Source organism: Dendropsophus ebraccatus, chromosome 11, assembly GCF_027789765.1.
Source record: "Dendropsophus ebraccatus isolate aDenEbr1 chromosome 11, aDenEbr1.pat, whole genome shotgun sequence".
Classification (NCBI taxonomy): Eukaryota; Metazoa; Chordata; class Amphibia; order Anura; family Hylidae; genus Dendropsophus; species Dendropsophus ebraccatus.
In genome coordinates this window covers 37259976-37332064 of record NC_091464.1, presented here as the reverse complement: position 1 = coordinate 37332064, position 72089 = coordinate 37259976, and the positions used below count along the sequence as shown (strand labels likewise).

Genomic DNA, 72089 nt, shown 5'->3' with positions numbered 1-72089 from the left:
GCCAATGTTACCAATGGCCGTTATCCTATCCATTGTCTGAACAATGGCTGTTATTCTATGCATTGTGTGAACAATGGCCGTCATTTTATGCATTGTGTGAACAATGGTCGTTATTCTATGCATTGTGTGAACAATGGTCGTTATTCTATGCATTGTGTGAACAATGGTCATTGTGTCATGATTGGGCCTGAAAAGGCATCAGTGCCACCCTCTGCGGTGAAGATCCGACCTCTGCGCCAAAGACTGCGCTTTTGGCATTAATCCGTTCCTGGTTTTACTGTGTTCTCTGCTTATGTCATCTGTGTTCCGGTCCATGTTTTCTTAGTTCTCCCTGCACTTTCCTTGCTGTGGTCTGTTCACTGATTGTTATCTGCTGTGTTGTGATTGACAGGTCTCCTCACCTCTGGCTTTCTGTGATTTCTTGTGTGTTTCTCCTGCTCCACCTATCAGCTTGGAGTCCGGGACTTCTGATCCCTTATACCTGTGCCTCTCCCTTCACTCAGTTCTCTTGATAGCGTTGTTCAGCTTGTCTGTCTGCTAGATCCTGCCTTTCCTCAGATTGTCTGTATTCCTGGTTTCCTAATCCCTTGCTTGTTTATTACCTTCTTTGTCTTTTGGTTCAGTGTTCTCCTTTAGTCCTCAGTGTGCCTTACTTGTCCTCAGTGTTCCTTGCCTTGTCCTCTAGTTACCTGGTTATTGTCTCTGGTTTCTGTTTCACCGTGTACCTTGTTTACGGTCTGTTATTGCGTATAGTTCCTTGTACCTTTTCCTTGTATCTCCGTTCCGTGTTTATTAGTGTTTCTGACCTGGATTTTGTGACCTCGACTTTGCTTGTGGATTCTGACTCTGACTTCTGCTGCCAACTTTGTTGCCAACCTTGCCCGCCGACTATTCTTTATTGTGTTAGTTTGTCTCGTATTGTTTTGTGTTTCGCACTTACTGCAGCGTAGGGAACGCCGCCCAGTTGCGGACGGTCGTTTAGGGCCTGCTCTGCAAGTAGGTAGGGACAGTGTGGGGGGCTGCTAGCCATAGGGCCCACTTGTCCTGTGTCTCTGGGTCCCCAGGGGCCCTGACACATAGTTTGCATTAGCTAAGACTTAAACACTTTACAGGTATTCCCACCACTGTGGCCAAACATTAGCTAGAAGATAACAGGAAAATAAAAAATGTTACTATGCTTCTCTATTTTCCTCACTAGTTGTGTTTTTTATTATCTTTTTTTTGTTCTAAATTCATGGATAAATCAGCCTTGTTTCAGTTTTTGACAGGTACTGGATATCACAGCCTTTGCTATATAATATCGCATAGCAGTAGAAAGGCATAATCCCAACAATTTACCAGCAGCATCTCACCTAATTCCCAGCAATTTACCAGCAACATCCCGGTAAAAATGCAGCAATATCCTATAATAATCCCTGGAATTTGCTGTCAACATCTGAGCATAATCCCAGTAATTTGCCACATTCATCCCAGTATAATTATAGCAATTTACCAGCAAAATCCCATTCCATCATGAACACACTACACTTCCCCAATACTTCCTGATTTTTTTAGATATTCAATTAAGGAAAACGAAATGTGAAAGGGAGAACATCAGTAACTCTTCTCTCTGTAAATGGCTATACACATCCAGTCATGTTAGGCCGTGTTCACACATGCATATTTGTTGCGTTATTGCATCACTTAATTGCAGTAATTAATCATTTAATTCAAAGTGTGGGTACATACTCTTTAAGGCTTCGCTTGAAGAATAAACTTAAGAATAAAAACAAAAAAAAACTTTAATTGGGGGGGGTGGAATGAAGGCACCCTGACCATGTATCTTCCAAACCCCAACACCTGGACCGCTGTGACTACACAGAAAGAGTATCTGACAGATTATTTGCCAAAGATTTGAAGCCTAAGGGTGCGTTTACACAGAAAGATTTATCTGACAGATTTTGAAAGCCAAAGCCTGGAATGGATTTGAAAAGAGGATAGATCACAGTCTTTTCTTTATGACCTGATTCCTGTTTATAGTCTGTTCCTGGTTTTGGCTTCAAAGATCTGTCAGATAAATCTGTCTGTGTAAACGCACCATAAGACAGGAACAGAGAACAGATCATAAAGGAAGGCCTGAAATGTCTTCTCTTTTCAAATCCATTCCTGGCTTTGGCTTCAAATCTTTGGCAGATAATCTGTCAGATAATCTTTCTGTGTAAATGGACCCATAATAACACCATTAGAGTATAGAGAGATTCTGCTTCCGCCCGGCTCCCCCGCTGTAAGCATAGATTACCTGTCCTCGCTGCACGGGTCCGGCGTCCTGCTCTCCCGTCCGGCCAATCAGTGTGTTGCCCAGCCGTAGCCACTGATTGGCCGGACGGGAGAGCAGGACGCCGGACCCGTGCAGCAAGGACAGGTAATGTATGCTTACAGCGGGGAGCCGGGCGGGAGCAGAAGGGGTTAAGGGCGGTAGAATTACATACTCGCTGCGGTCGTTCAGACCGCAGCGAGTATATAGTGTGTGAGAACTGCCAGGACCTGCCGGACTCGCAGCTAGAATCTCGCTGCGAGTCCGTTCGTGTGAATATACCCTTATACAGTTATTAACTACAAAAACACAAAACAAAGCCCAATAGCAACAGGTACATTCACTTTAACATTACCCCTGAATAGAACAACGTTGGTGCAGGGAAGCTGATACAGCGATCCGTTTTTTGAACTGCAGCCCGGTTCCTGTGTACAGTGCCGTTCTATTCACGGGTACCAGGCCAGGGGTGAAGCACGGAGACAGGCAGGCCCGCCCCCAGTGGGTGGAAACCCCCTCCCCTCTATGACGCGGCTCCATTAGGTTCCTTATACTGATCATAGCTTTCTCATAAAAAGCTATGACCAGTATTGTATACAATTGACTAATTGCGGCTTCAGATAAAGTTAAGTCTCTTTTCTCCATCCTCAGCACAGTTTCCGTGCAGTTTAAAGTTCCTCCATCTTGTAAGGCCATTTAAAGCACTGGCGGTCGGTCTACTGCCCTCAGAGTACCGATCCGCCCCCAGTCCCTGCTAATAATTATCAGTGGAACGGCTGGGCCAACTTAGATTGAAGCTCTGAGGGCCATAGCCCCACCTCTAGTGCTCTAAACTCCTTACTGGACAGAGGATTAAACTTCAAACTGCAGAGAAATGGCGCTGAAGATGAAGGTAAGAGACCTCTGACTCAATCGGGCCTCAGCATCACAATGGCACTGATCCTGGCAATCTATAGATCTGGGCTGCAGCAGCCAAGAGCAATACAGCACTGATCTAATTGATCAATTCTGTATAATGTATACTGCACTGATCTCTATGAGAGATCAGCGCAGTTGTTTTAGAATTTTTTTTTTTCAATTTCACTGTGCAAATAATTTGTTCCTGGTTTCGCAGGATATTTTATGGAAAAATGTCCAGCAGCCACAGGAAGTGAGGCCTTGATGCAGTAGTAAGTGCAGGAAAAAAGCACTTTATGTGCATTTCCAATAATAAGTGTATACTGGTGATTTGCATAACTTTTGGGGGACATTACAATACTTCAATAAAATTTTTTGCTGGACTCCTCCTTTTAAGGGGTTAAACAAGGCACGTTTCAATGTAATAAATTAGTACTAATTATTAATTATGTGGGTGCTGGAACCAAATAAACACATTTGCATTATTTCCTATGGGAAGACACTGCTTGGTTCTCAAACTGCCTTCCTGAACCATTAAGTTTAAGAACAGAGGTACCACTGTATATGTAGAGTCTAAACAAAGATTGGTGGTCACTTAAAGGCCTTACAGTATTTTTTTTTTTTTGTTGCAGCTTATTGCCTATAGTTTTATTAATTGGGTTTTCGACAGTCAGCCCCAGCAGACTTATTTTATTGCAGAGAACTCTTACAGACAACCTTACTAGCCTGCAATGAATAATGTTTCCCTATCAGCACCAATTTGGCAGGGGTGAGAGGTTTTCTATCGTGCAGGTCTATATAGTAGGGGGTAAGAACTAGGCTGTTTTTCTGGGTTCAGATCAGGTGTTATTTTACCCACAATATTTGGAGCCCACTATGCACAGGTAACAATGGTAAGAATTAGATGCTAGACTTTGCACTGTTTCCAGCATTTTAATATGTGTCTGTAAAACATTTCTGATCTGATGTTGTGTCCTTGAAAAGACAAAGCAATAAGTCAATGTGTTACGGACGTATGACTGAGCATTATGCAAGTCCCCATCAGATTTCTATATCTTCTTCTAATCATTGGACCCAGCTGGAGTCTATCATTCCTATCACTGTAATGCTGATCACACTTAGACCCTTCTGCCTTATTCAGCTTCATGCTGGTTCTTCTCTACAGAGGCTATGCTTTAGTACTACAGAAAAGTCTGAACTGAAATATCTATAAACCACAGACAGGAGTCCGAATATTTAACCCCTAACTGACTCGTGTGTTCTTTCTTTTACAAGAAACCAACAACAAAATGAATCAGATATTTTCTTTTTTAAGAAAGCATAACTACAGTGATTCTGCTGGCGATGGTTTTTCACGTTTTTTTTTTTTTGCTGCTATGGCTGTTACAGTATTTTCAGAGCAAGGTTGCGGTTTCATGCAATACGAATTGTTTTCTGTTGAATGGGCACATTGATCCCTTGACTCAGTAATTACAGACCATTGCAGTGTTCCGGTACTCTACTAAAATCTCTTCAATCCTTAAAGTCCTGCCACTTGTCTGCGGCAGGGAATAGAAGACTAAACTGGAATTTCACAAGAACAACAGAAAAATGAGCAGAGATAAACAATTCAAACGGCCATAGAAAAGTTGTCTGAGCTTACCAAGGTCAATAGAATCCGTCAACATATATGGGAACCCTTCTGACTGTCCCCAATGGATAATGTCTAGATGGTTGCACAACTCATTGACACCCATTGACACTGCACATGCAGTGGCGGTCTTTGGCACCAAGCACCCCAAGCGATCGCTTGGGGCCCCCAACATCCAGTGGGGCCCCCACGCCCTGCTCTTGTGCTCAAGACCACTGGACAGGGCCGCTGCCCCGCTCGCTGCTACCATCTGAACTGTAACTATGAGCACTCGTAATGAGCGCTCAAAGTTACATGCAGCAGCACTGACAGGGCGGGAGACATTGGCCCCCTTCCTGTCAGTCACTCTTGTGGCCGCAGGAAGGGTTTTCCCTGCGGTCACAAGTGGCAGCTTTGTCCTTGTGGTGCCGGTGCTCCAGTGACATCACTGGAGCATCGGCGCCAGGACAAGGGGAGTGCGGTCTCTTGTGATCGCAGGGAAAACCCTTCCTGTGGTCACAAGAGTGAAGAGAAGAGGAGATGCCCGGACCCAGGTGAGTATAAGTGTTTGTTTTATTGTGTTATATACTATATGGGAGGGGGAGCACACAGGGGTCTGTTTAACTGGGGAAGCGCACATCGGGGGTCTATATAAATGGGGGGAGCACACAGGGAGGCTATATAACAGGGGGAGCATACAGGGGGGCTATAGACTACTGGGGCTTCACAGAGGGGTCTATATACTACTGGGGGCAGCACACAGGGGGTCTATATACTACTTGGGGCAGCAGAATGGGATCTATATACAACTTGGAGAGCACACAGGAGGTCTATATCCAAGTGGGGGAGCACACAGGGGGGCTATGTACTACTGGGGGAGCACACAGGGGTCTATATACTACTGGTGGGGCACACAGGGGGTCTATATACTACTGGGGGAACATACAGGGGGTCTATATACTACTTGTGAGGCACACAGGTGGTGTATATATAACTGGGGGAGCACACATGGGGTCTATACTACTGGTGGGGCACACAGGGGGTCTATATACTACTGGGGGAACATACAGGGGGTCTATATACTACTTGTGAGGCACACAGGTGGTGTATATATAACTGGGGGAGCACACAGGGGTCTTTATACTACAGGAGGTCTATATCCAAGTGGGGGAGCACACAGGGGGGCTAAATACCCCTAAGGGAGCACACAGGGGGCCTATATACTAGTGGGAGGAGCACACAGGGGGTCTATATACAACTGGGGCAGCACACAGGAGGTCTATATACTTCTGGGGGAGCACACGGGGGGGCTATATATAACTGGGGGAACACACAGGGGTCTATATACTACTGGGGGAAGCAAACAAGGGGTATATACTATTGGGGGCAGCACACAAGGAGTATATATTATTGGCGTTAGCGCACAAGGGGTATATACTACTGGGGGCAACCCACAGCGGTCTATTGTTTTGGAACGCGTGTCGAGGGGGGGGCCCCCAGACATAACTTCGCTTGGGGCCCCAGAAATGCCAAGACCGCCCCTGTGCACATGATACCTTATTTTGCATAGAGGGGTAAGAAAAAGATTAGTTTGCTGTGTTTTACCTTACAAATGAGGCAAACATATATCAACATTTATCAGTCAGCCATTCTTTTAGCATATATTTGGCTTATGATACAGGTACTAGGTATACACTGAAATTTGGAGGAAATATATTAAGATGTGTAGAAAAAGAGTTGCCAGTTTTGATTAGTTAACTTTTCATTTGTCTGTGCACAAAGTCAAAGTGGTCGGAAAAGGGGATTGTGTGAAGGAAGGTGCGATCTCGTGCGCTTAATCTGTTGCAATCTACACCAGTACACACTGCCAACTGCCAACCTCAGGTGTGCTGGACTTATTGAGAGGTGTGCACCTCCCCAATAAATCGGGTGGAGCAGACAAGAGCAGAAGTAGCGTATAAAGAACTGCACAAATGCAGAGTAAACCTAGCCTGGTTTTACTTTTATTATGCTTTGGCAGTGCACATTATATTCTGTTACTTTACTTTTCAGGCCAGGGCTACAGTGTGACTTTTTGTATCTCTACAAGATGATTTTTTTTTTTTAACTATCGAGCTACAAGTTGTATACTATCTCGTGGACTACAGTCGTCACTTAATCCTAAATGTTATCAGGTCTTATGCCGACTACACATATGTCCGGTATCCCTCAGCTGTCCCAGATGCAACAAGATTAATGGTTTGACTTTGATGTCCCATTCACTGCCTTACAAGCACACCTCATATAATGAGCTACATTGTTAAAAGAAAAAAACCCTTCAGGATCAGGTTAATTTTGGGCTTAAAAGGGCTGTCCACTTTATAGTAAATCAGTTGTGCGTGCAGTATTAGTAGCTGCACTCACAGCACTTACTGACAGCAGCTCCCTGTGTACCTCATAGAGATAAAATCAGACTCCCCTCCTCCAGGCTGGGCTGTCCTGCTCTGTGGTGAGTCTGTCCATAAGATGGCTGAAATGGAGATTTAGGGTATATTCACACGAATGGGCTCGCAGCGAGATTCTCGCTTCGAGCCCGGCGGGTCCTGGCAGTTCCCATACACTACATACTTGCTGCGGTCTAAACGACCGCAGCGAGTATGTAATTCTGCCGCCCTTAACCCCTTCTGCTCCCTCCCGGCTCCCCCGCTGTAAGCATACTTTACTTGTCCTTGCTGCACGGGTCCGGCGTCCTGCTCTCCCGTCCGGCCAATCAGTGTGTTGCCCAGCTGCAGCCACTGATTGGCCGGACAGGAGAGCAGGACGCCGGACCCGTGCAGCAAGGACAGGTAAAGTATGCTTACAGCGGGGGAGCCGGGCGGGAGCAGAAGGGGTTAAGGGCGGCAGAATTACATACTCGCTGCGGTCGTTTAGACCGCAGCAAGCATGTAGTGTATGGGAACTGCCAGGACCTGCCGGGCTCGCAGCGAGAATCTCGCTGCGAGCCCGTCCGTGTGAATATACCCTTAAAAGAAAAAAGAAATTCCAGCTTACCCCTTTAAGAGAATCACCTAAATGAAAAGGCCATGAAGTCTGATGCACCTGGCGACCCTGTTTTTTTTTTTTTAGCAAGAGTAGAGATGGGAGGTACAGTACATCCTCAAGCTAAGCTGTAACTTGAACAGAGCAGTCTGCACCATGTAGAAGGAAGCCAACTGAGTGCAATGAGGTAAAACTCATAAACTTTCCTCTGACTAAGCAGAACACTCTGACAGAATAAGAGAGTGAAATAATGTACCTAACCAACCCTATAATGAACCGTTCTCCCCCAGAGCACTCCTTAAATGTTTCTGTAAAACTCATGTTTAACATATTGCCCAGTTTTATACTGAAGCAAGTATTCACATATTAATTTTTATAAAGGAGGATTCTATATATTGAAATAAAATACATCAGAACCTTAATATACAGCACTATATTGCATAGTTGTAGTCTGATCAGAGTAGCTTATTTTGTACAAAATAATATCCAAGCTATAAAAGGAAGAGGGGCAGAGATGTATATACCAGTGAGGTATATACCAGTAAGAAGCCGATTGTTGTCTTTTAACATGTTTAAAAATCATTGGCTGCCAGCCACATACTGCAGATGCTAAGGTAAAGAAAATAATGAAGACATATACTTACCTATCTACATTCCCCTTGTTTCTGTGATTTCCCACTCACAGCAGTCGCCTCCGGCAATTCTGGACACGTCTGAAGTGAAGGCCAATCCCTGGCCGTTGTCCTGTCCCATCCCGAACCAGAAGTGTGAACTGCTGCTGCAGTGACCGGGGAATCCTACAGACAAGGCTGGAGGACACCGAGGGAACATGGGCAGGTAAGTACATCTTTATTATTTTACACCTTCAAGGGCTGCACAGACAGCCCTTGCTTCATGATAATCGAGCCATATAATTGGGTCTGAAAGAGAGTGCTGATCTAGCAGATTTGTGCTCTCTTACCCAGGATATTGAGCATTGTAATATGGCCCTTAGGCTCTGTATGCAGGGATGTCTGGGCTTGGTCTGGTTCTGATCTGTTATCTGTATACAGAGCTGTTGTGGGGTTTCTATATGGGGGTGAAGATCTACCTAGGATATACAGTGAACAGGGGTCTGTATAAAAATCTAGGGTTACATTTATCAAGGCTGCCGTATTCTACACCCGTTTTAGAAACAGCCTTGCCCCTTTTTTCCCAGCACATGGGAGTTTTGCGGATCAAATCTGCACCTGCTCATGAGCAGGTGTAGATTTGTATTGTGATTTACACCTGCGAGTAATCAGGAGGAGGCCACACCTCTTCCCCGCCTTGCCGTGCCCACTGCCCGCCCATTAGGCAAGCGGGGGATATGGCTGACACATGTATCATCATGCGCCCCTGGCGTAAGTCACTAGAAAGGGACAGATTCGCCCCTCTTTTGTGGTGTACGCCAGGGGCGCATAAGGATAAATGTGTTCCCTAGTGTCTGTATTCTTCATCTTTATTTAGCTGTCTGATGCAAGGTCTGCCAGGGTGTAATAACGGAAATCTTATGTACTTAGTAAATGCTGTGGGTTGAAGGTATGTTCCTTATAACTGGGTGGACATAGGGAAAACATTTTAGCTCCCATTTTCAGCACTTCTCCAATGAAGAAGTTATCAACTATGTCTAACTATAATAGAATTAGGCCTCAAGTCAAAACGGAATAGAAAGTAACAAAAACATATTCATTGAGGTCAGGGCCAAATGTGAGTCTGGAGGATCGCTGTACAGCACTGCAGAATATGTTGGTCTTATATAATGAAAGTACAAATAAAATATTTAAATAAATAATAAATAATAGTAGATCTAAGGCTGTCCGTGTCAGTGTAAAATTGTAGGAGCCAATTTTAGGAGCAACGAAAAATTAGGACATGTCCTAGTGCAGATCGCGGCATGGATATCCCCCCCCCCCCTCCGCTGCAGAGAAGACAAGGGTGCAGAAGGCAACTACTCGCCTACTCCCCCCGTGCTGGCCGGCTCACATGTTCACTGGCATGAGGGAAGTAGGCGAGTAGTTGTCTTCTGCTCTCCTGTCACCTCTGCTGCCAGGCGGTGGGAGAGATGCACTTCTATTGGGGGACCCATGCCACGATCCTCCTTCGGACATCACGCCACCAATACAACATTATATAAGAGCATCATGCTCTTATTAATAAAGATACAAAATAAGATTATGCATCTAGATTACCCAAATGCAGAACTCAACGCCTCTATATTATTTCTGCTGTTTGTTTTGCTTCATTCCTTATACCCATGAGATTCTCATTCACAGTAATTTATGTGGGTACTTACGCACATCATGTCAACTGTGCGCCACTACAAACGCTGACACAATTATTCCTGTATGCAAACATTTTAATGAAATATTATGGCAGAGGAAACAAGAGAACGGTAAGAAAATTGCACCTATCTCCGAAGGAAAATGATCCCATTTAATACCGAACTGCCTGGCCGCTTATGCAGGACTACAAATATGTATGAGACGTGCTACAATTACCATTGTCTTTATCAGTGTAGTGCTATTATATTTAATACAGGTATCATATCTGTAGCTACATAAAGAAACAGACTGAAGGTGCAATCAACAGATTTATTTGTAACATTTTATTCTATCATTGTAATGTTTGCTAGTACTGCCTTAATAGGAGTAATATATTTGTTTCTACGGCATATATAGGGTACCTGTCAAATGTAACTGGTCCTATTTTATTTAACTGCTTAAAGGGGTTATCCAGCGCTACAAAAACATGGCCACTTTCCCCCTACTGTTGTCTCCAGTTTGGGTGGGGTTTTGAAACTCAGTTCTATTGAAGTAAATGGAGCTTAATTGCAAACCACACCTGAACTGGAGAGAACAGTAGGGGGAAAAGTGGCCATGTTTTTGTAGCCCTGGATAACCCCTTTAAGGCATCATGACATACGGGTACATCATGATGCCGGAAAGAGGGTGTAGAGAGGGCTCATGACTCAAGCTATCAGCAGCCAAGGACTGTGGCTAATAGCCGGCATGGAGCGATCTCTGTTGCCAGCTATTTCAACTGTTTAAAGTGTCACTGTTGTCTTGCAAAACTTTTGACATGTCATAGAGACATGCCAAAAGTTTTAACCGGTCCGGGTCTGAGTGTTCACACCCATACCGATCAGGAGAATGAGCCAGGAGAAGCCTCGCTGCAGTGCATCCACTCCTTGCTCTGTGATAAAAAAAAAAAAGAGTCGGACTCATAATTTTTTTCTTCCACAGAACGGGGAGAGGACGCACTGCTGCATGGTCTTCTCTCCATCGGTACAGGTCTGAATACGCAGCCGACCCGGACCGGTCAGCACACTTCAAATGCTGATGTCAATTCTGTAGCAATCGAGTACCAAATCATGGATTATTGCAGTACATGTGCACTGCAATAATGTCACCTAGTAGGACTACAAAAGTGTGTAAAGAGGAAAAAAATTTTTTTTAACCCCTTGATGACCAGGACGTTCTTTTTTCGTAGGCTCGTTTTTTTCCTACTCATTTAAAAGGCCATAGCACTTTAATTTTTTCATGAAAAAATCCATGAGAGGTCTTATTTTCTGTGACACTTATTGTAATTTGCAATGACATACTTAATTTTTCCATTAAAATTATTTGTGCAGTAAAATTGAAATAAACATCTTCGGGTGGGGGATTCTGATGCTTATCACGCTTTTATTTTTTGTCTTTTATTTTTTATGAAGGGGCTCCATTGATTCTTATGAAACCGCGTCATAGAGGGGAGGGAATTCCCGCCCACTGGGGGAGGCCCGGCCCGCCTCCTGTGCTTCAGCTCCAGCCGATCTATCCCTGCGTTAGATTAAAGAGGATGTACCTGATGGTACATCCTTTTTAAGGTATCATATTTTGTGCCATGTACTGTACTTTTTTATCGGTTCCATACTTGCATATTTAGTATGCAACTTTGTAAGTTCAAAAAAATCACCAAAGAGATTTCTAAGAGATAACTAAACTAAATAGCATGGTGAAAAATTTAATAGGCGCAACCAAGTTATGTTTGTACTTGTTGAGCACATTAGCTTTCTGTAGTTAGTTTTATTCACTTCACATGAATTCCTTGATATTTTTAGCTTTCTACTGTGAACAATTTGCTTTACATCACATCAAAACATGTCAACAGGGTTAAGGTCAGGACCCCAGCTGGACAAATAACCACTCAAAACCCACACTCCTGTAGAAGTGCATTTGCATGCTTTACATTTTACAGTCCATTGTTTTTCACCTCCCTCTGAGTGTCTATTTTTCAAGGATTTTAAAATCACTGCTTGCCTGAAATCAATGACATACATCATTATCTACTCTAAGTTATGGTGCGTTTACACAGACAGATTTATCTGACAGATTTTTTTAAGCCAAAGCCAGGGACAGACTATAAACAGGGAACATGTCATAAAGAAAAGACTGAGATTTTTCCTCTTTTAAAATCCATTCCTGACTTTGGCTTCCAAAACCTGTCAGATAAATCTGTCTGTGTAAACGTACCATTAGAGGTTGAAAATATGCCCTGGTCATGTGATGAACACACAGGTGGACAGTGTGGATCATTACAAGAGGAATGAAGGGAACTGTGATAACTATGTTGTAACATTAAAGGGGTATTCCGTGGTAAATTGAAAACTCTTATATGGAATACACCAAGGTTAACCCCTTCCAATTATACTTACCTGTCCTTAGTGCGCTGTCCTGGGAGATCCCGGTCCGGTCACGCAATCTGCCGGTCGGTGATCTTCTTGCTTCCTGTGATGTCCCAGATCCTATCATCTTCTGTTCCGATGATGTAGATTGAAGGGATCCTGGCATGACGTCACCAAACCCGTACTGCACCCGGATCTCCTTCTCATTGGCAGCAGAGAACTGAGCTCTGATTGGCTGGCTAGCGTGTACCAGCCAATAAGGGTTTAGTGCTCTGCTGCCAATGAGAAGACATGTCAATTCTTTGAGCGGAGAGCCACGAAAAAAGGGAGGCGCCCTATACATAACATTAAGACACTGAGGCAGGCAGAGTTCTGAGCGGAATCCCCGCCGCTGCCTGTTTTCCACAGTGTGAATGGGCACTAAGGAAACAAGCAGAACAGGATGTAAACAAACAGTTTACGATGTAAACAAAGCTGTATCAAGACAGGAGACGCTGAGAGAAGAGAAAAAAGGATATGGGGAGGTTTGTCTAGGCTTTTATGCAGTGGCGGTCTTTGGCACCAAGCACCCCAAGCGATCGATTGGGGCCCCCAACATCCAGGGGGCCCCACGCCCCGCTCTTGTGCTCAAGACCGCTGGACAGGGCCGCTGCCCCGCTCGCTGCTGCCACCTGAACTGTAACTATGAGCACTCGTAATGAGCGCTCATAGTAACATGCAGCAGCACTGACAGGGCGGGAGACATTGGCCCCCTTCCTGTCAGTCACTCTTGTGGCCGTAGGAAGGGTTTTCCCTGCGGTCACAAGTGGCATCTTTGTCCTTGTGGTGCTGGCACTCCAGTGACATCACTGGAGCATCGGCGCCAGGACAAGGGGAGTGCGGCCTCTTGTGATCGCAGGGAAAACCCTTCCTGTGGTCACAAGAGTGAAGATAAAAGGAGATGCCCGGACCCAGGTGAGTATAAGTGTTTGTTTTATTGTGTTATATACTATATGGGAGGGGGAGCACACAGGGGTCTGTTTAACTGGGGGAGCGCACATCAGGGGTCTATATAAATGGGGGGAGCACACAGGGAGGCTATATAACAGGGGGAGCACACAGGGGGGCTATAGACTACTGGGGCTTCACAGAGGGGTCTATATACTACTGGGGGCAGCACACAGGGGGGGCTATATACTACTTGGGGCAGCAGAATTGGGTGTATATACAACTTGGAGAGCACACAGGAGGTCTATATCCAAGTGGGGGAGCACACAGGGGGGCTATATACTACTGGGGGAGCACACAGGGGTCTATACTGGTGGGGCACACAGGGGGTCTATATACTACTGGGGGAACATACAGGGGGTCTATTTACTACTTGTGAGGCACACAGGTGGTCTATATATAACTGGGGGAGCACACAGGGGTCTGTATACTACTGGGGCAGCACACAAGGGGTCTATATAATACTGGTGGGGCACACAGGGGGTCTATATACTACTGGGGGAACCACACAAGGAGTATATATTACTGGCGGTAGCGCACAAGGGGTATATACTACTGGGGGCAACACACAGCGGTCTATTGTTTTGGAACGCGTGTCGAGGGGGGGGCCCAGACATAACTTCGCTTGGGGCCCCAGAAATGCCAAGACCGCCCCTGCTTTTATGCAGTTGTATGTTTTTTTAGACTTCTTTAAGAGTAAATGCACAATAGACAGATTACTTGCATAAAACTGCAACAAACCTGCCTGAAAATCCTCAGAAATTTTAGTGTGGATTTTTTTATGGATTTGATGAGGAAACGCTGCAGATGTGCTGCAAGTTTTGTGCATATTTTAACATACTCATTGATTTTATTGGGGACATCTGTGACAAATCCTCAGCATAAATTGACATACTGCAGATTTTAAAATCTGCACCGCAGGTCTGTTGCAGTCAGGAAAATTTCTGTAGTGTTTAGATGAGATTCCAAAAATTTTCTTTTGCTGGCGCTGTAACCTGCTGTGAATCTGCCGTACAAATGTCCACAGGGAAAATCTGCAGCAAATCTGTCTGGTGTGCATTTACCCTAACATGCCCTGCAAATGGGAGATTTTCAACCACTGGTTGAGTATAGAAGTCAATGCAGAGTGATGTAAATTAATAAAAATAATATTGTCACCTAGAAACATAGAAGATTGTCGGCAGAGAAAGACCACTGGGTCCATCTAGTCTGACCTTTTAGTATTTTCCTTTTTATTATCTTAGGATAGATATATGTTTATCCCATGCCGGTTTACATTCAGTTACTGTAGATTTACCAACCACCTCTGCTGGATGTTTGTTTTAAGCATCTACTACTCTTTCAGTGAAGTAATATTTTCTCATGTTGCTTCTGATCTTTCCACCAACTAAACGCTCACTGTGTTCTGTTGTTCATGAGGTTTTTTTTTTTTTTTTGCTAAAAACACTTCCCTCCTGAACCTTATTTAGTCCTTTAGTCCTCATACATAAAGGTTTCAATCATGTCCCCCCATTTCTCTTCTTTCCTCCATACTATACAGATTCAAATCCTTAAGTCTTTCCTGATATGGTTTTTGCCTGACACCCTCCACCATTTTTGTGGCCCATCTTTGGACCCATTCTATTTTATAAATATCTTTTTTTAGGTGAGGTCTCCAGAACTGGACCCAGTATTCCAGATGTGGTCTCACTAGAGCTCTATACAGTGGGATCACAATCTCCCTCTTCCTACTGGTTATACCTCTAGCTATACAGCCCAGCATACGATGAGCTTTCCCCACCACTTAGTTGCTCTGGTGACTCATTTTAAAAATGTCAGAAATCACTACCCCTAAATCCTTCTCTTCTGAAGTCTTTGCTAACACATTACTGCCAATATGATACTCGGATAGAGGATTTCTCCTGCCCAAGTGCATTATTTTACAATTGGAAACATTAAACTGCATGGTCTATATGCATTTGTTGCAATTTTGTACAGTTTTGCCTAATTCTTCATGGTCTTTGGCAATTGTTAGTGTATCTGCTTTAATTCTTTTCTATATATTCTTGTCTGCCTAGTAATGGATGCTCTTGATCATGTAGGTAGCATACTTGCTCACATTTATTTAGTTGATAATAGAAATGATAAAGTGATAAGTGATAGTATAGTAAAAGAAGTCTCTAGTCAGGAAAAGTAATATTACATTTCCTCTATGAGACCCACAGCAATATCCCTTTACTGTCATTCACATTCCAGCCATTTTCCAATATAGAAAAGAATGCTGCTCCACTGACCTAAGGCGTTTTGCATTTCTGAGGCCAAGAAGTTTTACCTAACATGTAACAACCCTTTCATGAGGAATACAATCATTTACATATGTGGTGTTAAGCCCTGGCATTTAGGGTATATAAACTAATGACCTATCCTCAGGAAAGGGTCAAACTCTTGGCACCTCCCGGTCAATCGGCAGTTTAAGATGGCCACCATGCACAAATGAAAAATGTAGAATCTTCATTGTTTACATCTGCTCCTACTAGTGTACGTCATGCCTATCGTAGTGTCTGCGCTAAGAGCCGCAGTCAGTGTCGGACTGGCCCACCAGAGGACCGGAGAATCCTCCGGTGGGCCCCCAGCTTTAGACACCACACAAACACTGACTGGCATGTTGTTCCTCACTGGTTTTTCATTGGTGAGCCCCCAGGATCATTTCTTCTGGTGGGCCCCAGATACCCCAGTCCGACACTGGCTGCAGCTATGTCCTATTAAACTGAATGATACACGGCTACTGCAGCAATAGACAGCCTCGAGATATCTGAGTCTGACCCCCACTGATTTAATACTGAAGGTGTCAGGACGGGGAGGTAGGAATGAGATGCGACAGTGGGCGCTAAGTCTGAACCCACCGACTGTCCCTACCTATTTGCCTAAAACGCCCCTAGGCAGCCACGGACAACCACGAAGATGTTCCCTATACTGTATAAGTGTAACACAGAACAAGACAGACAAACAAACACAACAAAGCAGAATCAACAAGCCAAATGAGAACCAAACGGGCAACACAGTACAAAATCAGTAAAAAATCAGATAGTCAACGGTCAGGCGGGTGGTCAGGTAACAAGTTGAGCAAGCAGAGGGATTAGGAACAAGGATTGCAAGAATAGACAGGGGGAGCTTGGATCAGGGTATGAACCTTAATAGCCAGCAGGGAAGTAACTCACTCTGCTTTCATTTATGATTATCAAGAGCCCGATCCGGATCCCCATTGGATCTAGTGATTGTTAGTGTGGCCCGTCCACATGCCTGGCCAATCCTGTAAAGGCTCTGTGATGAGTGCCGATCACTGAGATTGGTTATCATTTACGGACAAGCCTAATGAATGGCCATCAATGTAATGCTTGGATACACAGGGGCCACCAGAGCAGGGACCCCCTTCTGTGATGTCACTGATGAATGGGGTTGTTAAAGTCAGTTAACACATTGAAAACTGTGGGTGAATCAAAAACACCTAGCGTAAAACCTAGTGCAAGTAAAAACCATGGTGTTTCTTGTATGGACTAAACACACTACAACCATCTCTAGCACAGATGAAAATAAAAGCAGCCAGAGTGATGGTTTCTATGTGTAATGATAGTGGAGATACTTTATAATGTGGTCTGCCCTTTATTCGGTGTCCCAGTACTAACCTTTGGTCTGAGACTTGTATCTTAAACCTTCCTCATTGGTCACACACTTACCTCTTCCACATTTACTAGCTGGTTGTGCTGACACACATCATATGCACACTTACTTACTGCTTACATGTACTCTCTGAAACGTGCACACATCTATACTAGAGGATCACTACACAACAGACAGAAGCTTCCATAGACACATTTATATGGGAAGTATGATTGCAAATGTCTCTTGTTCTGATCAGTGTTGAGCGGATCTGTCAAACTGTTCGGGTTCGGCAACATTCTCCACACTCTATCAGGCTATGTTCACACACTGTAAGAGACCGACCTTTCCGTGACCCAGCCGGGTCACAGAACGGCCGGTCACTGAAAAGATCATCCCGGCCGTTACTGCAGTACCAGCTGGATAACCTTTAGCGACGCTTAGTTCTGATGCGGGCGCATCTGTGCACACCCGCATCAGAACTCCCCACAGCACACTATGGAGCGTGCGGACGGAGCCGCACGCTCCATAGTGTGCACTGACAGGGTTTTCTGCGGCCACTTATCAATGAATAATGGCCGCAGAACACTGACAAGCCAGTTTTCTACAGCTCCGCTAGGGATCCTGGCTGGAGTGTATACACTCCGGACGGGATTCCCTCAGAAGGCAGCACTCCGTAAGTTCCGTGGGAATCACAACCATTGTAACAACGGCCATGATTCCCACGGAACTTACGTTGTGTGAACATAGCCTCATTCGGGATTTGACTCCCCACAGATTCAGAAGGTGGATGCAGTCCTAGGGCTAAGAATAGAATAATCGAAAATATCAGCAGTGCCGAATCCAGTTATCACCAACAGCGTCTAGTAGACCTCTCTGACTATGGAGTTTACTTTATGGTATCCGTTATTTTAACTAATAATACAATCTTACTAGGCTCTTTTTTATGACTTTTTCATAGAATCTGTAGCACAGTCTCCTTGTGGCCTTTGACATGGATACAAACCTAGCCCTTTATAATAGCTGACTATAAACCTTTATATACTGTAGCCCAAACAACCATGTTGAGTTGCATCATCAAACATCCGTGCTCACCTGATGGGCAGACAGGGGGTGGTGGGGCAGCAAGGTGCAGAGGATGTGTGGCCTCCTCTCATTATGGATTTACCATGATTTATGCCTACACCAGCTCCGACCTAGTAGATTTCTGAGACTGCTGCATGGGATATGGGGGCGGGTATTTAGGTAGGACTGGCATACAGATAACACCAGTCTTAATAAATGCCCCCCATCATGTACTATGGATGTGCCAGAAGCTCATTCTGTAAGACTTTATCATATTGGTCTCCTATCTCTAAAAGGTGTATTTCAGGATGTGTTTTTTTAAGTGAATGTACCACTAGGTACATTGCTTTTTGTTTTTTTACACCGGCGAGGGGATACCAGTGCCATGCTTCTTTTTTTTGACCCACCCGGTTACCGCGCACAGCACCAGTCTATTGCCAAGCACCGGCCAGCATGAAGCACTGGCGGCAGGCCCGCCGGCCCCCAGTTTGACACTCTCTTTCTGTGACGCAGCTCTATTGATTCTATTGGACCCCCGTCACAGTAGAGAGGGGGCTTCACCAGGCCCGTCCCCAGTGCTTCATGCCTGGCCAGTGCTTGGGAATAGACCGCATCCCTGCGCCGGCGCATCTCATATATAAACAAACGATGAACCTAGTGGTACCTTCACTTTAAGTCTTCAAGAACTGACATCATCCAATCTCCCGCTTGTCACCACCATTTCCTACATCCAAGACAGAATAATCTCTGAGGGAACTGCCTGCTCAGCCAATAGCATTACTGGGTCCCATCTCCCAGTGACTGCCTGAATGGGCAGGTCCTCCTGAGACTACTTTGTCTCAGATGCAAGAAGGGCAGTGAGGACCAGCAATGTCAGACCAGGAGCTGCGGGAGATCAAGGGAGGTGAGTATGGCCTTTTTCTATTTGTACTATTTAGGGATATGTGTTCACAAAAGCACCATAGCCAATACACTTTGTAGCTTGATGGATCCATAGTATCAAATTAGATGGTGGCCGACTGCCCTAGTAACCTACAATGGGATGTCTCTGCTGAGGTCTCCACCTAGTAACCTACAATGGGATGTCTCTGCTGAGGTCTCCACCAAGTAACCTACAATGGGATGTCTCTGCTGAGGTCTCTAATAACCTACAATGGGATGTCTCTGCTGAGGTCTCCATATAATAACCTACAATGGGATGTCTCTGCTGAGGTCTCCATATAATAACCTACAATGGGATGTCTCTGCTGAGGTCTCTAATAACCTACAATGGGATGTCTCTGCTGAGATCTCCATATAATAACCTACAATGGGATGTCTCTGCTGAGGTGTTTAGTAACCTACAATGGGATGTCTCTGCTGAGGTCTCCATATAATAACCTACAATGGGATGTCTCTGCTGAGGTCTCCATATAATAACCTACAATGGGATGTCTCTGCTGAGGTGTTTAGTAACCTACAATGGGATGTCTCTGCTGAGTTCTCCACCAAGTAACCTACAATGAGATGTCTCTGCTGAGGTCTCCACCTAGTCACCTACAATTTGATGTCTCTGCTGAGGTCTCCATATAATAACCTACAATGGGATGTCTCTGCTGAGGTCTCTAATAACCTACAATGGGATGTCTCTGCTGAGGTCTCCACCTAGTAACCTACAATGGGATGTCTCTGCTGAGGTCTCCCCCTAGTAACCTACAATGAGATGTCTCTGCTGAGGTCTCTAATAACCTACAATGGGATGTCTCTACTGAGGTCTCCACCTAGTCACCTACAATTTGATGTCTCTGCTGAGGTCTCCACCTAGTAACCTACAATTTGATGTCTCTGCTGAGGTCTCCATATAATAACCTACAATGGGATGTCTCTGCTGAGGTCTCCCCCTAGTAACCTACAATTTGATGTCTCTGCTGAGGTCTCTAATAACCTACAATGGGATGTCTCTGCTGAGGTCTCCATATAATAACCTACAATGGGATGTCTCTGCTGATGTCTCTAATAACCTACAATGGGATGTCTCTGCTGAGATCTCTAATAACCTACAATGGGATGTCTCTGCTGAGGTCTCCATATAATAACCTACAATGGGATGTCTCTGCTGAGGTCTCCATATAATAACCTACAATGGGATGTCTCTGCAGATGTCTCTAATAACCTACAATGGGATGTCTCTGCTGAGGTCTCTGATAACCTACAATGGGATGTCTCTTTTGAGGTCTCTAACAACCTACAATGGGATGTCTCTGCTGATGTCTCTAATAACCTACAATGGGATGTCTCTGCTGATGTCTCTAATAACCTACAATGGGATGTCTCTGCTGAGGTCTCCACCTAGTAACCTACAATGGGATGTCTCTGATGAGGTCTCAACCTACAATGGGATGTCTCTGCTGATGTCTCTAATAACCTACAATGGGATGTCTCTGCTGATGTCTCTAATAACCTACAATGGGATGTCTCTGCAGATGTCTCTAATAACCTACAATGGGATGTCTCTGCAGATGTCTCTAATAACCTACAATGGGATGTCTCTGCTGAGGTCTCTGATAACCTACAATGGGATGTCTCTTTTGAGGTCTCTAATAACCTACAATGGGATGTCTCTGCAGATGTCTCTAATAACCTACAATGGGATGTCTCTGCTGAGGTCTCTGATAACCTACAATGGGATGTCTCTGCAGATGTCTCTAATAACCTACAATGGGATGTCTCTGCTGATGTCTCTAATAACCTACAATGGGATGTCTCTGCTGATGTCTCTAATAACCTACAATGGGATGTCTCTTTTGAGGTCTCTAATAACCTACAATGGGATGTCTCTGCTGAGGTCTCCATATAATAACCTACAATGGGATGTCTCTGCTGAGGTCTCTAATAACCTACAATGGGATGTCTCTGCTGAGGTCTCCACCTAGTAACCTACAATGGGATGTCTCTGCTGAGGTCTCCCCCTAGTAACCTACAATGAGATGTCTCTGCTGAGGTCTCTAATAACCTACAATGGGATGTCTCTACTGAGGTCTCCACCTAGTCACCTACAATTTGATGTCTCTGCTGAGGTCTCCACCTAGTAACCTACAATTTGATGTCTCTGCTGAGGTCTCCATATAATAACCTACAATGGGATGTCTCTGCTGAGGTCTCCATATAATAACCTACAATGGGATGTCTCTGCTGATGTCTCTAATAACCTACAATGGGATGTCTCTGCTGAGATCTCTAATAACCTACAATGGGATGTCTCTGCTGAGGTCTCCATATAATAACCTACAATGGGATGTCTCTGCTGAGGTCTCCATATAATAACCTACAATGGGATGTCTCTGCAGATGTCTCTAATAACCTACAATGGGATGTCTCTGCTGAGGTCTCCACCTAGTAACCTACAATGGGATGTCTCTGATGAGGTCTCAACCTACAATGGGATGTCTCTGCTGATGTCTCTAATAACCTACAATGGGATGTCTCTTTTGAGGTCTCTAATAACCTACAATGGGATGTCTCTGCAGATGTCTCTAATAACCTACAATGGGATGTCTCTGCTGAGGTCTCTGATAACCTACAATGGGATGTCTCTTTTGAGGTCTCTAATAACCTACAATGGGATGTCTCTGCAGATGTCTCTAATAACCTACAATGGGATGTCTCTGCTGAGGTCTCCACCTAGTAACCTACAATGGGATGTCTCTGATGAGGTCTCAACCTACAATGGGATGTCTCTAATAACCTACAATGGGATGTCTCTGCTGAGGTCTCTGATAACCTACAATGGGATGTCTCTTTTGAGGTCTCTAATAACCTACAATGGGATGTCTCTGCAGATGTCTCTAATAACCTACAATGGGATGTCTCTGCTGAGGTCTCTGATAACCTACAATGGGATGTCTCTGCAGATGTCTCTAATAACCTACAATGGGATGTCTCTGCTGATGTCTCTAATAACCTACAATGGGATGTCTCTGCTGATGTCTCTAATAACCTACAATGGGATGTCTCTTTTGAGGTCTCTAATATCCTACAATGGGATGTCTCTGCTGAGGTCTCCATATAATAACCTACAATGGGATGTCTCTGCTGAGGTCTCCATATAATAACCTACAATGGGATGTCTCTGCTGAGGTCTCTAATAACCTACAATGGGATGTCTCTGCAGATGTCTCTAATAACCTACAATGGGATGTCTCTGCTGAGGTCTCTGATAACCTACAATGGGATGTCTCTGCTGATGTCTCTAATAACCTACAATGGGATGTCTCTGCTGATGTCTCTAATAACCTACAATGGGATGTCTCTTTTGAGGTCTCTAATAACCTACAATGGGATGTCTCTGCTGAGGTCTCCATATAATAACCTACAATGGGATGTCTCTGCTGAGGTCTCCATATAATAACCTACAATGGGATGTCTCTGCTGAGGTCTCTAATAACCTACAATGGGATGTCTCTGCAGATGTCTCTAATAACCTACAATGGGATGTCTCTGCTGAGGTCTCTGATAACCTACAATGGGATGTCTCTGCAGATGTCTCTAATAACCTACAATGGGATGTCTCTGCTGAGATCTCCATATAATAACCTACAATGGGATGTCTCTGCTGAGGTCTCTGATAACCTACAATGGGATGTCTCTGCAGATGTCTCTAATAACCTACAATGGGATGTCTCTGCTGAGGTCTCTAATAACCTACAATGGGATGTCTCTGCTGAGGTCTCCATATAATAACCTACAATGGGATGTCTCTGCTGAGGTCTCTAATAACCTACAATGGGATGTCTCTGCTGAGGTCTCTGATAACCTACAATGGGATGTCTCTGCAGATGTCTCTAATAACCTACAATGGGATGTCTCTGCTGAGGTCTCTAATAACCTACAATGGGATGTCTCTGCAGATGTCTCTAATAACCTACAATGGGATGTCTCTTTTGAGGTCTCTAATAACCTACAATGGGATGTCTCTGCTGAGGTCTCCATATAATAACCTACAATGGGATGTCTCTGCTGAGGTCTCCATATAATAACCTACAATGGGATGTCTCTGCTGAGGTCTCCATATAATAACCTACAATGGGATGTCTCTGCTGAGGTCTCTAATAACCTACAATGGGATGTCTCTGCAGATGTCTCTAATAACCTACAATGGGATGTCTCTGCTGAGATGGATGGTGATGCTATGAGTGTCAGTGACGGTACTGAGCACGCCCCCGCTCGGGATGGTGTTGTCCCCAATCTGTTGCATCCTGTAGGACGCGTCAGTCCTAGCCGCCATGGATGCTGTAAAGCAGAGTGTTTGCGGCGTCACATAGCGACCTCTCAGCTGGCAGCTCAGGTGTCATCACGAGGAAACTGACACGTTCCTAAATCCTTTGAGCCAAGTCCCAAGATGACGTCATGTATCAGCGCGCCCCGCCCACTATTTACCTGCGCTACCTAAACGGGATGAAAGCTGTCATACCGCTCCACCAATCAGGAAGGAGAAAACGCTGACTGGGCGGGGAAGAGCTGGCAGGCACGCCCCCTCTCTGCGGCCTGTATCTTGAAGCAGGAATGCCGGTGTGAACGTGCTACGTGCGGGAACGCGCGGTCGGGGGGCGTGTCCGAGGCCTCGGCGGCTGGGTAGGAGGGGCCTGTGAGCCGTGGCTCTCCGCTTCCTATTACTGGCGATCTCTAGCAGTGTTGTGGACCTTAGTGAGCTGCATCCCCGCCCGCTGCGCTCTCCATTCATATACATGGCGCTGCGCTCTGTCACTATGTAGATGTGGTCATTGCTGATCCTGGTATCGGTACGTGGTCACCTACCTGCAGAGGAGCACCATGCGGCTGTGCGTCTACCTGCTGAAGAACACCATCCCCAATCAGATCGAGTACTACTCCAAGTTCTCCCCCTCCCCTCTCTCCATCAAGCAGTTCCTGGATTTCGGTGAGTTCAAGTGCACCTATGATGTCACTGAGCCCTGATGATGTCACTGAGCCTAGTGTGTGTAGTATCTGATGATGTCACTGAGCCCTGATGATGTCACTGAGCCTAGTGTGTGTAGTATCTGATGATGTCACTGAGCCCTGATGATGTCACTGAGCCTAGTGTGTGTAGTATCTGATGATGTCACTGAGCCCTGATGATGTCACTGAGCCTAGTGTGTGTAGTATCTGATGATGTCACTGAGCCTAGTGTGTGTAGTATCTGATGATGTCACTGAGCCTAGTGTACGCAGTGTCTGATGATGTCACTGAGCCCAGTGTACGCAGTGTCTGATGATGTCACTGAGCCCAGTGTACGCAGTGTCTGATGATGTCACTGAACCTAGTGTACGCAGTGTCTGATGATGTCACTGAGCCCAGTGTACGCAGTGTCTGATGATGTCACTGAGCCCAGTGTACGCAGTGTCTGATGATGTCACTGAGCCCAGTGTACGCAGTGTCTGATGATGTCACTGAGCCCAGTGTACGCAGTGTCTGATGATGTCACTGAGCCCAGTGTACGCAGTGTCTGATGATGTCACTGAGCCCAGTGTACGCAGTGTCTGATGATGTCACTGAGCCCAGTGTACGCAGTGTCTGATGATGTCACTGAGCCCAGTGTACGCAGTGTCTGATGATGTCACTGAGCCCAGTGTACGCAGTGTCTGATGATGTCACTGAGCCCAGTGTACGCAGTGTCTGATGATGTCACTGAACCCAGTGTACGCAGTGTCTGATGATGTCACTGAGCCCAGTGTACGCAGTGTCTGATGATGTCACTGAGCCCAGTGGATGTAGCGTCTGATGATGTCACTGAGCCCAGTGGATGTAGCGTCTGATGATGTCACTGAGCCCAGTGGATGTAGCGTCTGATGATGTCACTGAGCCCAGTGGAAGTAGCGTCTGATGATGTCACTGAGCCCAGTGGATGCAGCGTCTGATGATGTCACTGAGCCCAGTGGATGTAGCGTCTGATGATGTCACTGAGCCCAGTGTACTCAGTGTCTGATGATGTCACTGAGCCCAGTGGATGTAGCGTCTGATGATGTCACTGAGCCCAGTGTACTCAGTATCTGATGATGTCACTGAGCCCAGTGGATGTAGCGTCTGATGATGTCACTGAGCCCAGTGGATGCAGCGTCTGATGATGTCACTGAGCCCAGTGGATGTAGCGTCTGATGATGTCACTGAGCCCAGTGGATGTAGCGTCTGATGATGTCACTGAGCCCAGTGGATGTAGCGTCTGATGATGTCACTGAGCCCAGTGGATGTAATGTGTGACAGTGTATGCATTTGCCAGTGAATTGGTGTATGCCCACTCCACTTCAGGGAAACAACTGGCAGTATAGCTACATAGTTGGGACATAGTTGCACTATAGCTACATACAGCAACTAGTTGGGACCTTTTACTTTCGGTTCCATTGAGATCTGTAATGACTCTGCCCCTTTGCCTGCCTTCGCTCTATACACACTTATGATAAGTGACAGTAGATATTAGTACAGTAGCCCTGACAGCCCCATCCATTGATAAGTGACTACCTATGCCGCTGCAGTCTATCAGTTGTATCACAGTAGGTTATTATTTGTGACCTCCATCCTGATCGTGTTATTTCCTATAATTGAGGGTAAATGACGACCAGTGAAAACTGCAGAGCACACAGATGTATTACAGGAAAACCCGATCCTGATCCCCTCATGGTGGCTGGAGTGGGACGGGATAATGTCAGGGTCGGCTTACAGGTCCATAAATTGCCTAAATACTGAAATTTAAAGGGGTTCTCCTATTTGAGTGACGCTCGTTGTAACCACTCTCTGCTCAAGCATCCTGATCAGATACAGAACAGCCCCTTTAAGTCTCACTGGCATTGATTGCAGAGCTTTGTTTCCCTATGTTCTCTGCAGAAAGGAATAATCATCTTGTTGAGGTCTTTACATGGGAAGTTGTAAAAACTTTTTTTTTTTTTCTTTTTAAACTTGATATGTGCCGGAATATTGTCATACCTGCTCCAAACTGGGGAATTGTGGGACGGGCCATAGAGCTGTGTAGTAGGAGGCAGCAGCATGTAAAGCTATGGCCCGCAGCAAGGTGACAGGTGTGATTCTTCCCTCAGACACACAATGGTAGCGTGCGACAGGTCTCCCTATAGAAATTCCCTTCTACGTTGTCTGATGTATCTTTGCTGTTGTTCCACGCTCTAAATAAGTAGGGAAAAGTAGGGAGTGTCCCTCCAAAAGAGGGACACTAGGGAGATATAACATAGGAGCTGACAGAAATTAGTAAAATTTTGTGCTAATTTATTTTCGATGCATTGGAAAAAAGTCTGATGAGATATCTCCAGAATAGTTTCCTTTTCCAGAACACCAACAAGTGGTGTCCCAGTTATGTATCTGCTGCTCCATCCTGCACTGTGGATGGGAAGGCTCCTGTTTGTTCTGCAGTACTGATTGCACAATGGGATTTGTTTACAGTGAAAGCTCCAATATTGTCACCAATTGTCTCCCTGCTAATGTCAAATACTGTTTATACTGTAGGCTCCCCTAATAAAAGTCAGATTCACCCCCTTTTCCCATTTTAAAATAAATAAATGAACAAACATGTTTGGAATCGCCGAGTGCGTAATCGACTGAACTATTAAATTATCTAATTACTAATCTCGCACGGTAAACGGCATAAGCGCAAAAACCTGTAAACGGCTTAAACCAGTAGAAGGCATAAGCGCAAACAAGGTACCGATAGAAAGTACAGATCATGGCGCAAAAAATGACACCTCACCATAGACCAAAGGATAAAAGCGCTATAATCATGGTTATATAGCAATTCTAAGGAACGTTTATTTTCTGAAAAAGGTTTTATTTTTTTAAATGCCAACAAACAATATAAAAGTTATGTGCGTTGCATATCGTTTTAATTGTACCAACTTGAGGAACATAGATATGTCTATTTTACCATAGGACGAACACAAAAATGTGCACAAAAAATGTGTGACAACTTAAAGGAGAAGTCCAGCGAAAATTTTTATGATAGTATTGTATTGCCCGCTAAAAGTTACACAAATTACCAATATATACTTATTACAGGAAATGCTTATAAAGTGCTTTTTTCCCTGCACTTACTACTGTATCAAGGCTTCACTTCCTGGATAACATGGTGATGTCACTTCCTGGATAACATGGTGATGTCACGACCCGACTCCAAGAGCTGTGCGGGCTGTGGCTGCTGGAGAGGATGATGGCAGGGGGACACTGAGGGACACAGGGCACTGAAGGGACACTGAGCATCCCTCTGCCATCATCCTCTCCAGCAGCCACAGTCCGCACAGCTCTGGGAGTCGGGGCGTGACATCACCATGTTATCCAGGAAGTGACATCACCATGTTATCCAGGAAGTGACATCACCATGTTATCCAGGAAGTGAAGCCTTGATGCAGTAGTAAGTGCAGGGAAAAAAACACTTTATAAGCATTTCTCGTAATAAGTGTATATTGGTGATTTGTATAACTTTTGGGCGGCAATACAATACTCTAATAAAAATTTTCACCAGGCTTCTCCTTTAACATTTTCTCATTAAAAGGGGTGGTGCGGTGTTCAACATTTATTCACTAAATAACACACATTACAAAGTTGTAAAACTTTGTAATGTGTGTTATTTTAGTGAATGGCCCCCCATCCCGGAAGTATTATGCTGTATACTCGGCTATAGTTATGCTCAGCAAATCGCAGCTAAGCAGATGATGACACGCTGGAGGGGGGGCGGCATGAGGGAAGGCTGGAGCGGTCCGGCCGGCCTCCTGAAGATGTGTTGGACCCAAGATGGCAGCCGGCGTCGACAGTGATTCGGTGAGTATACGGCATCACACTTCCGTGGTGGGGGGGAACACGGGGAAGGGGGCCATTCACTTAAATAACACACATTACAAAGTTGTATAACTTTGTAATGTGTGTTATTTAGTGAATAAATGTTGAACACCTCACTACCCCTTTTAATAAATCTGCTATTGCAAAAGTCTAAGCAAATGTGACTTCCTTCTAGGAGATTTGATAGGATGACTCAAGTGGAAGGCAAAAAGTCACAAAATCTTTGTGCAAATGCAAACGTTTCCGACAAGTACAATGATAAATGTATCCTAGTTTTGGCATGTTAAAGGTATACATAGGTTTTGTTTTCTCTAATAGCACCGGATTTTCTCTTCTAGGAGGACTAATCCCTTATTTGCTATGAGAACACATTGTCCTTTTACTTATTTTTTTACCTTTTGAGATGTTCCAGCAGAGGCAGGAGCGACCTGTGACATAAATCAGGGATCCTCGTCCCTCTGTAAATCCTTCACCTGAGAATTAATCCATGAAAATAATTAACACAGCCTTCCTTTTCATTACACGGTTCAAGAACCGAGGCGTCTTCACCTTGGGTGCTGAGAAGTGTTACATAAGGCGCTGTAGAAGCCCTCAACCAGATGAGGTTTCCATAGTCTCTGATAGAGATGAGATGCATAGACACTACCACTTTCTATAGGCAAAAACAGGAGGGGGCACTAACATTTCTGGCTTCAGGAATAGATGTGCTATAACCCTCAGCGAGCAATAATAACGCTTTTATTTGTATAGTGCACACAGATTCCGCAGCACTTTACATAGTTTTTGCCAATTATTGCTACCTATCGCCAATAGGGCTCACAATCTAATTTTTACCTATCTGTATGTTTTGGGTGTGGGAGAAAACCGGAGGAAACCCTCGCAAACACGGAGAGAACATACTATTAACCATTTACTTTATTTACCTTAAAGGGAATCTGTCACCCTTGCACCCAGGGAAGAATCCCCCCCCCTATACTTACCCCATACCTACCCCCTCCTGCTGCCTGCTCGTTCGCATGCCCAATATGCAAATTAGAAGAAATTAGTCTGATGCCCACTGGAGCACTGATTTCCTATGGACATCAGACTCATCTCTACTAAGTTGCATATTGGGTACACGGATGAGCGGGCAGTGACTTCTATGTTAACGGACCGGCAGGAGGGTGTAAGTATTTGGGGGGGGGGGTCTGGTGGGTTCTGCCCTGGGTGCAGGGGTTACAGGTTCCATTTAATCAGTGTTTTTCTGTCACAGTCTGACCTGTGTACTGCCAAAGAAGTGATCAATAATATATTGGTGGGCAGGCAGCTGTTTAGTACATTCCCCATATACAGTAAACTACAGTATGTCATTTCCCACCCTACTTGTAAATATTTAATGGAATTTAGGAAAAGTGCAGAATTTCTGAACACAAGCCACACCTGGTCAACAGCCCACATTACTTCAAAGGGGTGCGCCAGTATCCGAAAATTATGTGTAAAAAAACTATCACTCTGAGATATATAAACTGAGTGTTATTGCTAATAATACCGGCGTCAGTGTGCTTCACCCCTGACAGGTAATGGAAAATAGAAGCCAGAATAGAAACGTTTATGTCTACAGCTTCCTAACTCTTCCCTCTCTCCCGAGACAACGCATCATCTTCTGATGTCACAGGAAGCTTGGCTGGAACTTGTATCTAAGCTCTAGCACTGGTGTGAAATAGTCTGCAGTGAAATGAGATGTTCTGCAACATCTTTGAGAGGGGAGTAGACATGGTGGCAGGACTGTAATGAAGAGCTGGGGGAAAGCAATGCATTCTGGGAATTGTAGTACTGAGGATATACAGCCATGAAATGCAAAATTAAAGCACAACTAAAAAAAACTGTCTGGTGCAGGCAGGGTCTGGGGGCAGGGGGGGCCAATAAAGCATGTACAGTGGTACATCAGTTTAAGAATAACTTGGATTAACAGCGTTTTGCAAGAAGAGCTCACAGTTTTTCAAGATTGTAACTTGGTTTAAGAGCTCCCTGTACTGGGTGGGAGGGGGAGTGAGGGAGGGGCATGGTCTGCATAACGGGGTCTACAGCCCTGTACTCTGACCCTGGAAGTCTCCCTCCTTCCAAATCATAGCAGATCCACTTCAGGCTGGGGCTTGCATCAGGGGACAGGACTTTGTAGGTAATCTCTCCATAGCTTTAACCCCTCTCTCCCCGCACAGAGAGTGCTGCTATACTGTGCCCACATCTGCCCTGCTCATTCCTTCATGCTCCCTGCAGTCTCTGTCAGTCCTTGTGTTTCCCATCCTCTCCTGCTATAATGTGCCTGCACTTACACTCAGCTATACACACTGCTGCTATAATGTGCCTGCACTCACACTCAGCCATTCACACTGCTGTATATAAAGTTTCTGAGTGGTGAGAAGCGGACATGACTCTTTAGACAGATGAACTTTTCTTTTAGTGATTAAAGTAATTTCCTGAAACCTAAAATTCCTGCTACCTCAGCAAAGTCATCTATAATTCTATTAACATCTAGCTGATTGTGTTTTGGGTGATGGTACATGCTGCGTCTTTGGAAAGGAAAGAGGAAGTCTGCGTGCTGAGTCATTCTGAGAAATCGAAACCACGGGTCAGACCTATTAAAACCTGCATATTTTGTGCACCATGCGGAGATCCCAGTAACCTGGTAGTAAAGCTTGTGTTGTGCCTGTATGGCATTGTGCAGAACGTCCCATGCTCCAGGCTTATGGGAAGAAGCTGCATTGCTTGTCACTAGCCTAATGTCCTTGAAATGATGGGAGGTGAGACCTTTGTGATATAATACATCTGCAGTGGTCGGGAGGCTCAAACATAATTCTCTCTCTGTAGGTAATTTACTGGTTGACAGAAGAGATTTCCAGGCTAATTATTCAACTGTTCTATTAATAGAGAAGCCGCACAAAGGGTCAGGAGGTGACCAGGGCATCCATGATACTGGCTGATCGATCTTGGTTGCTGTAAATGGAAGAGGATTCAGAGATCACATTGATGTGTGTGTGTGTGTGTATATATATATATATATATATATATATATATATATATATATATATATATTAGAGATGAGCCTAACATGCTATCCTAGCATGTTCGAGTCCTATCATGTGGCGTTTGGATACAGGTGGCTTAAGAAGTCTAATTAAGCCCTGCGGGTCCTGGAAAACATGGATACAACCTATGACCTATGACTGTATCCATGTTTTCCTGGACTCCCTAGGGCTCTATCTAACTACTTCAGCCACAAGTAACCAAATGCTGAACGATCGGACTCGAGCATGCAAGTTGTGCTTATCACTAATACATCACTTTGTCAGTTTTACCATAGTCATCCAGATAACGTTGGGACAGTGCAAATCATGTGAGGCCTCCTGGACAGGGCCATTGTACAGTTCTATAATAGGGTCCCAATTCATGGTGTACCTCTCTATGTCTTCATATAAAATTGTAAGCCAACAGAAAAAAATATTGTGTCAGCATTGATAACAGCAAAAAATATGTCCTTACAGATTGCAGCCAACAGAGCTTGTAGAGTGGCACTTGGGTGTTGTGTAGTACAGCCTCCATACAGGCCCTAGGCACTCAGTTTCATAATGTGACTATATCACAATCCTAATAAGGCTGAATTGTGTGCGTTTTTTTTTTTGTTTTTTTTTTTTTTACATTGTTGTCGGACATAAGAATTTATAGATTTTCCCATCTTCTCACTTCAAAGACAGTTTTAGAATAGTGAATATAGTGTCCATGGTCCATCATTCCTGCGGCCTAGGAGTATGTGAGTGGTGGTTGGGTTGACTACTACATGGGGCAATATTGGGGTAGTTGGCTATTAGATGGGTTGGGGTTTATTCACTTCATAGTAGAGATGAGTGAACCTGGAGCATGCTCGAGTCCATCCAAACCCGAACTTTCGGCATTTGATTAGCGGCGGCTGCTTTAGTTGGATAAAGCCCTAAGGCTATGTGGAAAACATGGATATAGTCATTGGCTGTATCCATGTTTTCCAGACAACCCTTACCTGTAATAAAGGCTACACTTAGTTATATTAGGCGAGGGATGTGAAAGAGTCCGGCTATAATACAGCATTTGATTTAATAAGTGAGTATTGATAAATCTGTGCTTGGACAGACTCTCCGTTGTATTTGTTCACTGTTTTTCTCAATTGACGTCAAAGGGGTTATCCAGCAAAAATCTTTTTCTTTCAAATCAATTGATTTCAGAACGTTATATAGATTTTGTAATTTACTTCTATTTAAAAATCTCAAGCGTTCCTATACTTATAAGCTGCTGTATGTCCTGCAGGAAATGTGTTTTTCTTTTCAGTCTGACACAGTTCTCTCTGTCGCTACCTCTGCCCGTGACAGCTGTCCAGAGCAGCAGCAAATCCCCATAGAAAACCTCTCCTGCTTTGGACAGTTCCTGTCTCGAACAGAGGTGGCAGCAGAAAGCACTGTGCCTAACTGAAAAGAAAACACCACCCCCTTCAGGGCATACAGCAGCTCATAAGTACGGGAAGATTTGACATTTTTTTAAAAAGAAGTAAATTGAAAATCTTTATAACTTTCTGAAACCGGTTAATTTGAAAGATTTTTTCTCTCTGCTGGACAACCTCTTTAAGCTCATATCCCCTTCAGCTGTGAGTGTACCTGCACCATAGAAAATGGCAAACATTGTCACCTTTGTTAGAGCGGTGAGTATAAAGTACCTGTAAAACACAATCATTCTGATTCATTAGTTAATTTTGTGAGATAAATGTGCTTAAGCAGCGCTGCTTGGGAGGAGCGCTTTATTATGCTGTTTGGTCTGCTTACTGGACAAGAACAAACCTGGGCTGAGTGCACGGACTTGTGTTTGTATAAGTGTTCCATTGCTTTTGCTACATTTAGTGAGCAGATTGTCTCCTTTCATGTTGTGTAAATATTAAGGAAGATGTTTAGCTACTAGATTAGCTCCTGTACCATGGAACGTCGGCCCTGGACACCTCAGCACATCCAGGTTAGAGACTAAGTTCCATATAAACAATATAAAAGCCCTGGTCGTCCAGCACTAGTGGAGGTATACATGGATTATGGATTCTGATACCCTTGTGCAGTTTCTTAAATAAAATATGTATATTTACATAAGGAACTTGAAGGCAACGTTCGCAGCTTCTTCCCTGTTAGCTGCATACATCCGTAAATCCAAAAAGAAATCTATAGACACATAGGGGGAGATTTAGCAAACTGGTGTAAAGTAGAGCTGGATTAGTTTCCCCTAGCAACCAATCAGATTCCACCTTTCATTCCTCACTGATTTCTTGGAAAATGAAAGGTGGAATCTGATTGGTTGCTAGGGGCAACTGAGCCAATTCTACTTTATACCAGTTTGATAAATCTCCCCCATACAGCAAATAACCAGTGCAATGGGACCCCCAACTATTATGGGTAATTTATAGTACTGGCCTCCTCATATAGGGAAGAGACTTTATGGGCCCGTCAGATTCCTCTCCACCTCCTATACCTACCCCCCTGACCTGTAGACTTCTATTAAACAGATATGTGCATAAAAGATAGTAGAAGTTAGTGGAAGACATGTGGAACTGTATAGCCATATAGATTTTTATTATTACAATGCCCTTTGACAGTAGTCTTGAAAATCTGTGGCCCAAATGTTGTACTATTAGCACAGAGTATGAATACAGCACCAATAATATTCAGTGGTCACATATTACATTGCTGTGTGTTGTACAGGTAGCCGATGGTTGTCAAACACAGCGCTGCATTTAACTGTATGCCCTGCTGATTAGGAGCGTGTGCAGTTACAGGGCCAGCGTCAGCACCCAGCTGGGCTGCCAAGAAATGCATCCGGAATTCTGGACAGTTACTGCATGCACATCCAGAGCTGTCCAGAAATCCAGATGTCCCCATAGGGTTCTATAGGATATCCGTGCCAGAATTCTGTACAAAAATAGGACATGTCCCATAATTTCCAGGTCTTAAGTGTGTAGGGGTCTTAAAGGGAACCTGTCACCCCCCCTTGTGCCGGGGCAGGGCCGGCCGACCCCCCCCCCCCCACCCAGTGCAGACCCATATACTTACCACTTCCACGAAGTCCCGATCCCAGAGCCCGTCCCACCGCCGAGAAATCCCCATCCAAAGCCGCGCGCTTACCAGAGATGAGTCCAACGTCCATAGAGAATGACTGAGATGTCATTCTCTATGGGCGTTTGACTCATCTCTGGTGGGCACACGCGGCTTTGGGCGAGGATTTCTCAGCGGCGGGACGGGCTACGGAACCGGGACTTCGTGGAAGCAGTAAGTATATGGGTCGGCCCGACATGGGGGTTGGGGGGGGCAGAGTGGTGACAGGTTCCCTTTAAGACCCCTACAAACTTCAGACCTGGAGACGGGGGGTGACAGGTTCTCTTTAAAGAGGTTATCCAGCAAAAATATTTTTCTTTCTTATCGTTATATAGATTTGTAATTTACTTCTATTTAAAAATCTCAAGTCTTCCCATACTTATCAGCTGCTGTATGTCATGCAGGAAATGTTGTTTTCTTTTCAGTCTGACCGTGTTCTCTGCTGACATCTCTCTGCTCTCACCCGCCCCTTCCGGCTACCATATTATCAAAATCCCCAGACTTATTCTTTGATTAGCTCAGGTATGGCACCACCTGTCTATAAAACTAATAACAGTGACGGACTATGGCTAGTTTAGGGTCTATGACAGCTAGAGTGGTTTTGCCGGGTAAACGGACTTGTCAGATTCCTTTTTAATGTAATTCAGTTTATTTATTTACTACACTAAATTTTTCAATCTCCCCAGGGCGCCATAAAGAACTTGATATGACAGAATGCTTTAATCATAAACTGGATCCATATATTTAAGGCCTGTGTGGCAATTGACATCATAGCCAGCCTAATTGATTCATAGCTACAGACAAATTGTCTTCCTGCTTGTAAGCCCGTGCAAATTGCCCGTCACAGCATGGAGCGAGGTGGCTGCCGCTCATCGCTAGGCCAGATAAGCCGACGGCGTGAAAAGTGTAGATGGTATATGGCCTGACCTCTGCAGCAAGGGCATTATAACATACTAATCGCTCTGCATACGGGCAGCCAGGCAAACAAATTAAGCTCTTTAACAGAATAGAAATCAGGTAAAGTGTTTGAGCCTCTATTGAACATGTGATTGTTGAGATCAGAGATAGAGTTCGGAGATATGTAAGAGGCCACGTAATAAGGCGACATAATGGTTCTTCTCCACGAGATAAAGAAATGAAGCCTTTGCTATGGTTTTTTAGCTTTATATTAAGTCAGACACTCAAATAGTCCTTTTATATTATTATTAGTAATCCAGGCATAACAAGAGACTTCTATTTAATATGTTTTTTTATAATATAAAAAACTGCTGCTGTATATAGAGTTTTAATCCTTTTCCTAGGGTTGGAATTAAATAACTATGGAATCATATAATACTCTAGTCTAGCACTTCTGCAAGCCAGGTCCTTACCTCTGGTCACACAAGGGCCTAGCTAGACTTTATAGTCAGGAGCTGATGGTCAGAAGAGGAAAACTTATATATAAAGTGTAGGAGGAAGTTTAAGGATTAAATATGTAATGTGTTGCATTAATAAGGATTACAACATGTTTTATCATAGACCCTATTCACACCATGTTTTGTTGTTTAGGTCACTCTGTATATCGGCAACCTGTGAAAACTGCATATTGTCTTTCGGCTGATTCTCGCTTTGTGTAATAGAGACAATGAGACGTTTCTTTAGGCCCAGATCTAAAATCGTCGGCTGATGATTCAACAAACAGTTCACATTACCTGTCCATGTTCTTGGTCTCCTCCTGCGCTCTGCTTCCTCCCTGGTCCCGCACGCTGCAGCTCCAGAGTGGCCTGTCTGAGCCAATCACTGGCCATGGTGGTCCCAGACAGTGATTGTCTGAGCCGCCTGAAGCTGCAGCACGCGGGAGCGGGGAGGAAGCAGAGCACAGGAGGTGACCAGGTACATGGACAGGTAATGTGAACTGTTTAGGCAAGGGCTGCACGAACATTGCTAACGATGTGTGTGCAGCCCCTGCTAAATGATTTTGGGGACGTGTAATAGGTCCAGTGAATGAGCGCCGAACTAGCAAATTGGCACTCGTTTACAGTATTGATCAGGCTGCCATCGGCCTGTGTATTAGGACCCTAATTCTAGCTATGTTCATTCCATTTGCTGAACGTATCTTGTATCTGTGCCAGACTTAATAACTGCAGTCTATCGGGATATGTACTGAGCGTAGTCACGTTAGGGTCTACATCATCATCCCATTTTGACAGATTCCTGATGTTTAGTTGACATCAAAACATGGGGTCAGTGGGGTCTTATGTCATATTTTTATATATTTGCATCATATAACTGAATGGAATTAAGTTTATTTGGACCTTCAGGTCAGGGTAGACTAAACATCACCAAATCCTAGAAATATCAGAAAGTTAAGTTTTTCTTATTTTCCACTACAGAACTGTATTTCGGCCATATAAGTCAATAAACGATATAACACAGGCCCTTAAATGGGAAATGTGACAATTTTTCCAGTCTCCGGTGCTGCTGTATCTGCTGTTATTCACGCTCTGGTGCTCGTCTCTGGCCTTATCCAACCATGAATGTCCACTTGAGTTGGTATTTGTTTACTTGAGTTCCCTTTGTGTAATGTTATAATTTCTTCACAGATGAATCCACTCAGTGTAAGATGCAAGAAGCAGTGGGAATATATCTATTGGGCACTGAATATAAAGGTGAATGTGCTATAGAGATGGCAGAGGATTTCACAACTAAAAAGGCAGAGAATATTCAATGAAATTGTAGGGCATTTAAAACAATACTTTTTACTAGCATAAAACATACAACCAGTGTATAGTAAGTTTAGAAAAATACAAACAAGCGGCAGTAAAAGACCACCTGGTCCATGTAGTCTGCTCTTATATTATTATTTCCTTTATTTTTAGGATAGATATATGTTTATCCCAGGCAGGTTTACATTTACTTACTGTGGATTTACCAACCACATCTGCTAGAAGTTTGTTCCAAGTATGTACTAATCTTTTAGTAAAATAAAACAAATAATGGGGAGAGACTGTCATATGTTATATGTGAGGAACAGTACAATTTATGGACGTTAAATAACCTGTACATGGTTTACATTTACTTACTGTGGATTTACCAACCACATCTGCTAGAAGTTTGTTGCAAGTATGTACTACTCTGAGTAAAAAAAATAAAAAAAAATAATGGGGAGAGACTGTCATGGTATATGTGAGGAACAGTACAATTTATGGACATTAAATAACCTGTACATGGCATTTTTCACCAGTTTTCCTTTCTTTAGACAAGTTAGTCATTGGAGACTAGCTGCTATTATATTTTTCATACACTACCCCCCTCCACCCCTACACACACACACACACACACACACACACACACACACACACACACACACACACACACACACACAAAGAGATCCTGCTCTTCTATATGTCTATATCATGCCCGTGAAGCAGCAGCATGGAGGACATTATAGAGCAGTGCCAGAGTGTAAGCTGTGACTTCAGCACAGGGGTAAGGTATAGCATTTAGTACAAACTCCCACAGTCTTTGTGTCTATCTACCCTTTCTATACACTCCTCTTCCTCTTCTTTTCTTCCCCCGCCCTCTCCGTCTCTTTTCATAGACTTGTATGGACAGCATTAACCTACTTTTTTAAATTGATCCATCTTCTGACAGACTTTTTTTCAGAGTGAATGATTCATTTAGAAGCAAGGAAGTGAGCAGGAAAGGAGCCTGATTAAATGGAGAAAGGCACTTTTCTCTAAAAGGATATATTACTTAGTTTCCTATATGCACTTCAACTATTAAAGGGGTATTCACATGTTAACTAACATAGCTAAACTTGTAGGGTTCATCAAGATAAATATATTTGCAAATGTATTCGTTTAGAAAACTTCTCTCCTCCTTATAAAATGCCCTTTTTCCTCTCGTTGACAGCTCTTTGTCTAGGTTACCATCCACTGCTCTGCTCTAAAAGCAGTGGTCTGGTTGTTGAATATATATAGCTGTAATGTTGATGTATAGAGATACAGTGTAAATACTGTATGTATACTATAGCAATAAATACACCAGATCTTGCTTATAATGCGTTGATTTTGGGGAGAAAACGACCATTTATTACGCTGCTACATCTTGTAATGAGACCTAATCTGTAATGGCACGTTTACACAGAGAGATTTATCTGACAGATTTTTGAAGCCAAAGCCAGGAACAGACTATAAACAGGGTGCAGGTCATAAAGGAAAGACTGAGATTCCCTCTTTTGTCAAGTCCATTCCTGACTTTGGCTTGCAAAATTGGTCAGATAAATCTGCCTGTGTAAACGCATCATAAGACTCCTGGTGGTTTGATCAGTTCTTAGCTGTAAAACCACACATGAGAAGGCAATGGGACAGCTTGCAGAGTAGGTTTAGGTCAGTCTGTTATTTCTTTCCACCGGCTAAATAACATGCAGCTGTAATAATGGTAATTTCCAAAAGCAGGTTTAAAAACCATTGAATTATATCACCATTATTTATACATGGCCATGTTCATGTCCATCGCCATCTCCTTGTTGGCTTTCCTTCCAGTCACCGAGCTGCAAAACATTCTTCCTTTTAGATGTTGTTCCACAACAAGCAATGAGTGTCAGCAAGCTGATTGTGGATTAATGATTGGCTGAAGTTCATATGAGGCCAGTCACTTTGGCAGAGCATTGGTAAGCCTGCATTGTGTCTGCATATTCTCCTCTGTACTCTTGTAACACTTCATGTAATAAGTGTATTGAGTATGGATTCATTGATGTGTCACGCAGCTACCCAAACTGCCAGTATTGGCCAAATGAAGCCATGATAGGTTATAAACATACCTGAATTAGAAGACTAGTATACAAGAGGTAGCTTATGGAGGTAAGAAAGTACCTGGCAACAACCTTTGAACAGTTTCAGTTAAAGTAGTTGGCCGCTTTATAGTAAAATAGTTCAGTGTACAGTATTAGTATGTATACTCACTGTATATACTGACAGCAGCTCCCTGTGTACCTCATAGAGCTAAAATCAGACTCCCCTCCTCCAGGCTGTGCTGCCCTACTGTGTGGTGTTTCTGTACATAAGCTAGCCAACATGGAGGAGCATGTGACCATGCTCAGCCCCCCTGCCCCCCAGTGTCCACCATAGGCATATAAAGGCTCAGTGGTGGACACTGGGGGCGGGGCATGGTCACATGCTCCTCCATGTCAGCCATCTTATGGACAGACTCAGCACAGAGCAGGACAGCACAGCCTGGAGGAGGGGAGTCTGATTTTAGCTCTGTGAGGTACACAGGGAGCTACAGTCAGTATATACAGTGAGTACACTTACTAATACTGTATACTGAATAATTTTACTATAAAGTGGCCAACCCCTTTAGGGCCTAAAGGGGTTGTTGGACGGAATGGTTGAATTTAAATATATATTTGAAAATATGTCATTTTAAAATACCAGATATGGCCAAAGCTGTGATATCCCCCCTAATCTCGATTGTTTTAGCCACATATATTGCAAACAGGTCAATAAAATCAAGCACAGAGCTTACTCATCTGTATAGAGAATTAGAGTATTGCTAGTAGGAAGGGTCATTAAGAAAGTGACTCTGTGGAATCCTCTAGAAGTAACAGCATTCCACTATGGGAATGGGCTGACATTTATCAAGAAAAAGCAGCCTTCATTATGAATAGATCATGGTCATTATTTGCGGCCATCGTTACTAATAAACGTCCATCTTTTCACAATAAAATCCTGTCATGGGAACATAGCCCTAAACTGTTCCTTGACGTGACATCAGCACAAGAACTGTACCATACAGCCAAAGTGAGATCCGTAGACACATGGTTTCATGAGTTTGGGGTGGAGGAATCAAACTGCTTGCACAAAGCCCTGACCGCAAGCCCAGTGACCATCTCCAAAATGACCTGGAGAAACCAAGTGTGAGCCAGATTTTCTTTTCCAACATTAGATACTGACCTCAGCTAAATTGTAATACCACACACAACCTGAGGACAGTGGTGCTGCTGTTTTTGAAAGAAAGTAGCTGTGTTATTTTCTCATCCTGGACAATCCCTTTAACTTCTAAATTATAAAAACATAAACAATAATTATCCCATGTAAATCAAGTGCCATGTTCTGTTCTCTTAAACTGGTCCTCTTCATCTGCATGTGTTACCAGTCACTGTGATGTCTGTCCCTTTGATTCCTGTCCTGCTGATGATGTAGACTGGGGGAAGCCATCACTAGTATCATATGCTGTGATGCCATGCCCCTTAGAATATAAGAAGAGCTTACTGCTGTGTAATGTTACAAGTATATTTACTGAAGGCCGCCAATAAAATAGTGTCCGCAGGACAACCTTCACATTTTAGCAGCTATGAATAGAGCCAAGTTTCCACAGACGTAATGTAAAATGTCAAATCAAATGACAAAGAAGCCTGAAGCCATAAGGCAGTAGAGAATATATCCTTCTGGTACCTGGTGGATCTATCTTGCTCAAGATTTTGTATCCATGTGAAAATCTTAAAGCGAACGGACGGGTGATGGAATGGCTGGTGTCAGAAAAGATCTTTACTGCCGCTGAATTCGGATGCTGGCGCAGCACACAATAGAGTGTGCGACTAGAGCCGCACCCTCCTTTGTGTGAACTGACTGGTTTTCTGCGGCTGCTATTCAATGAATAGCGGATGCAAAAAACTGACATATCAGTTTTTTGCAGCGCCGCTAGGGATCCCGGCGCTCCCGGATCCTGGTGCAGCACTATGTAAGTACTGTGTAATCACAGCCATTGTTACAACAGACGTGATTACTATGGTACTTACGTAGTGTGAACATAGCCTTAGAATGTTTAAAGATGATAATCTGTAGGCTGTCAACACAATTCAGGGTGCTTGTGGGGAATTTGCTGGTATAGGTTAGAGTTTGCCGTTTTGCATATAATCTAGTTCCCTAAAATATGGGCCATTACACTTCTAAACAGGATGAGTTTGTTGTGGTCCTGTACCATTGAGTACACTTATGAAAGTCATTAAGTGTTCCTCCGATAGAACAGAATTTTTTTTTATTTATTTTTTGGTGGGATCAAATTCATTATAAATGGCCTTCGATAAGTGTTCTGCCTCTTAAACGTTGTTCTTTGAAGGGTAAACATTTGATGAAACCTTTGTAAAAGGCTTGTAGCCACGTATAAGAATAACCTTTTCCGGCATAGTATTTGGGAAAAATGGGCAGAAAATAGAGGAGAACTCATTGATTAGAGAGGTTTATAAAATGATTGTAGCTGCGCTTTCCGGCGGCCATGTTAATTAACTACACATTGTACATAGCAATTTCTGTGGGGGTGAGGTGGGGGGAAATCTGTCCTTACAATTCAATGAATAGAATTGTAAAAGCTTTTAAGAAATTGCAGGTCATAAAGTACTGTGCTGCAGTGGTGTTACATTTACTGTTCCAGAGCTGTGTGACGTTGGTAGATCATCTTCTAGCGTGAGGTGGTATTGCTAATATAATAGAGAAATGGTGGTCATTGGCCGCTTAGGAAGGTGCTAACATGCTAATCCTTAAGGACTATTCTGCTATGAGAGGCACAAAGAAAGACCCGAGTGTCATTACAGATAGTAAAGAGTCTTCTTTGGTAATGAGCAACTTGTCTGTCTTCATGGTCAGATAAGGAACTGTTTAGGAATCTGCTCACCGGTTAGAAATCCGTTAAGAAACTTTTCAATTGGTTCTATTTGCCTTATTAACTTTGTCTCCCTGCTAGGCACTCTAAGCTGTCCATTCCTTTTACAGCACATTCTGTGGCTTCCTGGCTGCCTCTCTGTGTTAGCTGAAGTGGTCAGGATGGTTACTTATTCCCTCACTGCTTGTCTCCCATCTTCACACTGACAGTAACCAGGCCGTGGAGCTGTCAGGATGGGACTTGGCATAGCAGAAGTAAACACAGAATAGCAAAGTGCAGAGCACAGGAGCAAAATGCTGCTGACCAGAACAGACTGACCAAGACTGGAGGTGCCTGCCCTACACCCAAAGCAGGAAGTGAAAGCAGGCCAGGAGCATGAAGAGAGGGGACCTGAGGATAACCCTTTGAAGTATATTTATTAATCTAGTTTTGACATTGTGTAAACCTGTTAGCTTGCAGATGAGTTCAAAAATGTAGTTTGAAAATCTGATATAGTAGGTATAAAGCAAAAAAAGAAGAAAATAAGCCATTGAAATCCAACATCTGTACTTTGCCTGTTGGGATAGTCCGACCATATACAGTGCAGAACTTGGGCTTTAGTCTAGTGCAGGAGTGTCAAACTCAAATACACAGTGGCCAAAAATCAAAGAATTGGACAAAGTCGCAGACCAACCTTGATAATTATTAGAAAATGTGGCGGTCCTGGCATTGTCAGAGCAGTGTGCGGCGTTCCTGGCACTGTGAGTGGTGTGCATCTCCCAGTGTTGTGCACTATGCTTTGACATGATTTAAACCCCAACCCATGTAATAGCCAACCCTCCCCCCCTCCCCAATATGGCCCCATGTAGTAGTCAACCTAACCAAAATTGGCCCACATATTAGCCAGCCCTCCCAATAGTGCCCAAATAGTAGCCAGCCCCCAAGTGTCCCATGTAGTAAACAGCCTACTAAGTGGCCCATATAGTAGCCAGCCCTCCCTCCCCAGTAGTCTCATATAGTAGCCAGTCCTCCCCAATAGTCTCCTATAGTAACCAACCCTCCCCAATAGCCTCTTATAGTAACCAGCCCTCCCCAATAGCCTCATATAGTAACCAGCCCTCCCAAATAGTCTCATATAGTAGCCAGGCCTCCCCAATGGTCTCTTATATAGTAACCAGCCCTCTCCAATAGCCTCATTTAGTAGCCAGAGCTCCCCCATAGTGTCTTATATAGTAGCCTGCCCTCCCCAATAGAATCTTATATAGTAGCAAGCCCCCAGAACAGTTGTTAAAGGAAACCTATCACTCGTGAATGGTGCCCCGAACCAACCCTACCCCTGGATACAGCCCCCCCATACTTACCCCATCCTGCCGGTCCTGTCACAGAGATACAGCCGACCCCCTCATCTTCTTATGTAAGTATGGGGGGGCCGTATTCAGGGAAAGGGTGGGTTCTGGGGGCCGTCCAGGGATGACAGCTTGACCCATTAGCTTGGACTCACCCTTTTCTGTGGCCCCAGAGGCCACAGGAGGCGCCTAACGCAGGGCATGTGCGATGACATTACTGCGCTGCCGGCGTTGTGACACCACTCACATACTCCTAGGCAGCAGACTAAAAAACTGCCTGTGCCCTACAAGATTATAATCTGGGTAGTCTGAGCGGCTGTCTGGACCACCCATATTATAATCTAATGCGATCTCAGCAGGCCAGATGCAGCTCAATCTGTGAATTGCCAAAAATAATTGGCCCGCGAGCCAGAGTTTGACATGACTGGTGTAGTGGTAGCCACAGGGGGCAGAAAAAATGCACCATCAAAGTACAACATGCTGTTGTATGTTTTCTTAGGAAGAGGAAGATTATGTGTGGCCCAGTTGCTGATTGGAATGGTGGCCGACCCAAACATGTGCAAACCCATGACTTCATTCAAAACAACAATGTAAAATAAAACCAAAATAAGGGCTGAATTTTAGTCGTAATTTTTTTTCTTTTTTATCTAATAATGTGATATTATAACATAGTGCGCACATTGTTTAAAGGGGTTATCCATTGCTACAAAAACATGGCCACTTTCTTCTAGAGACAGCCCCACTCTTGTCTCCAGCTTGGGCGGGGTTTTGCTGCTCAGCTGTATTGAAGTGAATGGAGCTTAATTGCAAACCGCACCTGAACTGGAGACAAGAGTTGTGCTGTCTCTGAAAGAAAGTGGCCATGTTTTTGTAGCGCTGGATAACCCTTTTAAAAAGGGAATTTTCCCATAGACTAGTTTAACACTTTATATTAGATTTAAAGGGGTTGTCTGATAGAAGACTGCTGTAACCTTTTGCTTAGGCGTGTATCTCAGACATCACATGTGGACAAACCACGCCTGCATGCAGCGTCCAATAGCTGCACAGTGTTGCCGCAACATTGGTGACATTGGCCTTGTTTCGCCCGTATGTCTTGATAGGGATGTGCACCTTCCCCCTCTATGTCTAAAAGGACTTACATCCCAGATATGAAATCGCTGTAAGTGAGCACCAGGGGAGCATAAGGTTTCATTTAGTCGTAAAACTCTGTTTTGCGAAGAATTAAGATCTGTTATCCTTTAATGAGAGAGAAATATCAAAAAGAAAATTTGCGGCAACAACACAAATAATAGAACTAACCCTCGGCTCAGCCTCCTCAATGTGTATTACACGAGGGAGAGAGTATCGGGAGCTGGAGGTGAAAGAAACCCTTGATTATCGAAGAAAGGAATTGGAGTTTGCCAACCTAGGGGAAATTCAGCCAGAAAAAGACTTGTTTAGTAAATACTTAAACGGAGTGGTTTCTTTCAAAGGACCACTATAATGTCAGGGTAATTGGTCTAGTGTTGGAAGCAATGGGTATTTAATAATGTAAGTGCAATGTGGCTTATTCCGAGTGTTTATATTGTGGACAAGGCAGCTATTAAAAGAGGCCTCATTGTGGAAGTCCCTTTACATATGTGAGGGAAATTATGGTTATTATCCTTATTAATAGGGAGTGTTTTTCCTTCTGTTTGAAGCCATTTTTGTTCAGATTACCGATTACTGGTCATTTGTACTTCATGTACAGTGGATTATATATCCCCCTCTCCACCCACCAGATTTATAATATTCTCCTGGGATTTTGTGAAATGCAATTTGTCTTTTCAAAAAATCTAATTGTAGTCTGTGTAAATATCAGTGAGCCTTATCAATACAGCGGCTCCTAAACATAATAATTACTTTGCTTTGACTTAAAGGGGTTCTTCACAATTTTTTTTCCTTTGAAATCAACTGGTGTCAGAGATATTTAGTTTACTTCTATTAAAGAATCTGAAGTCTTCCAGTACTTATCAGCTGCTTATGTCCTGCAGGATGTGGTGTTCTCTCCAGTCTCTCTGCTGCCACCTCTGTCCATGACAGGAACTGTCCAAAGCAGTAGCAAATCCCCACCTCTCCTGCTCTCCAGACTGGAAAGAATACACAACTTCCTGCAGGACATACAGCAGCTGATAAGAACTGGAGGACTTGACATTTTTTAATAGAAGTAAATTACAAATCTCTGGCACTTTATGACTCTAGTTGATTTGAAAGGGAAAAAAAAATGGTCAACAACCCCTTTGGTGCTGTCTAATGGTGCGTTTACACAGACAGATTTATCTGACAGATTTGTGAAGCCAAAGCCAGGAACAGACTATAATCAGTGAACAGCTCATAAAGGAAAGACTGAAATGTATCCTCTTTTGCAATCTATTCCTGGCTTTGGCTTCAAAAATCTGTCAGATAAATCTCTCTGTGTAAACGCACCCTAAGGATGACCACTCATGTCCATATGTCCTGTTAGGGAACCCCTTCTCTACAAGCCATAAGTCCTAGTGCCTTCCTTCTTTACATTGTCTGCTGTTCATTTGAATGTCCACAAATAAAAAGTAATAAAATGTGTTTAGAGCAGAATATCATATATATATAAGGCAATGTTCACAATCTGTAGAATAAAATAAAGATACGATAGTAATTTTGAGGTTAAAATTTCAGCCATATTTTCAATATAACAGTTCTCTCAATTGAAGTCAAGGGGAAATTGGCCGTCAATGCACACACCAAATAGGATAATGGCCATAATGGAGTACAGCCACCCAAACAATGACCATCCTAAAATTTACGGCCTGCTTTTGCTAGATACAGCAGTTTTCATCTGTTCACACATTGCTTTATTTGTTCAAAATTACAGTCATATTTATCTTTTATTTTACTGTGTGTGAACCTAGCCTTATAGGAAACATGTTATCACTTTCAAGCAGCTTGAACCTTGAGCCATCAGGATGGTGACTGATGGATTCTGCCTGCCTTACCATCCTTTCTTGAGAGATCTATTAATCAGGAGAGAAGCTGATGGGGACCACCAGTGATATGTTCATCCAGCGTGACAATTGATGACAGAATTTGATAATTTAAAGGAGTTTTCTAGGAAATAGGTACTGAGGAGCTATGTATAGGGCAGCTGTACAGTCAGTCAGACAAACTGTTTCTGGACCCACTCACTATGTAGTGTGGTGCCGGACAGCTGATGAATATCCTATGGACACCTCATAAGTATGTTTTTCCCGGAAAATCACTTAAAATCGCAGTATTTTTTCCCAAATGAGTAATGCTCTTGATTTTTATTGCAGGACGCAACAATGCCTGCGAGAAAACATCTTACCTCTTTTTGCGGAAAGAACTTCCAGTACGGCTGGCAAATACACTTAAGGAGGTTAACTTGCTGCCTGAAAACCTGCTCCAGAGGCCATCTGTGAAATTAGTACGGTCCTGGTAGGTTAGACTTTATATTTTCTTGTTAAAATAAGTTTATAGGATTTTTCAGGTATAACATTGATGACCCATTGATCCTTGTTCACCAATGTGTTGGTGGGGATCTGACCTCCAAGACACCAGAAGAAAGGTGTCTGGGGATCTGACCTCCAAGACACCAGAAGAAAGGTGTCTGGGGATGTAACCTCCAAGACACCAAAAGAAGGGCATCTGGGAATTTTACCTCCAAGACACCAGAAGAAAGGTGTCTGGGGATCTAACCTCCAAGACACCAGAAGAAAGGTGTCTGGGGATGTAACCTCCAAGACACCAGAAGAAAGGTGTCTGGGGATGTAACCTCCAAGACACCAAAAGAAGGGCATCTGGGAATTTTACCTCCAAGACACCAGAAGAAAGGTGTCTGGGGATGTAACCTCCAAGACACCAGAAGAAAGGTGTCAGGGGATTTAACCTCCAAGACACCAGAAGAAAGGTGTCAGGGGATCTGACCTCCAAGACACCAGAAGAAAGGTGTCAGGGGATCTGACCTCCAAGACACCAGAAGAAAGGTGTCAGGGGATCTGACCTCCAAGACACCAGAAGAAAGGTGTCTGGGGATCTGACCTCCAAGACACCAGAAGAAAGGTGTCTTGGGATCTAACCTCCAAGACACCAGAAGAAAGGTGTCAGGGGATCTGACCTCCAAGACACCAGAAGAAAGGTGTCTGGGGATGTAACCTCCAAGACACCAGAAGAAGGGCATCTGGGAATTTTACCTCCAAGACACCAGAAGAAAGGTGTCTTGGGATCTAACCTCCAAGACACCAGAAGAAAGGTGTCAGGGGATCTGACCTCCAAGACACCAGAAGAAAGGCGTCTGGGGATGTAACCTCCAAGACACCAGAAGAAGGGCATCTGGGAATTTTACCTCCAAGACACCAGAAGAAAGGTGTCTTGGGATCTAACCTCCAAGACACCAGAAGAAAGGTGTCTGGGGATCTGACCTCCAAGACACCAGAAGAAAGGTGTCTGGGGATGTAACCTCCAAGACACCAAAAGAAGGGCATCTGGGAATTTTACCTCCAAGACACCAGAAGAAAGGTGTCTGGGGATGTAACCTCCAAGACACCAGAAGAAAGGTGTCAGGGGATCTGACCTCCAAGACACCAGAAGAAAGGTGTCTGGGGATCTGACCTCCAAGACACCAGAAGAAAGGTGTCTGGGGATCTGACCTCCAAGACACCAGAAGAAAGGTGTCTTGGGATCTAACCTCCAAGACACCAGAAGAAAGGTGTCAGGGGATCTGACCTCCAAGACACCAGAAGAAAGGTGTCTGGGGATCTAACCTCCAAGACACCAGAAGAAAGGTGTCTGGGGATGTAACCTCCAAGACACCAGAAGAAGGGCATCTGGGAATTTTACCTCCAAGACACCAGAAGAAAGGTGTCTTGGGATCTAACCTCCAAGACACCAGAAGAAAGGTGTCTTGGGATCTAACCTCCAAGACACCAGAAGAAAGGTGTCAGGGGATCTGACCTCCAAGACACCAGAAGAAAGGCGTCTGGGGATGTAACCTCCAAGACACCAGAAGAAGGGCATCTGGGAATTTTACCTCCAAGACACCAGAAGAAAGGTGTCTGGGGATCTAACCTCCAAGACACCAGAAGAAAGGTGTCTGGGGATCTAACCTCCAAGACACCAGAAGAAAGGTGTCTGGGGATCTGACCTCCAAGACACCAGAAGAAAGGTGTCTGGGGTTCTAACATGCCGTAAAAGTAAAACAAATAGCTGTAACCTACTCTTGAAATCAGTTTGTGGTTTATTTGCCTGCTACATACGTTCCTGTGCATTATCAGTTTAGCTTTAATGGGCACCATACACAATTTATAGGTGTCCAGACTCTCCACTGACTGCAGATGTTCAGGTAAAAGGATTGCGTTGGATATCGCCATTGTTCTCAAGGAATACAGGCCGCTTCCAGAGGTGTCCTGCAGCACCTTAATCTTACCAATAAGAGCACATGCATGCAATATTTTTCACGTTCTTATGTGTATTGGAGGCATTCCTAAATCTAATGCCCTCTGTCAGACTGTTGTCTAAGAGTATACCGCATGCTGGCTCCTAACTACATGAGAGTATACAGGTAAGAACAGTATAATGGCTCAGATTAATCAGTCAGTGTGTCTGATTTGTGTCTCTGACAGATAAATCTGGGCCATAGAGTTTCACATTGAGGAAGCATTTCAGAGACTAATAGAGTTGACAGCGATTAACCTAAAATGTGGAGTCTAGGATATCCTTCTGTTATTCACCCTTAACCCCTATGGGGGGTTTAATTCCCGGATTACAGTACTTTGGGTAGTCCCCAGATAAGAGCAGGTTGTTGCAGGCTGCAATAGAAACATTGTCAGAACAAATCTAGGTTGGTACTAAACAGAAAGTTCCAGGTCCAGAAATTCATAGTAGGTGGCAGAGTTGAAGGTCAGGTCATAAATAGTTCGAAGCAGGGTCAGACAAAAGTCAAATGAGGTTAAAGGCAGGAATCTCACCACCAAGGCTACTGGAAGAATTTCGGGAGCTGGTCTCTGGTATGGGTCCCTGGCAGCTGATGTCACATACCACCACCGTTTCTCAGTCCTGCAGATAGAGCCGTGCACAGCACATTGGAGGGTGTCTAGGTGTCTTCAAATTGGGGCCCCATGGTTTTGGACAGTCAGACATGCCCTCCTTTAGGCCAGATGGAGCTCTGCGGCATCTCTAATCTTCAGCCTTGCAGTAAATTCAAAGCTTTACAAGTTGGTATTTGATTATTTTACATGAAGACCTAGTGAAACTATGTAATAGGCAGAAACAAGCCTGAAATTTCAAATACAGAGGAGCTGTAGTGTAAACTGTCCTTTCTGCTTCCCTTTTAGGTATATGCAGAGTTTTCTTGAACTTTTAGAGTATGAGAATAAGAGTCCCGATGACCCTGATGTCCTTTATGAGTAAGTAAATTGCTCCTCTGCTAATATACGCTTGTGGGCATCGCATATTTTTTTCTGCTGCTGTAAAATCTCATCCAATTTACGGTACTGTAATCCGCTGCAGATTTTATCTCAAGGTAAAACCCTAACAAGTTTTGTTGTTGCATACATTGTCCAGTAAAAACAGCAGACAGCAAATAGCATATGCTTAGGGCAAACAGGCGGAAATTCTGAGCGGCACCCTCCCCGCGGACTCCACTTGGAATCCAATTCTGATGTCAATTCTTTGAGCGGAGAGCAGAGGTGCACAACACATTACATTGAAACAGTGAGGCAGACGGCAGGGGTTGCGCTTGGAATTTCCGCCTGTGTGAACGGGCCCTAATAATCTGATTTCTCATGAATAAAGCAGATTACCGTTAATATTATTGAGAATTTAACATCTCATAAGACCAGGTGCCGCTGCTTGTCTTCGTCAGTCTTAGGGTCCTATTCCACGAGCCAAGCAGGGCCTGATCAACGATGTTAACGAGTGCCGATCTGCTAAATCGGCGCTCGTTTACTGGGCCTATTCCACGGCCCGACAATCATTAGCAAGGGCTGCAGGGACATCATTACCGATGTGCTTTCAGCCTTTGTAGCATACATTACCTAGCAGGGCTTCTCCTCCGCTCCGTATTCCTCCCCGGGCCCTGCGGCGCAGCATCAACTCCGGAGCGTCCTGACTGAGCTGTCAGACCGCTCAGCCAATCACTCGCCGCGGCGGTCCCGGCCAGTGATTGGCTGAGCGGTGTGACAGCTCAGTCAGGCTGCACCGAAGCTGATGCTACGCAGTGGGACCCGGGGAGAAAGACGGAGCGGGGGAGAAGCCCTGCTAGGTAATGTATGCTGCTTCTCAAATCAACGGTCGCCCGCTGCACATCGCTATTCCACAAAGCAATGCGCGGTTGGTGACCGATGATTTTAGGTTTGGGCCTAAATAAACGATCAGCCGATGACATGATCATCGGCTGATCGTTTTCTCTATTCCACCGAGCAATAATCTGCCGAATCGGGATGATTCGGACGATTATCGCTTTGTGGAATAGGCCCCTTAGACAGCATTCACAAGTAGTATGTTGGTCATTACTGGACATGTAATATACGGTACATGGAAAATGGGCGAGTCAGTTTTTATTTTTTTAACCACTGAAACCACACTGGGCAATTTAGGCACTGGAAGGTATCTGCTAGCCAGTAGTGGGGGAGCCAGCAGCTCATGAATACCTTATACTCAAAGGTCATTCTGCTCAAACTGTGCTACAACTTGTGGACAGTTTCTCTTAAAGGGAATGTACTGGTTAAATCAACATATTAAGCTATTGATACTACCTTATGGGCACCACTGCGCTGATTCCACAAGTGTGGACTTTTTTTCAATCCGCAACTGGTTCCTGCAATCTGTGTCATTTTCTATATATGTGAATGAGGTCACTCTGTGCACTGGAGGTGGGCCCAGTGGCCCCAGGCCAGGGCCGGACTTGGTTCAGAAGGTCCACGTCATTGGGGTAGAGAAGTGACCTTGTGATATTTAGAAAATGGCCCAGATCACAGGAACCAGGCGGCAGATTGAAAAAATAACCACAAACTTTTTTTTTATTTGTGCACGTAACCACCATGTATTCTAAGTCACTGCGTGACTGCGTCTCCTTGTTCAGGCATGTGTCCTATCCAACAGGAGCAATCTTCCATATCTGCTTCCTCATGGGTCGGGGCCTCTGTGATTGTGTCCACCAGGTTCTGGGGGGGGTTATAAGCTGTGACCCTTAGGGGCCTATTCCACCGAGCTATAATTCGGCCGATTATTGCTCCGTGAAATAGAGACAAACGATAAGGCGATGATCGTGTCATCAGCTGATCGTTTATTAAGGTGCAAACCTAAAATTACCGGGCACCCACCGCGCATTGCTACGTGAAATAGCGGTGTGCGGCGGGCTACCGACGATTCCACAACAACCATACTTTACCTAACCATGCTGCAGGGCTTTCCTACGCTCCTTCTCCCGGTCCCGCACGAGACAGCAGCTTCGGAGCGACCTGTCTGAGCTGACAGACCGCTCAGCCAATCACTGGCCGGGACCTCCCCAACCAATGATTGGCTGAGCAGTCTGTCACGCAAACAGGCCGCACCGAAGCTGCTGCTGCATGCGGGACCGGGAGAAGGAGCGTAGGAGACGCCCTGCAGCATGGCTAGGTAATGTATATTGTTTAAACAAGGGCTGCAAGGACATCAGTAATGATGTCCCTGCAGCCCTCACTAAACGATTATTGGGCAGTGGAATAGGCCCAGTAAATGAGGGCTGATATAGCAGATTGGAGCTTGTTTACATTATTGATCGGGTGCCTATGGGCCCGTGGAATAGGACCCTTACAGTTGAGTCTGTAAGATGAAGAATAGACCATGTGGTCACTGAGACAAGACATGATGTCATTAATAGATAGATACAGACAGGAGATGTATATTAGTTTGTTTTATTTTTATATTACAAGAAAGTGTTTTATTATGCTATATCTATGGTTCTCTTGGTAGATCCTGTATATCGGTTATTGCTGTTCACTCAGAACAGAACAAGTTCAGAGTTTTCATAGCGCTCCTGTGGAAAAATTGTACAGTGCAAACATTATGATTTTCAGCTTACACTTCATTACTTCTAGCTTTATATATGTAAAGACATCTGCTGTGCTACATTGTGTAAGAAAATGAATTAGTACAATTAAATAGCTTTTCCTTTCTCCACCTTTTTTAGCTTTTTAAATATTCTCATTCAAGTGAGAAATAGACACAATGATGTGGTTCCCACCATGGCCCAAGGGGTGATTGAATACAAAGAGAAATACGGATTTGACCCCTTTGTCAGCAGTAATATCCAATATTTCCTGGACAGGTTCTACACAAATAGAATCTCATTCCGTATGCTCATTAATCAGCACAGTAAGTATAAAGCTAAAGCCGCTTGGTGAAAATGAAATGTTCCATATTCTACTAATTTTTCCTTAAGGAAATTGTACATGCACAACGGTGGCCATGTATGAAAGGTGTTCTAAAGGGTAGCAAAAGAAAAAAGTACAAGGAAAATAGTAATTTAGTATACAGTGCATTCGGAAAGTCTTCAGACCCCTTCACTTTTTACACTTTATTGCGGCCTGATGCTAAAATAATTTTAAAACGTTTCCCCCATCATTCTACAATTAGACTGACCAATGTTGTACTTATCCACAAGAAGGGTAATAGAAAAGGGGCCAGTGACTACTGACCAGTTAGCTTGACATCTGTAGTTGTAAAAACACAGATAATTGATCATCAAAAACTCAACAACTTGATGAATAAGCATGGCTTTACTGAGGGCAGATCCTGGCAGACTAATAATCTCAAGTACTGGATCAGGTTGGTGCTGTGGATATCGCCTATCTGGACTTCAGCAAAGCCTCTGATACAGTTTCCCATAAAGAGCTGATAGAGAAATTAGTGAGGATTCAACTTAATCCCTGGATAGTTCAGTGGATTTGTTGTTGGCTGAAGGATAGATATCAGAGGGTTGTTGTTAATGGTGTATATTCCGAGCAGAGACTGGTTACAAGTGGTGTGCCAGGGTATGTTCTGGGTGCTATTCTTTTTAATATGTTTGTACGTGACATAGGAGAAGGTTTGGTAGGTAAGGATAGTGACATAGGAGAAGGTTTGGTAGGTAAAGATAGTGACATAGGAGAAGGTTTGGTAGGTAAGGATAGTGACATATGGAGAAGGTTTGGTAGGTAAGGATAGTGACATAAGGAGAAGGTTTGGTAGGTAAGGATAGTGACATTAGGAGGTTTGGTAGGTAAGGATAGTGATATAGGAGAAGGTTTGGTAGGTAAAGATAGTGACCTAGGAGAAGGTTTGGTAGGTAAGGATAGTGACATAGGAGAATGTTTGGTAGGTAAGGATAGTGACATAGGAGAAGGTTTGGTAGGTAAGGATAGTGACATAGGAGAAGCTTTGGTAGGTAAGGATAGTGACATAGAAGAAGGTTTAGTAGGTAAGGATAGTGACATTTAGGAGAAGGTTTGGTAGGTAAGGATAGTGACATAGGAGAAGGTTTGGTAGGTAAGGATAGTGACATAGGAGAAGGTTTGGTAGGTAAGGATAGTGACATTAGGTGAAGGTTTGGTAGGTAAGGATAGTGATATTAGGAGAAGGTTTGGTAGGTAAGGATAGTGACATAGGAGAAGGTTTGGTAGGTAAGGATAGTGACATATGGAGAAGGTTTGGTAGGTAAGGATAGTGACATAGGAGAAGGTTTGGTAGGTAAAGATAGTGACATAGGAGAAGGTTTGGTAGGTAAGGATAGTGACATAGGAGAAGGTTTGGTAGGTAAGGATAGTGACATAAGGAGAAGGTTTGGTAGGTAAGGATAGTGACATTAGGAGGTTTGGTAGGTAAGGATAGTGATATAGGAGAAGGTTTGGTAGGTAAAGATAGTGACCTAGGAGAAGGTTTGGTAGGTAAGGATAGTGACATAGGAGAAGGTTTGGTAGGTAAGGATAGTGACATAGGAGAAGGTTTGGTAGGTAAGGATAGTGACATAGGAGAAGGTTTGGTAGGTAAGGATAGTGACATAGAAGAAGGTTTAGTAGGTAAGGATAGTGACATTTAGGAGAAGGTTTGGTAGGTAAGGATAGTGATATTAGGAGAAGGTTTGGTAGGTAAGGATAGTGACATAGAAGAAGGTTTAGTAGGTAAGGATAGTGACATAGGAGAAGGTTTGGTAGGTAAGGATAGTGATATTAGGAGAAGGTTTAGTAGGTAAGGATAGTGACATAGAAGAAGGTTTAGTAGGTAAGGATAGTGACATTTAGGAAAAGTTTGGTAGGGAAGGTTTGTCTGTTTGCTGATGACACAAAAGTGTGCTACAGGGTTGATATTTCTGAAGGTGTCAGTGATATGGAAACAGATTTAGCATTACCAGATAAGTGGTCCAAAGAATGAAAACTGCAGTTCAATGTTTCCAGATGTAAAATAATGCACTTGGGGAGGAGGAATCCTCTATCCGAGTATCATATCGACAGTTCTGCGTTGGCAAAGACTTCAGAAGAGAAGGATTTAGAGGTAGTGATTTCTGACAGCCTTAAAATGAGTCACCAGTGCAACCAGGCGGTGGGGAAAGCAAATCGTATGCTGTGCTGTATAGCTAGAGGTATAACCAGTAGGAAGCGGGAGATTGTGATCCTGCTGTATAGAGCTCTGGTGAGGCCACATCTGGAATACTGGGTCCAGTTCTGGAGACCTCACCTGAAAAAGGATATTGGTAAAATAGAACGGGGCCAAAGATGGGACAGTCTATAGCATAAGTCTTTTCAGAAAAGACTTAGGGGGACAGGATGAAAACTATGGATATCAGAGTAAAAACCAAGCCATGAGAAGGAAAGAACTGCCTGTAGCGCTCAGATACAGGATTGTGTGGAGACTCAGATCTGGAGAGGTGTACAAAATATTTCTGCAAAGTGACCTCCGTAATTCCTAAATGAAAGAAGCTTGGACAAACAAACTCCTTAGAGCTGGCTGCTAACTGAGGGAGAAGCGTTTATCCCAATTTTAGGTCTTTACTTAAACATATTTATACCTTGTTTTAACTTTTAACTCTCAATTAATAGAAGTAACTTTAAAGCGCAACTATAATTTAAGTGACCAAAAAATGAAATTCCTCAAATAAAAAGCCCACGCGATACCCTTTAAAAAGAGCCCTAACTTGTGTGGATATCTTGTGCGGTTGCTGAGATATCACCAGTTGTTCGGCTCAAACAAATAAATGAATTTTTCTTCTGGCTGAGAGAAAGTGAGCGTGGCCTCTCTCTCATCTCCCTCACACCACAGCTAGCTCTACTATGAATCAGTGGGCTGCTGGTGGAGGATCAGGTGATGGAAGATAGACGATCTGGGAAAGCTGGGTGACCTCTAACTGGCAGAAAGAGTTAATACTACACATGATGTACAGACCATTTGCATTCTGCCAGAGTACCCACCCATGTAATTCATCCCCCTAACCCACTGTTATATGTACAGTAGGGCAGGGCTGGTAAATGTAGTGTAGGGCAGGGCTGTTATATGTACAGTAGGGCAGGGCTGGTATATGTAGTGCAGGGCTGGTATATGTAGTGTAGGGCAGGGCTGGTATATGTAGTGTAGGGCAGGGCTGGTATATGTAGTGTAGAGCAGGGCTGGTATACTGTATGTAGTGTAGGGCAGGGCTGGTATATGTAGTGTAGGGCGGGGCAGGTATATGTAGTGTAGGGCAGGGCTGTTATATGTAGTGTAGGACGGGGCTGGTATATGTAGTGTAGGGCGGGACTGGTATATGTAGTGTAGGGCGGGGCTGGTATATGTAGTGTAGGGCGGGGCTGGTATATGTAGTGTAGGGCGGGGCTGGTATATGTAGTGTAGGGCGGGGCTGGTATATGTAGTGTAGGGCGGGGCTGGTATATTTTGTGTAGGGCGGGGCTGGTATATTTTGTGTAGGGCAGGGCTGGTATATGTAGTGTAGGACAGGGCTGGTATATGTAGTGTAGGGCAGTGATAGCAGATAACAGTGTGCACATGGATTATACATGTTATTCCCATCAGTCTCTGGTGGTCTCTGCTATGTTAGAGAGGCAGCAGGTGCACTGTACCCACAGACCCCCAGCTTCCCACTCCTACCTCAGTGTGGAGCCGGCAGCACTGCATCCCCACTGAGCAGGAAGTAGTGGAGGCTGAGGGGTTTGCAGTCAGTGCAGGACAGGCGGAGGCTCTGGGGCAAGCTTTCAGCAGGGATGGGTGATGGCCCCTATATTACTGATTGATGTACAGCCCAGAGTACACCACCCGTGGCCGGAGCAGGGTGCGGGGCTTGCCGTCCGGGGGTGGGGCTTATCGGGACATTAATTTGCCACACACAAACAAATGAATATCCTAATAAGCCCTGCCCCCGGACGACAAGCCCCGCCCCTGCTCCGCCCGCAGCCTGTCCTGCACAGCAAACCCCTCAGCCTCCACTACTTCCTGCTCAGTGGGGATGCAGTGCTGCCGGCTCCACACTGAGGTAGGAGTGGGAAGCTGGGGGTCTGTGGGTACAGTGCATCTGCTGCCTCCCTAACATAGCAGAACCCAGCAGAGCCTTATGGGAACATGTATAATGAATGTGCACACTGTTATCTGCTATCACTGCCGTACACTACATATACCAGCTCTGCCCTACACTACATGTGGGATTACAGTGTGAGCTGCCTGTCATGTCCTTGCTGGCTGAGAACCCGTACATAAAGTACAGATCTCCAGGGGGGCGTGGCCAGCAGGAAGGGACAAGTAATGCACAGGCAGGCAGAGGGCTGAGAGCACATTCAGCTAGGTGTATTAGGAAAACTGTTCATTTTAGATTATTATTGTATATTGCAAAAATTCTTAAAATGGCCATAACTAACTAAAACTAAATGGTCAAAATATTTTATAGTTACGCTTTAATATATTTTTTTGCTTTTAAGCTCTTCTGTTTGGAGGGGACAGAAATCCTGCACATCCAAAACATATTGGCAGCATTGATCCCTCCTGCAATGTTCCAGAGGTAGTGAAAGGTGAGTTTTTCAGTGTTAATACATTTACTAGAAGATTCTGGAGAAGACTTAAAAAATGGACATTAGAAGGTATTGTGATCAAAGGCTTTAGTTTACAGGTCTGGGTCAAAGGGATACTAGTTCTCCTTAAGCAGAGTCTGCTATAAAGACGTGTTAAAATTATTTTTGCATTAATATGTTGCCCACCCTTAGCTTTCCATCTTTCCAATATACAGTTATTATGGATTCTGCACAGTTTTGCTGTTATCCAGCTGCATTCACCTCCACAGATTGCATAGAATCATCAGACCTCAGTCCAACCCGATATGCTCCCTGCTCCTGGCCCCCACCCTCTGTGTCGGCATCACGTGTCCTCAGTCCCAGCACAGTGAAGTGACTGAGAACACTGATGGGATGGCTGCTGTTAGAGAGGGAGACAGTAATCAGCGCAGCTGTGACTGCATCCCTCTCTAACAGCAGCCACCCGGTCACCCCCAGCCCAGAGCTCACCCCCTGTGTCCACAGCCTCCCGGCAGCACTCACCCGCAGCACACAGCCCCCCGCCCCCCATCACCCGTGGCATCCCTCACTCACCCGCGGCATAGCCGCTGCACTCACCCACGGCACACACACACCCCCCCCCCCCCCCCCCCCCCCCGCGGCAAGCTCTGCCCCCGTGATCGCCCGCGGCAAGCTCCACCCCCGCGATTATCCACAACAAGCTCCGCCCCCATCGCCCGTGGCAAGCTGCGCCCCCGCGGCAAGCTCCGCCCCCGCGATCGCCCGCGGCAAGCTTCATCCTCGCAAGCTCCGCCCCCCCCCCATCGCCCGCAGCAAGCTCCGGCCCCCCAATCGTCCGCGGCTCTGCTACACCGTCCCCCCCAACTCAGCTCTGCTACACCGTCCCCCCCAACTCAACTCTGCTACACTGTCCCCCCCAACTCAGCTCTGCTACACCGTCACCCCCAACTCAGCACTGCTACACCGTCACCCCCAACTCAGCTCTGCTACGCCTTTCCCCCCAACTCAGCTCTGCTACGCCTTTCCCCCCCAACTCAGCTCTGCTACGCCTTCCCCCCCAACTCAGCTCTGCTACGCCTTCCCCCCCAACTCAGCTCTGCTACGCCTTCCCCCCAACTCAGCTCTGCTACGCCTTCCCCCCAACTCAGCTCTGCTACAATGTCACCCCCAACTCAGCTCTGCTACACTGTCACCCCCAACTCAGCTCTTCTACAACGTCACTTCCAACTCAGCTCTGCTACAACGTCTCTTCCAACTCAGCTTTGCTACACCGACACCGCCATCTCAGCTCTACTACACTGTCATCATCTCCTTCATTGTCTCAGCTCTGCTACTTCACCATTCATCAGGCAGAAGCATTGCATGATGGGAAATGTAGTTTTTAGAAAAACTTGTAACTCAGGAACGGCAGCAGCTAGAAAGACGGGAGATGGCTCAAAATACTCAGGGGGTGAGTAAGACCAGCTAGGTTTGGGAGCATTTCATTTTTTTAGCTCTTACACTTAGAGATCAGCCGATTATTGCTTTGTGTAATAGATACAGCGATCAGCCTATGATCATCAGCTGATCGTTTCTTTAGGCCCTGACCTAAAAATGTCCGCCAACCACACATCACTATGTGTTTCCACGTTCCCAGTCTCCTCCTGCACTCTGCATGCCTTCTTCTGGTCCCACGCGCTGCAGCTTCAGAGCGGCCTGTCTCAGCTTACAGGCTGCTCAGCCAATCACTGGCCACGGTGGTCCCTGCCAGTGATTGGTTGAGCGGCCTATAATCTCTGACATGCCGCTCTTAAACTGCACTGTGTAGGACCAGGGAGGAAGCATGCAGAGTGCAGGAGGAGACCGGGAAAGTGGATAGGTAATGTAAAAACTGTTTAGGCAAGGGCTCCATGGACATCGCTAACGATGTCCATGCAGGCCTTGCTAAATGATTATTGGGCCATGTAATAGGCCTAGTAAACTAGCGCTGATCTAGCCCTGGTTTACAGTATTGATCAGTCGGCCATCGGCCCGTGTAATAGCACCCTTAGACTTAAAGGCTATTGCTGATCTTCTAGGAAAAAAGGATATGCAAAATAGATCTCCCATCACCTTGTAAAGATGGTGTTCCTTTAAGGCAGTGTTTCAATCCAACTAGGAGTCTTAGAACATTTGATTATGGATTTATCTCTCCAAAAGTAAAGGTTACCCTTCTGCAAACAGCTGTTTCAGGATGCTGGCTGGCAAGTGAGAGGCCTATGGACATAGGTCAAAGGGATACTAGTTCTCCTTAAAGTGATACTGTCACCCCCATTACACTGTGTGCGATTCACTGCACCATCCTCAAGGTTAGATGCAGCAAATTTGGTATATACAGATGTGGCCTGTGTTAACTTGATCACAATGATGCATTTAATTTCTAATTGACTGTCACTGTCGTATTTTTTATTTCTATTTTTGCAGAAATCAATAGTACAGGCGATTTTTAATAAAATTAGTAATTGAGTTTATTAGGCAAATATGCCATTATCTGCATTCAAAAAGCCTTTCCCAGGTCCCCCAAACCCCCCCCCCCACACCCCACCCCCGCTCTCTCATTCACTGCTCATTATCAGGATATCTCAACTGGTTTACATCAGTGGGGCCCTGTCTGTTCTATGGAGAGGGGAGGGGGAGGAGGGAGATTAGTCACCAGCAGAGAACAAAGGATTACACAGTAGAACATGTGTGAAAGCCGCTATTCAGAGGTCAATGCTGACTTCAGAGGAGATAGCCCGGTGATGTAGCTGTAAATTAACTCTTTGTTGTCCTGTTTTGGTGCCTTATCTCCCTCCACCCCTCCCCTCTCCATACAGAACAACGAAGATGGGGGAGAGCTTCAAACTGCTTTTTCGGCTAATAAAACCCAAATTTCTTAAAATCGCCTGTACTATTGATTTCTGCAAAAAATAAATAAATGACAGTGACACTTTAGGGTGCCTTCACACCTACCGGATTCACAGCGGATCTCACTTCTGCGGATTCGAAGTGAGAACCGCTGCGGATCTGGTATCAATTCATCCCTATGATAGCACATATTCGCAGCGGGATTAACATCCCGCTGTGAATATGTGCTTTAACTCCCTGGTGCCCGCAGCCCCGCCGTCGCATCCCCCATCCCCGGCGGCGGCACATACCCCCCCATCCCGGCCACATCCCCCCCATCAGCCCATCTCCGGCCCGCCGCCGCGAGCATACATTACCTGCTCGGCGGCGCGGCTGCAGTGAGACTCCTGGCTCCGGTCCCGCTCAGCTGACTGGGCTGGGGGTTGGCTGATGGGGGGGATGTGGCCGGGGATGCGACGGAGGGGCTGCGGGCACCAGGGAGTTAAAGCACATATTCACAGCGGGATGTTAATCCCGCTGCGAATATGTGCTATCATAGGGATGAATTGATACCGGATCCGCAGCGGTTCTCGCTTCGAATCCGCAGAAGTGAGATCCGCTGTGAATCCGGTAGGTGTGAAGGCACCCTTAAAGGGGTGACCGGGGAGGAGGTGGCTGAAATAAAAGACGTCCACTTACCTCCCCGTTTCCAGCGGCGGGTCCCGCATCACGGTGCTCCGGTACCCGGTTCCCGGCCGCTTCCGGGTGTCTGACGCCGCCTGAGACGCTACGTCTCAAGGCCGCTCAGCCACTCAGTGAAGGAGGCGGGATCCGAGCGGACTTCAAACGGATCCCGCCTCCTTCACTGAGTGGCTGAGTGGCCCTGCGACGTAGCATCTCGGGCAGCATCAGACACCCGGAAGCGGCCGGGAACCGGGCACCGGAGCGCCGTGATGCGGGACCTGCCGCTGGATTATTTCAGTCACCTCCTCCCCGGTCCCCCCAAAAAAGTGCCCCCATGCTGGAGCACCCCTTTAAAGTGTCACTATTCACCGCACCATCCTCAAGGTTAGATGCAGCACATTTGATTTATACAGATGTGGCCTATGTTAACTTGATCACATAGACGCATTTAACTCCACGTTCTAATTGACTTAACATACAATTGTTACGCCAGGGATTATGTTGCTCCTAGCTACATCATTTGGTGCTAATTTGGTGATTTAACATTACACTCATTATATGGTTGGTTAAAAAAGTGGGCACTATAGTGCAATTTGCTATGTAGCATAGTATTACTTGAGTAGGCCAACACCAATATATGTTCTTCTTGACAGATGCCTATGAAACGGCAAAAATGCTGTGTGAGCAATACTACATGGCAGCACCTGAGCTTAAAATTGAAGAATTCAATGGTAAGGTATTATCTGTCACTTATATGGTTTTATGTGCAATGGCTTAAAGGGGAACTATCCGCAGGTTAGACCAATCTAACCTGCTGACAGCCCCCTATAGCGCTGAGGAGCTATTGGGGGGCTCTCAGCAGGTTAGATTGGTCTAACCTGCTCATAGTTCCCCATTAATGTAGACTGTATATGCCAGATTACCAGGCACTTTAGGATGTAAGGTTTATTTTAAAAATTATGCATATGTGTTAGCTGTAATAGCCATCATCACCAAGGCTTGTACGTGTCTATACACTTTATCAGCCACGTGTGTTGGCATCATTGGCATAGTCTTCTCAACTGACCATCAACATCAGTGTCAACTCTCCAAAGCAGGGCACCCTTGTGTCTGCCATTGAGATAGGTGTAGATATAGTATGCACTGAATGTTTCTCTATACAGAGCAGAAAATGTTTAGAAATCCTGATAATTAGACATTTATATGTTATATGCATTATATGTCCTATACTTCTTTTTATTAGATTTGTATACATTTTATTGATCTCTTTGTAGCTAAAGCTCCTGGCAGACCACTGCAGGTGGTCTATGTGCCCTCTCATTTGTTTCATATGCTGTTTGAATTGTTTAAGGTAGGTTAACAATAATAAGCTTTCTATGTTTTTTTATGTATGTTTAACATTTTGGTTAATATTCCTTGTACACATAAAGTATACCATATTTGCTGTTTATTGGACATTATTAGGCATTATAGACTTGAGCTGTAATCTTGCCTCTGACAATAGGGAGGAGACTGCTGAAAAGTGATCTTTACATCCCAGACAGGTTTACATTCAGTTATTGTAGATTTACCTACTACATCTGCTGGAAGTTTGTCCCAAGCATCTACTACTCTTTCAGTGATTGTGTGTAAAAACTAAACTGTCCTTCATACTTTCAGTACAGATGCAAAAAAAAAAAAAAAAAAAGGTTCCCTAAATATCTGAATTCTCTGCTTGCCAGATGGATGCAAGATTAGTGTTAGAACTTGTAAACCTTCCTTCAGTATTACTTACATCCTTTCTGTTCCAAATTATTTGGGTCACTTCTTACGTTTGTAGATGTTAGGTTGTAAATATGATTACATGATTTCCATGTTAAAATGCAAAACACACTTTAAAGAGACTAAGCTTTTGGGGAATTCTGTTTTGACAGCTTTGAAAAGCCTTCTGTAGTGTTGATACAAAACAACAGTGCTTTGGTGGTCTGAAACTTACAGCACAGATATGCATGTATCCATGATGCCAGTTACCTACTTAAAGGTTTGATTTGTCTAACCTGCTGATAGCTCCCTATAGTGTCCGGGCCGCTGAGGAGAAAGGTATGCTCTATTGATAATCAGTGGAGCAGCCTGGCTGAATGACGATGTTGGGGTGGGGCAGTGCTCCTAAAAGTGCTCTGGGCCGATTTACCTTGGAAACCTTGATTTACCTTTCAGGAACAGTGTAGGTCTTGTGAAGTATGAAACAGTCTCTTAGCTTGCAGGTACACAGTCTTTTTGTCTATGCCTCTAACCAGCCCAGAGCAGTAGATATCTGGTACTTCCTAGCTTCCTGTCTTTCTGTCCTGTAACTAGTGATGGAAATCTACTAACAGGCAGTGGACAGCAGATTGTAGGGAAGGGAGACACCTAGTGGCCACATAACAACTAACACATAACAACTAACAATGGTCATTTCCCTGTTTCCTGAACAGGACAGCAAGGGCCAAGCTTGCCCAATGGGTTGCTAGTTGTGCTCTCCTTGCTCTCTGTCACATAGTCCCCAACACCCCCACCCATTGCCATGCATTGGACCCCTTCCCTACCATAGAACATGAGGTGTTACCCTTAAATATTTATTAACATCATAACTTCTGTAGACCACCAGAAGAGCACCATAGACCATGAATAACCATTAAATGTACCCCCTAAACTTTTATTTGTATTTACTCCTAAACCTACTTACACACCTTTTAAAATTGTTGAAAGCCGTTTCAACCAAAAAGACCGCTTGAGAGATATAATCTAACAATCACTTTAACCAACCGATGACAGACTGTTATTGTTTGAAAAGAAATTGGCTCCAATGAGAATTGCTTCCCCACTCCTTTCCAACCAGCATCTGGCTACTTAAAGAGGTTATCCAGGATTAGAAAAAAAATTGCCTCTTTCTTACAAAAACTGCATGACTTTTGTCTCTAGTTTGGGTGGGGTTTTGCAACTCAGTTCCATTGAAGTGAATAAGCCTAATCGCAAAACCCCACACAAAGCAGCCATGTTTTTCTAAGCCTGGGTGACTCCTTTAACATGACATGAGAAAACCTCCCTACAAAACAATATTTGTTCAGTGCTCATTGCTGATGGGGTGTCATCCTGAAACAAATCTGACTGTGAACAGAGGTTGGTAGTGAAGGCAATTCAGGAAAAAAGCCTTTGTTCTTACGAAATGTCCATCATTTTTTGAATGCTGTTGGAAACAGTAAGAATTTGCAATAAAGCAACTCTGTATCCACCAAATCACTAGTACCATCTGTTTGATGAGAGTAAATCCTTACCGATCATGTCTATTAAAATGTTCCTTGGTTAGAACAAAAAATTATCTTTTAATCTGTAACCCTGTGTCATACTGGCCCTAGAGTGTCTGTGCCCCAGGTCTGCAACGCCTCTCCTTTTTTCCTCCTCATCATTAGGAATACCTTCAGGATTTCTATTCATCACTTGTCTAAACAGTGCACATATTCCATAGCGACACAGGTGCAGTTTAGATGAGCGATGAATAGAAATCCTGCCTGGAGGTGTTCCTAATAATAAGGGTGGGGAGGAAGGAAGGAGAGGCATCGCAGATCTGGGCTACAGACACTTTAGACCGCACCTGTGTGACACAGCGCTGCGGATTAAAAGATCATTTTTTGCCTTAAAGGACAAGTGCCATGAAAAACTTTTTCCTAGTAATTGAAGCACATTACAAAGTTATATAACTGTAATATGCTTCAATCACCTATCTGCCTCCCTTCCCTGTCTTTCCCCCCCTCTACCCCCCACCAGGAAGTGTCCTGACTCACACAGACCTAATTACTGTCGTCACCGTCACCAGGCAGCTCCTTCTTGTGAGGATGAGTCATCAGCAGGAGGGCTGCTCTAGGTCCTGTTACACCAGCCCCCCCTCCCCAGTCCAAGTGATGGCTTGCAGTTGTTCAGCCAATTGGAGCTTAGCAAGCTGAGTCTCCTGACAAGGCAGGGAAGGGGGGAGGCTAGTGTAACAGGAGAAGGAGCTGAGAGAAGAGCCTGGTGATAGTGACGACAGTAATTAGGTCTGTCTGAGTTAGGACACTTCCTGGTGGGGGGTGGAGGGGGGAAAAGACAGGGAAGGGAGGCAGATAGGTGATTGAAGCATATTACAGTTATATAACTTTGTAATGTGCTTCAATTACTGGGAAAAAGTTTTTCATGGCACTTGTCCTTTAAACAAGGCATCGGGCACATTTTATAGACATGCCCTGTTGTTGCTTCTCTTGGACAGATCTTTGGTTCTTCGGAAAAAAAAAAAAACTTGCTATATGGGTTATGGCACCCACATCTCTACTTTATTTTAACTCAATAACGCAGTCTTCTCTACAGTGTCGCAAAGCTGTGTTTATTGTTAAGCCAAACATTGTGGTATAATTCTTGTGCACTTAGGTCACTTCCCAGACACGAGGAGAACGGTAATAAAAAATAAAAAGTTCAGCCCAGACTCCTGAGCAAACTTGGAAATAGTTCTCTTTGTATGCCACATTAGTGTAATAATATGTCTTGCAGAAGGAGCAGCAAAGCATTGTGGGTCAGCAAAACTTGTTCCCTTGAAATGTTTGCGTAATTCTTTCCGAAACAAAGTAATAACAGTGTGTATTGGAATCCAGTTAAGGATAAAATGCCTTGCCATAATTATTCAGAATTAGAGGTATCACTATCCTGATCTTGGCTCCGGTTCAACCTGGTTACAGAGTAATTTACTGCTATAATAAGGGATAACACGACTTGGGTGGTGTGAAGCAGCAAGCATTTCATTTCATAAGAAAAGATTGGCAGTTTCCACAATGATATATTGTGGTGCCTTGTTACACGCAGTCCTTGAGCAACAATTTTATTAATAATTGGGCATTTAAATAGCTACTTTATTCTGATGTTAAGCCTATTACCTTGTTATTTTACTTTTATAATTAGTAATCATAGTAGCAGAAAGTAGTAATTTCGACTCAAAGAAGACTTGAGTTAAGTCTTCTTGTTGCTTAGAGTTTTAATTATGTTGGTGCCAAAAAAAAGCACATAGCAACAGTATTCCCCTACTGGTACGGAGCAGGCGACGCGTACACGGCAGATACCTACACCATAATCAGTGACTTGGGCCCTCTCCAAAACTTAGGAATAAAAGAAAACAATGCAGCTCTCCATCCAGGTCGTAGGATTAGGGGGGCTGGCATTATTTGTATAGGGTCTCCTCAGGGACAGCGCTACATAAATTCTACATAGGTTTTCATTATAAATTAGAGCAGGAAAAGAATAAGTAATAAATCTAAGATTGGAGCTTTTATATGGTAGATGTGCAGTTAAAATAATAAATATATCCTATGGATAGGGGTTAAGTATCGGATAGCAGGGGGTCTGACCTCTGGGGACCCCCCTTCCCATTTCCAAAATGGGGACCTGAGTGTTTGATATGCACAGAGCTCCATACGTTGTCTGTGTAGCTGCCGAAGAGAATGGAGTAGCTTCCTTCGGAAGCTCCCATAGGTGTATGGTAGTTGTATGTCATTACTGCCCAGTTTAGCAATTTTAGTCCGTTTATGTCCAAAGATACTTATTAAGACACAGCTGAAATAGCTGCAAGGGATAATTCTATATATGTGCTATGTAACATTTATATTAGTTATGTTTGTGTATCCATGTTGTATATACCTGCACCTTTCTGTCTAATAGGTCCACTATGTCATTAAAGGAGTAGTCCCATGAAATGTAAAACTCACAGGCAGGCAGAGGGGTGCTGGAACATAATAAAGAAACTATACTTACCCATCCTCATGCTCCCTTAGCGCTGCCTTAGGTTATGTGCACACTACGAAATCCGCGCCGATCACCCGCAGCTCACCCCCGCTCATGGCTGGGTTCATTCTTTGGACGGAGGGTGGAATCCGCCTGACCATAGAATGGAGTCTATGGCACGGGTGGAAATGAGCATGGCTGTGAGCGGGGATGAGCTGTGGAATCCGCCGCAGGTCATCCGCACTGATTCCGTAGTGTGCCTATACCCTTACCTCCCACCACCCTCCAGCTGATCCTGCTGCTGCAACATCATGTACCCCGTTGATTGATTGTCCACTTAGCCAATCAGCGACTGGTGCGGGACACCGCAGCAGTGACTGAATGGCTGAACGGGTAATCCATCAGTAAGGCTGTGATGTTGCAATAGAAGGAGCCGGGTACATGACATAGCCAAATGGCATCAGACGGCTGCTGAAGAGAGCGAGGAGCAGTGCTACAGAGGCAAGGGGACGGGTAAATATACTTTCTTAATTATGTTCCCGCACCCCCCTGCCTTCCTGTGAGTTTTACATTTCGTGAGACTTTCTCTTTAAATCTCACATTTACATTTCTGTTCCTTAAAGAATTCAATGAGAGCCACTGTGGAGCAGCACGAAGGCAGTTCAGGGGCCCTGCCACCTATAAAGATATTGGTGACACTTGGAAAAGAAGATCTATCTATAAAGGTATGTTCACACTATAGGTTATCTCCCCTCCTGGATGTAGGAAATGAAAGATGCTGTGAACAAATCAGAAGAGATTTTAACCAACCATTTGTAGCATAGTTCATACATTAAATGTAAAAGAGTAGATGTCTGTAGGCGAGTTCTCTGAGGAGCATGGGAACATAGAACATAAAACTGCAGGCCTTAAGGGGGTCATTTCTTCTTGGCATATCTAGGGTTATACAGGGATATAAAAACCATACTGGCTTTCTTCCCAAAACTCGTATCCTCAGTTTGTGTGTGATATTGCAACTTCATTGTAGTTTTCATTAAATTAATGGAGCTACCACACACAGCCTGAGGTCAGGTGTGGCAATGTTTTTTTGTTTTTTTTAAATCCTGGATAACCCCTTTACCAGAATGATTAGATAATATTTAAACTGAAAATGCCCTTATGCAACCTCCACAACTTGCATACATGACCCCAAAGTGCCTGCAAATAGATCAAATGGATCATAGAATTTGACAATCCCATGTATAATAACTGTCTTGAAAGCAACATAAAAGGGAATCTGTCACTAGGTTTATTCCACCCTAAATGAGGGCAGCTTAAACTAGTGACATAAATGCTGAAGAGATCGGTGTATTACTGACATCATTTTCTTTAGCCGTTCTCCTAATATGCAGGAGAAAGGATTCTTGCCACACCCCTCCTCCTGCCCTCCAGCTGCTGATTGACAGTTGATTGCTAATCATCAGCTGGTGGGCAGAGTTTTCTGCTTCTCCATAAATATTGAGGACTACTGAGCTCACACAAAATGGAGAGGACTACTTATTGTCCATGGTGTTCAGTAGGATATCTCCAAATCAGCTGCACAGAACAATGTAAGTGATACATCATTCTGTTCAGCTTCTCTGTGACTAGTTCATGCTACCCTGAGAAAGGACAGTATAAACTACTGACAGAGTCTCAGTAAGACACATTTACAAGTCTGATCTATTAAGCTTTACTGTTAAAAGTCAGAAATCTCTTTTAGCACCAGCTGTGTAAACCTAAGCTAGAGGCAGTAGTTCAGTGCAGGTTCCATGCCCAGCAGCCTTTAATCCTAAGAGCCCTATTCCACCGGACGATTATCGTTCAGATTATCGTTAAATCGTTCGAATCTCAACGATAATCGTTTGTTTGAATAGCAGTTAACGATTAACGACCAAACGAAAAATCGTTGATTGCTTTATAAGACCTGGACCTATTTTTATCGTTGCTCGTTCGCAAAACGTTCGCATTGAATAAGACGTCGTTCGCAGTAGATACGAACGCAATAGCGAAGAAAAAACTATCGCAAATACAATCATAAGTAACGATTATCGTTCCATGGAAATGAGTGAACGCTTTCAGGTATTTCGCAATAGCGGTCGTTTGAGATCGTTAACGATTATGCGAACTAAAATCGTCCGGGGGAATAGGGCCCTTAGAGACATAGGGGGAGATTTATCCAACATGGTGTAAAGTGAAACTGGCTCAGTTGCCCCTAGCAACCAATCAGATTCCACTTTTCATTCCTCACAGACTCTTTGTAAAATGAAAGGTGGAATCTGACTGGTTACTAGGGGCAACTGAGCCAGTTTCACTTTACACCATGTTTGATAAATCTCCCCCATAATGCTTTCCTTTTCCCTAGATCAGTGACCAAGGTGGTGGAGTGCCATTGAGGAAGATAGATCGCTTGTTCAATTACATGTATTCCACAGCACCAAGACCCAGTTTGGAGCCAAGCAGAGCGGTCCCATTGGTAAGCAGATCACTTCTTGTGTGTGCTCTCAGCTTTATAAGGCAACAAACAAGATCAGGGGACATAAGGGGCAGAATACTCAGCTCATTACAACTGTTTATGAGGTCATATGTTCCTTCACTTATTTAAACATTATAAATATAGTCTTAAGGCTTTGTTCACACTATGTAAAGACAACGGGCATATTTCATAACAAATAATGACCTTTGTTTGCACCACTACGTTCGTTGTTATGAAATACGGCTGCTGTTTTTACATAGTGTGAACATAGCCTGAAAAAAAAATGTAAATAAAATTTAGTCAAAAAGTTATACAGATTTGTAAATGACTTCTAATTATAAATCTCAAGTCTTACAGTAATTATCAGCTGCTGTATGTCCTATAGGAAGTGGTGTTTTCTTTGGTTCTTTGCTGCCACCTCTGTCTATGAAAGGAACTGTCCAGAGCAGGATGAGAGAGTACTGTGTCAGAATGTAAGAATACACCACTTCCTGCAGAACATACAGCAGCTGATAAGTATGGGAAGACTTTTAAATAGAAGTAAAATACAAATCACCAGACTTATTTCCCTTCAGAATACACACACTGCAGTGGATTGCTGTAAGTCTGGCTTCAGGCACTCTCTGCAAACAGCTGGTATTGGCATTTTTCTGGCCAGACATTTACCCTGAAGAAGCCAAGTCCTGCAAAGGGAAGTTCTCTGTTCTGGCTCATAGACACAAAAAGACAGAGTGCTTCATAGGACAGTACATCCAGATAGTAGTAGGAATAGGTGGGGCAAGCTAAAACACTGCTCACATTGTTTGGGTGTGCATATGACATAACAACCCATTAAAGCCTGTGGTGTCATTTGGGGGGGGGGTGCGGCAGTCACCTCAGCTGGAGGCCTCAGTGTGTCCAGATAGCCTCACATATACAGGATTCACTAGACTGTGCTATGTACCCGGCACTGTTCAGTTTATGTGCTGAGATTGCACATAAAATGGCATTTATTCTTTTTTAATCCAGTAGATGATAGAATTCTGTATATGAACATGGGGTCTTCTCTAGAAACAACCCCTTTTATAAAAATAAAAAGATGCTAAACCATATCTAAATAATCATTTGCTTAGACTATGCAGTTAACAGTTCTGTAGCCAGGAGCCATGTTTCTATTAGGCTATGTTCACACACAGCATGTTAGGCCATTTTGTAAGCTATTAATGGCTGCAACAGCCGTATTTTTGTGGTGGTCTGGTTTTTTTTAGGCATTTATAGCTAATAGTGACAGCAGGGTCACAAGTCAGAGAGGAAACCAGGAAGTGATTAGATCCATAGGGAACAAATAGCAGTTTTAGGGTATGTGCACACTACGGATTCTGTGAGGGGAACTTAAGCAGATTCAGCTGCAGACTTGCTCTTGAAGTTCTGCCCGTCCTATAGGCTCCATTCTATGCTCAGGCAGATTCCACCGTCCGGCCAAAGAATTGACATGTCTGAGCATAGAACGGAGCCTATGAGACAGGCCGAACTTCAGGCGGGGGCATGCAGCGGAATCCGCTTGAAGTTCTCTGTTTTGAATCCGTAGTGTGCACATACCCTTACAGTTCAAAAAATGGCCCAAAATACCATGTGGGAACCATGGGTTCATTTAAAAGAGCCAAGGTTACCTACCCCTGCGCTAAAGTGGTGTAGCCAAATCATATTTCTTCCTTTTTCTATAAATCCAGGTGTATCTGTTTATTGATCTAGAACAGTGGTGTCAAACTCAAATACACAGTGGGCCAAAATTAACAAATTGGACAAAGTCGCGGGCCAGCACTGTGCACTATGATAAATGACATGATAAATTGCTATGATATGATTAAACCCCAACCCATGTAACCATGTAATAGCCAACCCCCCAATATTGCCCTATGTAGTTGCCATTCCAACAAAAATTGCCCGACATAGTAGCCAGCCTTCTCAGTAGTGCCCAAATAGTAGCCATCCCCCCAAGTGTCCTATATAGTAGCCAGTCCTCCCCAATAGTCTCCTATAGTAGCCAGCCCTCCCCAATAGTCTCCTACAGTAGCCAGCCCTCCCTAATATTCTTATATAGGAGCCAGCCCTCCCCCATAGTCTTGTTTATAGTAGCCAGCCCTTGTTTATAGTAGCCATGGCGGACCAGATGTAATTCAAGCTCTGAATTGCCTGGCGGGCCAAAAATAATCGCACCGCGGGCCAGAGTTTGACATGACTGATCTAGAAGAAACTAATGCTATCTCTATTGTCATTTCCTTTCTTTCTAGGCTGGTTTTGGGTATGGATTGCCCATTTCTCGACTTTACGCCCGCTACTTCCAGGGAGACCTTAAACTCTATTCTATGGAAGGTGTTGGCACAGATGCGGTTATCTACCTTAAGGTATTATTTCCGGAGCTCTAGCTAAGGATTTTGGAAACTTAATAGGGAACCTTTTCTTTTTTTGGATAAATTGCTTGTCTAATACAATTTACCCTTTTTCTTATTTAGGCTGTTTCTGGTGATTCCTTTGAGAGACTGCCGGTGTTTAATAAGTCAGCATGGAGACACTACAAGAATGCTGCGGAAGCCGACGACTGGAGCAACCCAAGCAGAGAGCCGCGGGATGCATCAAAGTACAAGGCAAATTAGTAGGCAGCCTTTTGGGATTGGCATGTGTGCCGCTTTTATAATCGGGCAGTGTCTGATGTAAGAAAATCACTGTAATATTAATGGGAATACTCTTAGAGCTTGAGTCTACAGCTGTCCATTGTCTCCCTGGTACAATAAGAAGGCCAGTACTTTGCTCCTTATGTTGCACCATCAGCGACTTGTAAGCTAGATGTGGGAAACACGAGGTAGACCAGGGATGTGGGTTTGCACTGTTGTTTGTGGATCTATGTAGCTTAGCAGGTCACTGCTCCTACTATTAGATTATTTTTACACACAGATTATTTGTGGCATGAAGGTTTATCTTGACACCCAAAGGTGTTGAGATCATATTTAAAGGAAATGTACCATCAGGCCTGGGCTGAAGCACTGGAGGCAGGCCGACCCACCCCCAGTGGGAGGAAACCCCCGCCCCTCTATGACAGTGCTCCTTTAGAATCGATGGAGCTGTATCATAAAGGGGTGGGGGTTTCCTCCCACTGGGGGTGGGTCGGCCTGCCTCCAGTGCTTCAGCCCAGGCCTGATGGTACATTCCCTTTAAAATTTCCATT

General features: G+C 44.4%; 1 protein-coding gene across 1 annotated transcript; it reads left to right on the top strand.

Moving 5' to 3' along the window:
- The first annotated feature begins 23690 nt into the window (after positions 1–23690).
- On the top strand, positions 23691–71877 carry PDK3 (pyruvate dehydrogenase kinase 3). Its single transcript, XM_069944488.1, has 11 exons — positions 23691–24100; positions 46399–46540; positions 49435–49506; positions 52272–52456; positions 57019–57108; positions 61290–61367; positions 61911–61987; positions 67017–67118; positions 68777–68887; positions 71158–71271; positions 71380–71877. The coding sequence occupies exons 1-11, from the start codon at positions 23995–23997 to the stop codon at positions 71518–71520; spliced, it is 1218 nt and encodes a 405-aa protein (XP_069800589.1). The 5' UTR covers positions 23691–23994; the 3' UTR covers positions 71521–71877.
- The last annotated feature ends 212 nt before the right edge of the window (positions 71878–72089 follow it).

Excerpts from the sequence above, each read along its gene's own strand:
- PDK3 (XM_069944488.1), top strand. The coding sequence starts at position 23,995 with ATGCGGCTGTGCGTCTACCTGCTGAAGAACACCATCCCCAATCAGATC. Across the intron at positions 61,368-61,910 it reads TAAAATTGAAGAATTCAATG|CTAAAGCTCCTGGCAGACCA; the intron begins GTAAGGTATTAT and ends ATCTCTTTGTAG. Across the intron at positions 71,272-71,379 it reads ATGCGGTTATCTACCTTAAG|GCTGTTTCTGGTGATTCCTT; the intron begins GTATTATTTCCG and ends TTTCTTATTTAG.